Genomic DNA, 62,148 nt, shown 5'->3' with positions numbered 1-62,148 from the left:
ATAACATTACACTGACTGACACATGCGCTTGCTAACCAAGAAGCTTGCTAACCTAGCTAACTATCACTTGCTAGCTGATAAGGTGATGTATGGTTTGCAGGACCAGAATACCAAATGGCAAACTAAGCTCCCGCTGAAGTCCCAAAAGCGACAGCACTGGAAATGACACAGTGGAAATTAATAAAGATTTCACTGCTGATAAAAGACAGGATGTAGCGTTATACCGGATGGCAAATGCATCTGTTTGGTTTTTTGTACAGTGTGTTGTAAGAGGGTTACAGCTTCCATGTTCGTTCTCTTTACACTGTTGGAAATTAAAGCTCAGTTTTCACACTTAATGTGTGTCATAGTTAAAGTGCCAAAGTACAAAACATGTGTAGCTAAGGTCTGTATTCTAATAGCAGTAGATGTATAAAGTTATGCGAGGGTAATGACAATTAACATAACCTAATTCAGCTTTGACTTCACTGCTCTCATGCCCACTACCATCTTCTGAGAAACACACACACACACACCTATACACACACACACACACACACACACACACACACACACACACACACACACACACACACACACACACACACACATACCCACAACAGGGACTTTTCTGTACTGCGCAAATAAAGTTGTTTCCATAAATTATGCAACAGGTCTGGAAATCTTGTGCTCACATCAAATATGAGCCACAGACTAGAGGGTCACCCCACAGAGCTGCTGCAATTTATTGCTGCAGTATAGAAATGTTTACATGGTCGTTGTGACTGAAGAGGATCTGCAGAAACAGAAAATGCAAAAAATAGACACAAAGCCATCAACTGGTGGCCAGACTTGTACAAACATAACAAGCAATAACACTTACCAGCTAAAGATGGTGGTTTTTATTAAATAGCATGAAATGTTTTCATTCAGCTCAAATAACAGTGCTAATGACAGAAACTGACTGTAAGCACAGATTTATTAAAATAGTCTATGTTCACCTTTCTCTGCTGCCACTGCTTCAAATTGGAGTGATTCTTCTTTTAATCTATGTCGTGGATGTCGTGTACTGTTATTCCTCTCTGTACCTGAGGCACTATTTCAGCCTAATAACTACCAATCGATGTGTCTCTGCTGCTTTGCCAGAGCAGTCACTTTGACTGAGCTAATGCTGAAAAAGCACAGAGAGGAATGACTGTTCCAAACAAGCAGCAAGTCTCATTTTAGTAAAATGTGCCAATTTTAGACTGGATCATGTCTAAATTGTGTGTATCTATGTTTGTGTTTGAGCAGAATTTGATCTTCGAAATCTAATCACGATGCGTGTGTGTGCATGTGGAGTAAGCAGTGAATAAGCATTTTCTGCAGAGCCATCCTTAGCATCTCTGTATCATTATGGGTGCAGCTGTTTCTGCTGTATCCCATTAACTGTGTATGAATCACTACTGATGGTCAAGGACTCTTTAGTACCTATTATCATTCAGCTTTTAAGCAGGGACAGATACATTTCAGTGCAACAAAGATGGTGATGATACAGCAGTATGAAGACATGGACTTATCTTAACTTCAATAATTACTTCCTCCAAACCATCAACGTGTCTTTTAGACCCCATTCCTACAAAACTGCTCAAAGAAGTCCTGCCATTAATTAATTCTTCGATCTTAAATATGATCAACCTATCTCTAATGATCGGCTATGTACCACAGGCCTTCAAGCTGGCTGTAGTTAAACCTTTACTCAAAAAGCCTCTCTAGACCCAGCAGTCTTAGCTAATTATAGGCCAATCTCCAACCTTCCTTTCATATCAAAAATCCTTGAAAGAGTAGTTGTCAAACAGCTAACAGATCATCTGCAGAGGAATGGTTTATTTGAAGAGTTTCAGTCAGGTTTCAGAGCTCAGCACAGCACAGAAACAGCTTTAGTGAAGGTTACAAATGATCTTCTTATGGCCTCTGACAGTGGACTCATCTCTGTGCTTGTCCTGCTAGACCTCAGTGCAGCATTCGATATTGTCGACCATAATATTCAATTAGAGTGGTTAGAACATGCTGTAGGCATTACAGGTACTGCGCTGCTGTGGTTTGTATCATATCTATCTAATAGACTCCAATTTGTGCATGTAAATAGAGAGTCCTCTTCACACACTGAGGTTAATTATGGAGTTCCACAGGGTTCAGTGCTAGGACCAATTCTGTTTACATTATACATGCTTCCTTTAGACAGTATCACTAGAAGACATAGCATACATTTACACTGCTATGCAGATGACACCCAGCTCTATCTGTCCATGAAGCCAGATAACACACACCAATTAGTTAAACTGCAGGAATGTCTTAAAGACATAAAGACCTGGATGGCCGCTAACTTTCTGCTTCTTAATTCAGATAAAACTGAGGTTATTGTACTCAGCCCTGAAAAGCCTAGAAATATGGTATCTAACCAGATTCTTACTCTGGATGGCATTACCTTGGCCTCCAGTAACGCGGTGAGGAACCTTGGAGTCATTTTTGACAAGGACATGTCCTTCAACGCACATATTAAACAAATATGTAAGACTGCTTTCTTCCATTTGCGCAACATCTCTAAAATGAGAAATATCCTGTCTCAGAGTGACGCTGAAAAACTAGTTCATGCATTTATTACTTCCAGGCTGGACTACTGTAATTCATTATTATCAGGATGTCCAAAAAACTCGCTGAAAAGCCTTCAGCTAATCCAAAATGCTGCAGCAAGAGTCCTGACAGGGACTAGAAAGAGAGAGCAGATTTCTCCTGTTTTGGCTTCCCTTCATTGGCTTCCTGTTAAATCCAGAATTGAATTCAAAATCCTGCTCCTCACATACAAGGTCTTAAATAATCAGGCCCCATCTTGTCTTAATGACCTTGTAGTACCATATCACCCTATTAGAGCACTTCGCTCTCGCTCTGCAGGCCTACTTGTTGTTCCTAGAGTATTTAAAAGTAGAATGGGAGGCAGAGCCTTCAGTTTTCAGGCCCCTCTTCTGTGGAACCAGCTTCCAGTTTGGATTCAGGAGACAGACACTATCTCTACTTTTAAGATTAGGCTTAAAACTTTCCTTTTTGGTAAAGTATATAGTTAGGGCTGGACCAGGTGACCCTGAATCCTCCCTTAGTTATGCTGCAATAGACGTAGGCTGCCGGGGGATTCCCACACAGCAAATCCAGCATGTCCAAATTAACACTGTCGGATTTGATTTCAACACTATTAAAGAGAGTGTTAATTTAACTCTTTTTGGAGAGTTAGTACGTTAACTCTGATTTAGTGTTAAACACCAAATCTGTCTGGAGTTGATAATTTAACACTTGGTGTTAAGAGTTTATATATTAACTCTCAAAGAGTATTTTAGTTTAACTACGTAAGAGTTATCTTCTAATTCATTCTAAAAAGTGGGAATTTTACTGTTCTGAACTTCTAGAAATTTCTTTTGGAAATAAACATTTGCTAAAAAGATGCAATGGTTTTTGAAAAACATTTATTCTGAACTGTGCACCACAATTTCAAAACATTTTCTGAAAGATGTAACAGTATACATGTTCTCACTTTCATTAGAATTTTGTTTATCAAAAGGTCTGACATGGTAAATGCAAATAACGGCGTTCTCATCTCTTATTTCTTCAATACAATATGCATGTCCTTCATTCATCCCTTTGTGGAACTTCAACGCACTTCTGCTCTCCCCCATATTCCATCTTCACAAGCATATCCTGTGCGGAGATTGAATAAAAATTAGTTGACACTAATTAATGGCACAAATAATCCAGTAAACAATTGCAGCACAGAAAAATAAAAAAGGAATCCTCTTTGAGCCATTACTTGTGTAAAGTATTTTCCCAAAAGACAAAGACACAGGCAACAGGTATACTGAACTAAATGTAAAACCTCAACCTTTTTAATTTTTACCTAAACCATGTGCACAAAACTCTGGAGGGATCTATGCTAACGTAGAATCCAGTCAGGACATCTGCTACTGCTGTTTGCTTGGTTTTTTTTACTTTTTTTATGGGCGCTCATTTTCAGGCTTCAAGTAGCACCATTATACCAACATTTCACATTCTAGACATTGTTTTAGGTGTATTTGACCAAAAGTTTGACTGAAAATTCACATGCAAGCTTTTTTTCAAGGCTGTGGTATTTGCCTGCAAACAATACCTTTCAGCTAGCTAAAACAGAATATTATGCTATCACCGAGCAACATGGCTAATGCCTTTCACACAGCTTTGTCTCAACTCCAAAGAGCCACAGAAGTAAAAGCTAATAACAATTGAAACAATCTTTGAAAAAATGACTTACCAAGCATGGCAAACAACTTAAATATGTAGAGCAAAATGTTCTGAAACGGCTTCACTTCAGCTTCGATTGGAGCCGTGCTGGGGGCGGAGTCTGTGAATTTACTCTGTTGGTGTCATAGCCCCTCTAGGAGTTCAGAGTTAAGAGGTCAAGAGTTAATGTTTCCATTGTAACACCTCCAGATTTGACAGAGAAACACTCATTTTTAACACTCGATTTTAACTACTATCATTTTACACCTCAGAGTTACATTAAAAGAATGTGACTCTGCTTAGAGTAAAATTAACTCTACTTTTGCAAGAAGACTATTAACACCAAAACATTTAACACTTTTGAATTTGCTGTGCATGATGCATTGAGTTTTTCCTTTCCAGTCTCCTTTCTCACTCACTATGTGTTAATAGACCTCTCTGCATTGAATCATATCTGTTATTAACCTCTGTCTCTCTTCCACAGCATGTCTTTTATCCTGTCTTCCTTCTCTCACCCCAACCAATCACAGCAGATGGCCCCGCCCCTCCCTCAGCCTGGTTCTGCCTGAGGTTTCTTCCTGTTAAAAGGGAGTTTTTCCTTCCCACTGTTGCCAAAGTGCTTGCTCATAGGGGGTCATATGATTGTTGGGGTTTTCTCTGTATCTATGAAGCGCCTTGAGGCGACTTTTGTTGTGATTTGGCGCTATATAAATAAAACTGAATTGAATTGAATTATCTATCTATCTATCTATCTATCTATCTATCTATCTATCTATCTATCTATCTATCTATCTATCTATCTATCTATCTGTGTGTGTGTGTGTATATATATATATATATATATATATATATATATATATATATATATATATATATATATATATATATACACAGTGGGGCAAGGCAAAAAAGTATTTAGTCAGCCACCGATTGTGCAAGTTCCCCCACTTAAAATGATGACAGAGGTCAGTAATTTGCACCAGAGGTACACTTCAACTGTGAGAGACGGAATGTGAAAAAAAAATCCATGAATCCACATGGTAGGATTTGTAAAGAATTTATTCGTAAATTAGGGTGGAAAATAAGTATTTGGTCACCTCAAACAAGGAAAATCTCTGGCTCTCACAGACCTGTAACGTCTTCTGTAAGAAGCTTTTCTGTCCCCCACTCGTTACCTGTATGAATGGCACCTGTTTGAACTCATCATCTGTATAAAAGACACCTGTCCACAGCCTCAAACAGTCAGACTCCAAACTCCGCCATGGCCAAGACCAAAGAGCTTTCGAAGGACACCAGGAAAAGTATTGTAGACCTGCACCAGACTGGGAAGAGTGAATCTACAATAGGCAAGCAGCTTGGTGTGAAAAAATCAACTGTGGGAGCAATCATCAGAAAATGGAAGACATACAAGACCACCGATAATCTCCCTCGATCTGGGGCTCCACACAAGATCTCATCCCGTGGGGTCAAAATGATCATGAGAACGGTGAGCAAAGATCCCAGAACCACACGGGGGGACCTGGTGAATGACCTGCAGAGAGCTGGGACCAAAGTAACAAAGGTCACCATCAGTAACACACTACAACGGCAGGGAATCAAATCCCGCAGTGCCAGACGTGTTCCGCTGCTGAAGCCAGTGCATGTCCAGGCCCGTCTGAAGTTTGCCAGAGAGCACATGGATGATACAGCAGAGGATTGGGAGAATGTCATGTGGTCAGATGAAACCAAAGTAGAACTTTTTGGTATAAACTCAACTCGTCGTGTTTGGAGGAAGAAGAATACTGAGTTGCATCCCAAGAACACCATACCTACTGTGAAGCATGGGGGTGGAAACATCATGCTATGGGGCTGTTTTTCTGCCGAGGGGACAGGACGACTGATCCGTGTTAAGGACAGAATGAATGGGGCCATGTATCGTGAGATTTTGAGCCAAAACCTCCTTCCATCAGTGAGAACTTTGAAGATGAAACGAGGCTGGGTCTTCCAACATGACAATGATCCAAAACACACCGCCCGGGCAACAAAGGAGTGGCTCCGTAAGAAGCATTTGAAAGTCCTGGAGTGGCCTAGCCAGTCTCCAGACCTCAACCCCATAGAAAATCTGTGGCGGGAGTTGAAAGTCCGTGTTGCTCGGCGACAGCCCCAAAACATCACTGCTCTCGAGAAGATCTGCATGGAGGAATGGGCCAAAATACCAGCTACTGTGTGTGCAAACCTGGTAAAGACCTATAGTAAACGTTTGACCTCTGTTATTGCCAACAAAGGTTATGTTACAAAGTATTGAGTTGTATTTTTGTTATTGACCAAATACTTATTTTCCACCCTAATTTACGAATAAATTCTTTACAAATCCTACCATGTGGATTCATGGATTTTTTTTTCACATTCTGTCTCTCACAGTTGAAGTGTACCTCTGGTGCAAATTACTGACCTCTGTCATCATTTTAAGTGGGGGAACTTGCACAATCGGTGGCTGACTAAATACTTTTTTGCCCCACTGTACACACAGTAAAACTGTGCTAGGTTAATATAACAGAAACAAGAACTGGGACATTTGTTGTCTTATCTGTTTTCTGATGATTCTGAGGAGAAAAAAATGAGCATTTTTGTGAAACCGTGACCAGAAGCATACAAAATGTCCTGTATTTCAAAAGAGTTCTTTGACATTTTAATTTTCCTGTTTTCATCACCAGATTGTGGACAATGGCAATGGTGTATAATATTGGTAATCAAGGGAAATGATCGTGAAGGACCTTCCAGTTTTATGAAATCTACTGAGTAACTGCAATATTTTCATGGACTGGCCTTCCCTTAAAAAAAACCCAACCTCCTCAGGATGGCAGTGAACATCGCTCCGAAACCAGTCAGCATTAATGGTGCCTACACAGAAGTGCAGGTTACCCGTGGAATCTGCATTAATGTGCTTCTCTAAAATAAACTGTATTCTCCATGGAATTCATGTAAACTGAAACTAATGCCTTTAAGTTTAAGTTAATTTCAGATAAAAACATAAATGCTGGAAAAACTCAGTGACAGCAACAGAGGAGTGGGTCCACCTACAATGCAGATTGCAACACGCGCACCAGTCATAGCAGAGACATCAAAAAATGTCAGTGTGTATGTTGCATGTACACATTAAAGCACTAGCAATGAATAGATGAAAAATGCAGAAAATAGTAATGTGAATTGTGCTTAAATGCAATTTCTGCAGCTGCCTTATTTACACTGGCACAATATTGTGGTGCAAACTGTAAAAAGTGATCTGTTCCAGGAAGCCGCTCTGCCAAGTTATCTGAAAACCCCTCATATCTAGATCACAGAGCTGTTCCTAGTTGCACTGATTTGCTTCCTGGAAACCCCCACCCCGCCTTTAGACATCTTAAGATAATGCTCAGTAATTTCAGTCAGTTTTTTATCTTTCATATCCAGAACAAAAGCAAATAGTCATTCATGTAAACAAGGTTAAATTCAGCTTTGAGCCATGAAAGGTGACAACATCTGGCCTTTTACAGACAAAAGTAAAACAAAGCAACAACAAATGACTTAATAAAATCTTAATAACATCTTTAAGTTTAAGAAAGAATTCCTGCAAGAGCTGTAAGACTAATGTCGCTCATGTATTTGTGCACTAAGTCCAAAACTAATCACACATCCTGACGCTCATGGAAAACAATATGCAATCAGTATGCATGAATGAATAAAATTGTAATTGCCAAATTGCTACAGCATGAGTAATCTGACCGCAGAGTGAAAGTGCAGCTTCCTGTTCACCTGCAAACCTGCGTAAGTACACATCCACTGGATGTTTCTGCTGTGTGCAAACAGGCTCAGCTCAGAGGGGCAGGGTGTGGATGAATTGCAGCTTTTGCCTGCTGGGTGATCCTGGTGCTGCTGAGCTGAACTCCTGCTGTAAAGCAACAGGCAAACAGCACAACAAAGCTGCTGCTTCTCCGGGGACATTATTAGAGATGTTGTTCTACAGGAACATCAGGAAGAAGCAGATAACATAAACACACATCCACACATACTGTACAAGCACTTGTTTTGTTTTTTGTTTTTTTCTTAAAGTGTATTGGTATTTCTGTAGTACATAGCATTTCAAAAACTAACAAAAACTAATAACAGTAGCAAAACAGTGCAATTAATCCTTATAAGTAGAAAAAATGCCTCCAAAGTGAGTGTAGTTTAAACTGGCAAACTAGTGTAATCCTGTTAGTACAATAGCAGCTTTCAGTTTATTGTTTTGGTGTTGAGGAGCTACAGCTTTATGTTTCCTTTCTGTGTTGCAACACTTATAAACAGCAGCTGCTGCCTTCAACAACAAGCCTGCTGTACACTACCTTCTGAATGACAGGAGGAAAGCAGAACCATTAAACATTATTTCTTAACATTTTAACTTTGTTGAACTGGCAGGTCTGTGTACTGACAAGAGACCAAAAAGGTTATCTGATATAAATTTACATTTCAGGTCACAAACCTATTAGAGCAGTTTGGCTTCTTCTAATGGGGATTAGTGTTACATAAAAGAGGCCCAAAGATGGAGCCTTGCGGAACTCCACAGGTGAGCTTAGAAACTTTGTTCAACACATCTCTGTTTCAGGGCTGTGGACCAAAGGCACAAATCTTGAAAGGACACTTGTTTTTCTTGAGACCTAAGATCTTTTTTTCCTTTTTATTAGGCTATCAGTCATGTGTGTAGATAGTTCATTACATGTGAATCTTTTCAGAATGTACATTCGTCCTCCCCACCATCACCAAGTGCTTGCTGATAACAGTGAAATTGTTGGGGTTCTCTCTCTAATGTTACACTGTTGTTGTGAAGTGATACATTAATATAACTGAACCGAAGCCCACTTGAAATGAAATTGGCCCACAAATAAAATGAGTTGTCTACCTTTTTTTTGTTTTGTTTTACTCATTACAGGTTTTAAAATAAATATTGTAGTAGTATCATAGTAATGATGCAGTACTCTGTCTATTTTTAAATAATGTGGGGTTTTGTGTCACCTTTACACATTTTACAGCCATATCAGTTCTAACCGTTCCTGCTTTAGGTCACATTGGTGACATTTCAAAACTTTCACTTATGCAAGCTGTCCTTTCCATGGTGGTGGATCAGTGACTAAATTTGCCCCAGATTGGTCAGGCTCATACAGACCGTACTCATACCCCTGCCAGCCCATTCATTGAGAAATCAAGCTCTACTGTTAAACTAAAACTGCAGTCTCCGCGCGGTGGTAGTAAATTAGTGGCTTGTGGAAGAGACTGGCACGGCATGGGCACACACTGGGTAGAGGTTGTGGGGGGCTTGTGCGCAATGGAAACCAGAGGGGTGGAAGGTCGGTAATGGAGGGGAGGGAGGTAAAGGTGGGGCGGGGGTCTATATCGACTATCCAGATTGTGGAGGGAGGGCCCGCCTAGTGGCTTCCTGGCCCCCTGCACCGTGCGGGTGTATTATAGATGCGCATCCAGGCAGCCGGGCGGCACTGCATGTTTACAATGTAACAGGCAGACTGGAGCCGCACAGAGGGCAGGGCTTAACCATTAACTAACATTAACCATTAAATCAGCTGTGCAGAGCCGGTACCGCACATAAGGCGTGCGTACCGGCTTCCACGCCTCACAAGCCTGAGCGCGTTAACAAGAGGTGGAGGATAAATTCAGCCGGGCACACGGAGTCCCTGTACTCATACAGATCATCACTCCGGTCTGTCCTCACACCGAGGACCACTGGCACTCAGAGGTAAGCACCCGTGAGCTTTTTTATGTATGTATTTATTTTTACATTACTTATTTTAATGTGCACATTTCTACCGGGATGTGTCATTCGAGACTCAAACTGCAAAGCCGCAACTTGTACCTCAGCTATGGTGATGGTGAAGAATGATTACTTTTTTTCTCTTTTTTAGGGGGGTGGGGGGGACACAATTTTTCACGAGTTTAACACTCGTGGTTACAGTGGCAGTGACATGGGCTCCAGCCCGGCGATGGAACAGAGAGCCCTCTGCCCTCGTTTAAATGAGAAGCAGAACAGAATAGCAGGGCTCGTCTATTCAGCCCTGACCAGGGGAGCACTAATTTACGCCTTTGCCATGTTGGGTTCGGGTGGTGTTGGTCCTGACTACTAAGCAGAGGATTGTTTGAGCCGGGAAAGTCCGTGCGGATGTCGCAACTTGCAGTCAGAGGAAAGCTGCTTCAAGTCAGCAGCAGCAACACTGGAAGGTAAAAGAAAGGCCTTCAGAGTAAAAGCTGCTTTATTATGTGAAGTAAAAACGGGTGGACCGTGACCTGATCTCACCAAGGATCGCGTCATAGATTGGTGATGGTATTTTTTCAACAGGCTTCATCACCACACTGAGTTGAATAATACAGCAGTTTATGTCAGTAGCTGACATTACTGTTTTAATTAAAGCAGCACTGAATGCTTTGCTTTACCTGCTGCTTACTTCTGTTGATACAAGTAGTTCATGTCGGTGTGAATGACTAACCATGTGTGTCCACGCTCGGTACTTGACTGCAGTGAGGTTGTTTCTGATGTGTGAAGGGGACCTCTGTTGTGTTACTGTTTGCTACACTCCTGTCTGCTGCAGTGAGTTTAAGAGTTGGGGGGTTTAAGCTGACGGCACTCTGGGCTCACGGGTAAAGTGAGGGGTGTTTTTTACTTTGAAAATTGTGACAGTGGTCGTTGTTGCGCTGCTGTGGTTGGAAGCTGTGCTTGCAGAGGATGTGCGCAGCGCCTCTGTTAATGGTGGAATATTTTTAGCCACCGGGAGGAAATTTGGCGCTGGATGAAACTGTTTTTAAACTCACTGTTGGGATCTGCTCAGCACTGCTGTAATGGAGGGGAGAGCAAACAATTGTCTGGGGCTATACTAATCTATTAGTAGGGCTGACGGGGCATTTGTGGTACCCACGGTGAAGTTAGTGCCTAACAGTGATTTTCTGTCCTCTTTATTTATTTTAACATCTGAATATGACGAGCTGCAGCATCCAAGCCTAAACACCACCGCACAGTGTCTCTGTCCTCTCACCAGTTAGATCTGAATGTTGGTTTGTAACTTTTTGGAATTTTTGATTTATGAATATTTTGATCAGGGCAGTAAAAGCTGCCCTGCTACTTAGAGATTTTTGGAAATAGATGTGGGGTACTGCTGGAAAATGATTTTATTTAAGACTGAATAATTAATGATATTCATTCTTTCCCCAGGTGACGGTCCACTCTGGTTGGAGAGATACTTTTCCACTGTTGGTAATTCAATCCTCATACTGAGACCTTTAAATATCACATTTGAAAACTGTCCAGCGGCCACGTGGTGTAAAGTGAGACGTTTGGAGCCCTGTGCAGCGACCAGTCTCACATGGACAGCAGACTGACAGCATGACCGGTGCCACTGCAGGTCTCTGATTTACATATTTTTCCAGCTTGTACTGAACTGCAAAGGACTGTTTGCAGCTGACTGCAGGGGATTTCTGTGGTGAGTCCCCTCCCTGTTGTTTTCTATCCTTTTCTATGTTGAACCAGTATGTCTTCTGTTTTTTGCCGGCCTAACCTGAGCACCTTGCAGTGAATGGAGAACATACTGGTTCTGCTCCCGAAGCACCGACAGGAACACAGGCTTTGCAGACGCACGGCTGCATGTGCCTCGCTGCAGGTTTTTTCTGGCAGAGTGTTTTTCTCCCAGTCTTTATGACCGACCTCCACACCTTGTCGGCCTCTTTAATGGGATAAATCAGTTGGACTGATCAGGTTCAAAACCAGATCCGGTGGTCAGTTCTGACTTTCCCATAAAACCGTTAGGCTGAGGCACGCTGACCTTTTCTTATCAAGCCCACTGTCTTCAAAGGCTTCCGCATGGTACTTTGGTCGAAAGAACAAGAAAAGCTCCCCGACATCGACATGTCTTCTGGGGCCATTGAGATGAAGAAGGAGGGAGGCCCCCTCACTTCGGCCTTCCTCAACTCCAACTGCACCGTCCACCCGGTGATCCTGACAAAGGGCCCCGAAGAAGTGAGCCCGGTGACCGGGGATGAGTTTGAGCTCACCGAGGTCACATCTTTCCCCGAGCGAGTGAATGAGACTGGGGAGAACGACGAGAGGTCGGAGATTGTGGTGGCCATGGACTGTCGGGCCAATGCCAAAGGTCAGCGAGAGGAGGATGCGCTCCTGGAGAATGCAAGCCAGAGCAACGAGAGTGATGACACCAGCACCGATCAGAGCCCCGAACCAACAGCACCCCTCAAGGAGACCTCCTTTTCCATCGGACTGCAGGTGGTCTTCCCCTTCTTGCTGGCCGGGTTCGGGACGGTGGCAGCAGGGATGGTGCTAGACATCGTCCAGGTGAGTGAGATTTCTTACACAATGTAATTGGCAACTCAGAATAAAGAACTCAGGCTGGTTAATCCTGTGTTGTCTACTCTTTAAAAAGTTTTTGTTTTGTTTTTTGCATTGACAGGGGTTCGGCTGTTGGAACTTGCAAAAAGTCTGGTGTCAATGCACAACCCCAACTTTTCCTCGCAGGCATTTACATTTCATTTCACAGCTGTTTTTCTAAGCAGATCCACTGCACCAAGCAGGCCATGTGTAGTCACACTTACGGGATAGGCTCGTGAAACATTTGAATGATCTAGTGCACCGAGGCCGGTTTGCCTTGGCGTGTGTCAGTCATCGTGCTGGTGGCCTATCTGGTTGCCTGTCTTTGGGGATGTGTGTATGGGGCAGTTATCAGACACCATGGGGGTATTTACATAACATTTTCTCCTCAGCGGCTGGGCTGACTCTCCCTGTGGCTGGCGCATACTGGTACACACTGGTGTGTCTTCTAACGAGTCATCACACACACACACACACACCTCTTTTCAAAATCTCACATAAAGTACAAGAAACAATAGACGGTATTTGCATAGCAGTGCATAGCCAGGGAGCTATATGATCCACTTGGCCTTTAAAGGAGAATAGGACTTGATTTCCTGATGAGTCACTGCCTTTGCTCTGAGAGGATCCAAGTGTGCTCTGTAGAAATGTTATATATTTATTTGAAGTCCGCTTGGAATGCAGATAAAGCCGGCCATGTCAGTCCGCCAGGTCTGGGCAAACTGTGTGCACATATGCTGATGCCAACATGGTGGACCCCAGAAACTCAGAACAGACAGGAGGGGGGAGGCGGGGGAATAAGTTTACTTTCTTTGAGCACCTGAAATGGCAGCGTACTACAGCTGAGCTAGAGTCGGAGTAAAAACAAAATACAATTCAGCGCCAAGGCCTCTATTGCCATGTGGTTAGGTATCCTCGCTAAACCAGGAATGCAGAGGTTTGAGGTCAAAAAAGTTTTCATGCTGCCTCAACTTAGGCACCATGCTGCTGCGTTCTCTTTAATTTCCAAAACACTCAGTGCACCATTCTTTCAGAGGTGTGACTGGAAACAAGCTCACACAGAAGGTAGAGGGCCGTATCCCTCCCTGCTGGTCTAGCACTCTTGTACCTGAGAGTAAATAGCTGAAAGAAATGGCTGCAGTAAGATGCGAGGCTTCTTACTGCAGTTCCATTGAGGTCGGCTGAGCATCCAGCAGGTCGTCTGGCTGCCTAATTCCCCCCATGACACCATGAAACGCTAACTCAGCTAATCCCCCCTGTCCTTGCAGGAAGGTAGTTGTCTAACTCGATCTTACTCTCTCTCTCTCTCCCGTTGGGACTGCAGTTGATCCTCGGCTATAAGTGAGCATAACTTTCTGAGGTCACGTGCTTAGGGTTAGGTCGAGCCCCAATACCTAATGTATATGAAGCTGATGAAAAGGTAGATGTAGTTTCTCGTGTTGGAAAACTCTATTTTTTTTTTTTGTCTCCTGATTGCCAAAACGTGAATAGAACAAGTTTTAACTTGATGCTAAAACACGAGGCAGGTTTGTTTTCTTGCTGCACTGATCTTTATTTGTCTCGCTAAATAAGGAGCTAATTTATGCAGACAAGTAAAGCACAGATCTTTATTTGATTATCAGATGAGATAAAGTGATCCAGGAGAACTTAACTAGCTCTCCTGAGTTCAGAAGTTTCTCTCTATGGATAAAATTCAAAGTCATTTGGGTCTTGCTGTTCTTGTGTTTCTTGGATTGTTCTCAAATTAGACAGAATTATTTGTTTGTTCTTTTGGTTCATTTGTTTACCCCTTATTTCTCCTGGAGGTTAGAATAAAAAGGTCAGGACTCAGTAATCTCCAGTTCCAAAGATGATATGTTGGTTATGAGACAAAGAAAGCACTATAGCCAGTAGCAAGCTTTTCTTCTGGGATGCCTGAACCTTTAGTTAATGTGTCTGCCTGGCCTGAGTTTAAAAGCTGTGGTTTGGACACTTGTGTACTCGACTTTCTGTGTCACTTTCTATATTGGCTCTTTGACCTCTTAAATCCTGGTCACTTTGACCATCTACCACACACGCACAGAGTTTTCTGGCCTTTTTCCCTCACAAGGTTGGCCCAGAAAGGATTGTCCAACTGGTATAGAGGAGTGAGACGTCTGCATAGTTGTGCTTAGTGACTTGGCAGGCAAATGACCTAAAACTGTCAGTCTCTCATTGGCAGGGCCGGGAACCCAGGACTGACCTGCTCAGTTGGACTGAAGGTTACGTGTGGTTTGGAAAGGTCACGCAGTGCTAGTTTTCTTGGGGATGTCGGAGTCCAAGGCCAAATGGGTGATTTTTGTTATTTTGAAACACACGCACACTTACTCACAGTCACATAAGATTTCATCATTTGTGCAATCAATCTACAAACAAAAAGCTGAAAAAAGACAAAAGCAAATATGCGTGTCCAGTGTTGTATGTTATGATAATCATCCGCGTGTGTTTGTCTGCCTCAGAGTTAGCCGTCTGGCCTGGTGTGCGGTGTCTGTAGACTGAAACACCAAAAAAGAGGAAAAAGAATAGAACACAGCTTCAGCCTCAAAGACACACGGTCTAAAAATACAGCAACCGGTAAACAGGAAATCATAGTCCACACAAAGGTTTAACTGTGGCCAAGCCTTCACTACCCACCAGATACCATTTTGGTCCAACCACATCCACGTGCTTGGTTTTCACTCAGGAGTCACTTTCAAACCAGAACGTGGGCTTAATTCCCTCAAACTGCATTGTCTCTTCAGCTTCTAGCTTCATACCCAGACTTTGGTTTCCATAGCTTAATCAGACACTACTTAAATTCACACCACAGTATGCTATTTTTCCATGTTTTCCAGAATTTGTCTGAACAAAATCACCAAAATCTTAAAAATCACAATTTAATAACCCCATGTAAGGATAAGTTTCTAAACTTCTGCCCTCCCTATTGCAGTGACTGACTGCTTGTTATGAGTAGTTGTTTTATTTTGGTGACTTCTGCTTGTAACGTTGATGACGTGACGGTCATTAACAATGTTATCACCTCGCAGCTCTTAAAACGTGACCATATCTCAGATAGCTGCTTGGTTAGGATGTGAGTGATAGGGATGGACAGGATTAGTGGGTTAGAGTGCCTTTGTGTTGCCCCATGCTCTGATTAATCTTTCACAGTGTGAAAGATCCTGAGGAACCTTTGATCCTAGGCTGCCCCCTCATCACAGAGTTCAGGCTTTCCACCCCAGCCCTTCTTATCTGGTCCCAAACAATTCAGTTCAGTTCAGTTTTATTGATATGGCACCATATCCCAACATTACCAGCCTCAAGTCACTTTGTATCATAAGGCAAAGCCTCCACAATAGTAGATAGAAAACCCCAGCAATCATACAAGCCTGTATGAGCAGCAAACTCCCTTCATAACAGGAAGAAACCTCCAGCAGAACCAGGCTCAGGCCTGCGAACGCATTATCTAGGTTGCCGACTTGAACTGTGGGGACAGTGTTTGATTTTCCTTATAAATTCATAGAAATCTAAAAAGAGGTAAATTACCATGTGATGATAGCTGATGGTTTTGAGATGGAGTTTTGACTTTCTTTAGCTCCCCACTTGGACTCTTTCCATTCATGCAGCCAAAACCTGCTCGGTAAAACTACATATAGACTACAGATTCCTCTGGTAGCTTGCCCTACATATTCTTCTTATCTAAATGCAGATATTAGTTTATACAGATAAACTAGACCCTGACTGTACCATCCATGCTGCAGCAACAGAAAAATGAAACAGACACCACCTGCTGTAGTGTCTGTGACGCTGCTGGAGTTGCGTTGACATTGCATGCCATCGGGGTTCGGCGTCCCGCTCAACACAGCAAGTGCAATTATCACAAATAAAATAAAAGGTCACGTTTCTCAACTGGGCATCCTGACCCTTGCGGGGCTTGCATACCAGAGCTCCTATAGGTCTGTACACAGAGGTACTGCAGTTCTCCAGTCGAGTTCTTAGAAGCGAGGAGGGAGGGTTTGTTTGGCTCCGAGCCAGCGTTCCATGGAGACAACAACATATATCACCACAGGGGAGGCAAAGAGGAAGATAGGCCAGTGAGACAGAAGGAAAGCTTGAAAACATACAGCTATGAAAGAAGAGAGAAGTGCTCACAAGGCTGTCGGGTTGGCAGAGGGCAGTGAGCCAAGCTGAGAGGCTGGTTGTTGGAAACGAGCTCTGCTTGGCTTAACGACAGCTAAAGGGATAGGCAGAAAGAGTTCAACCACCACCTCTAAAGACAACACGAGTGTAGCCGACACTCCTTATCAGTGCTGTACATCTGGTGGGAGCAACCTAGCAAGCACACACATTAGACCTCTGTGTGAGAAATGCAGGCCAGCAGTGTTGTCTTGTAGCTTCAGCATCTGTTTTCCCCTCTTTCTTTTCTGCTCGGTGCCAGCCTCAGTGAATATTGATTCCGCTCGGGTTAGACTGGACTGTAAGTGCTGGGGGCCAGTGGGACCGGCACCTATGATAAGCACTTTGACTGGAGATAAATCGATGGCCTTAGCTTCAGCAATAGCTTTGTTTCTGGCCACAGTAGACCGCAAATCTGCTATCGCTGCATGAAGTCTAATGGAGGGAGAAGTTCACAGAGGGAGTTACAGGGAACCCACCTCTCGAGGACTGGCCAGCAGCCAGGGACCAGGTTATCGAAGGTCAGGCCTAATAATACTAGCTGTAAATGTAATTTCAGACCATCTACTGGATACACAGCTGAGCAGTCTTGTTCCCTTACTTGTTCCCTTATTTGTGGCTCTGTCCAGCTAGGCCACTACCTTCAAAGCTGATTTAGATAGATGAGCTGCTGGCTGACTTTCTCGGAGTAGTGTGTACAGCAAAATGTAGCTTTTTTTTATGCTGCGGTAAGAGCTGAGCAAGCAAGCGCACCCCTGGCAATGAATGATCAGATGCTGAAGCACTAAAGTAGGCAAGAGTAATATCAAACTATTTTTTCTATGGTACATGATGCATTGGGCTTTGGCTTTACTCTATTAATTCAGTCGGATGTTTTGTACACTCATGCTGTGTTATGTGTCACAGAGGGTCCCCATGAGGAGGGCAGAGCACTGAGAAATATTTTGCTTTTCCTTATTTTCTATCGTATGCATACTATATAATAGATTACAGTGGTGGATGCTCATATTAAACATGGGCAAAGTTTCAGATAATCAGAGTACCATATGTACAAGTAATCCTATAAGCCATAACAGTGTTCAGGTTTAGCATTTGCTTGATGATATCAATGAGATTGGGTATCTTTAACCAATGAGAAGAGAGTTGGCTTAGGTGTGAGGGAGCTAAAACGACTTGTTTCAGACATTGAACTGGAAATTAACATAATGCTTTGTCTTTAAGAGTTGCTAATCATCTAGTTCACTTGGCTTCTAAATATTCAGTCCCATCTATCTTACTGATGCTGTTTAGCTGTGCCGTGTTTCCATTTGTGTGGCACTGGATGGGGAAACGGCCGTGTGGAGAACAAGATCTGGTTCCGCCCATCAAAAACTATTCAGTTCAATTCGGTTTTATTTATATAGCGCCAAATCACAACAACAGTCGCCTCAAGGTGCTTTATATTGCACAGTAGATCGTACAATAATAGATGCAGAGAAAAACCCAACAATTATATGACCCCCTATGAGCAAGCACTTTGGTGACAGTGGGAAGGAAAAACTCCCTTTTAACAGGAAGAAACCTCCGGCAGAACCAGGCTGAGGGAGGGGCGGGGCCATCTGCTGCAACCGGTTGGGGTGAAAGAATACCGAGATTGCAGTCTGCTTTTATTCTGGAATATCTTGTACAGTACAGATTTCGATATAAATATAAATGTGTATAGTATTATGATTACACAGAGACATGAGACAGTCCCTGTGTTTACACTACAGGAGATGGTGGGTAAAGGTGATAGAGAAGGAAAACAGAATGCAAGCTAAAGTAGGAGAGTGATCAATCATTTCAGCTTTAGGTTTTACTGCCCTTGTTCTTGTTAAGAGGGAGCTGGCATGATACATAGTGTGAAAGGTCTATAGAGGCAGATTTTCTGCTCTTTAATGCAGGAGTGGTTTCACCTCTAAATCAATATTAAAGGTTGCACAGACCCAGAGACAGTCTGCTCCGAACTGCAGCTAACCTCTATCTATGCGGGTGACAGCATTCTGTGTGGCTGTGAACCAGTTTCAGTATGGCAGAGTGTGCGCTCTGTTAATGTTGTGGTGCTGATAATAATGTTTTGCTATGTCATTGCAGCACTGGACGGTGTTCACCGATGTGTCTGAGGTGTTCATCCTAGTTCCTGCACTGCTGGGGCTTAAAGGCAACTTGGAGATGACGCTGGCCTCCAGACTTTCTACAGCGGTAAGAAACTTGTCAGACTACTAGCCTGTTACAGGTTACACGTCTTCCATGACCTTTTATCTTATATTGAAAGGCTGTCCTAGCAGTGATGAGTAACTGAGGTATAAATTTTGGATTTGTTTACTTTAAGTTGCATTGAATTTTCTTTAATAGTTTTTCAATCTATTGCCAGACCTATGGTCACTGTCAGACCCCTCAAAGCTGCTTGTGCGTAGGTTCAGAGGTTATATTGCCTATGTGACATAGGTTTCAGACAAACTGATTCCTCACATTCCTCACTAATTATTTCCACTGACCCCATCTAGCTTGTTCACCTGGGTTAGCAGGTTGTTTAAAGGTGAATGGAAGGTTTTTTTTACCTCTGCCTGAAGACGTGAACTCCAAATATCAAGTAATTTGAACTAAAAGTGTTTTCCTTTGATCTAGTAGCTAAAATTGATTGAATTCTCAGAATATGCTGGTATAGCTCAACCCAGTGTCACATCACTGTTGGAGCTGGGAGATAATTTAAGAGCTTTCTTGCATAATGCGACATGAACTTTCTGTCATATTGGACTTCATAAAACCACCAGTTGTGAGGGAAAAATGAGTATTTCCAATTGTCTGAGGAGTTATTGCTGGAGGTTGCTGCCTTTCGCTAGGTGAAATTAAGCTGAAGGCAAATGGTCTTCATTTCCTGTTTGTGTCGCAATTTTCACAGAGTCAGTACTAGAGATGGCACGATACCACTTTTTTATGACCGATACCGATATCATAAATTTGGATATCTGCCGATACCGATATGAATCCGATATAGTGTTTTTTTTTAAATCAATAAAACAGTTTTTTTTAATATCTTGCTGCTTTTTGTATAAGTTCATACTCAAGTTAAAAAAAACAAAACACTAAAGCCATTCTGTTATACCTGTATGTAAAAAATACACTGCACCCAAAATATTTCATAGTTCAGCAATACTGATCAATCTAATAAACTTAAACCTACACCATCCTCCCTATTCTGGTATTTTAAAGAGTACTTAGCATATATATTAAGCAACCTAACTAATAGGGTTCTAAAACTCCCAGCAAAACAATAAATAAATAAAACAAAATAGGGAACCACCCACCCTCCACCTCATGATGCTTAATTGACATAATCAACTATAATTTGATGCAGTGTGAAAAACAAATACACAGAAATCAGTTATTTTTCAAGAATAATTAAATAGATTCAACATCTTTCTTCAACAGAATTGCAGACTGCACAGATCGTATCTTCCCAAAGGAAAAAGTACTATAGCTTACTAGGGTATATTGGACTTAATAGTTACTATATAGTTACTATATAGGGCAGCACGGTGGTTAGCACTGTTGCCTCACAGCAAGAAGGTCCTGAGTTCAATTCCACCATCAGGCCGGGGTCTTTCTGTGTGGAGTTTGCATGTTCTCCCCGTGTTTGCGTGGGTTCTCTCCGGGCCCTATCGGCCCCCCTGGCTAAACTTGCTTGATCCGCCCCTGCACAGTTACCAGCCGTCAGCTACATAGAAAAGGATCCTGGTGTAGAATGTAAATAAATTCTAACAACAGCTGATCAAGCTTAAACGTGCTGCTGTTGTTCAGCCGCTGGTTTCCTCTTTTTGCCGCGAAGTGAGCGATAAACAAACAAGAGAGACGGACTCGCGACAGAAAAGCCGATCAGCTGATCATTGATCAGTTTCGATTGAAGTAGCAGCAGGAGAGGGAGAGGAGAGAGAAGAGGCAGTTGCTCCATATATCGGTTGTTAAGCTTAACGCTGGAATGCTTTACAAACATTCAGAGATGAATTTACACACTTGCTTTACTTCTCTCTGGGATAAATTCCTCGGAGATGAAATGCCGGATTGCTAGCGAGGCTACAAATACACACAGCCGCTCTATCACGTGACCCGTACTGCTGGATGTGCTACGGTTATGAGCCGAGTTACGCCATGTCGCAAGTTTTGTGAGGTGCTTTTTTGATATTTAATGGATCGGATTACATTTTTTTTATTTTTCTCCGATATCCGATCCAGTAATTTACGTCAGTATCGGACCGATACCGATACGTAATATCGGATCGGTCCATCTCTAGTCAGTACCACGGAAATCGATAGCAACTGTAAGAAGTTTTCACCAACCGGTCAGGAATACACACTGATTGTTCTGCAACCACTTTCCAACTGGTTGCAGAACACTTATTTGCTCCTTGTAACCAGCAGTTGCTGGAGGGTGATGGGCTGCTCTCTAGGCCTGTGTGACTGCTACTTTATTTGCTCGACAGTTAACGTCACATTGTTAGGAGTCACATAACATGAAACCTTAATAACATATTGTCATATAACATTTGGTTAACTATTAGCTGCTTATAGTGTTTCACAGATACCAAAGTTCTTAGTAGCTCGAATTTCAGCTAGTTACCCATCTAGCCATTCATAGCCAAATGTATACAGTCACATGCTTTTGTTTGTGAAGGTGCAGTGATTCTATGACTGCAGTTTGATACTAGAGGCAATTCTTACGGCTTTGCTATCTGTGAGCTAACAATACCATTTCACATTGTACATAGCTAGCAGGGTCGATGACCTGACAGCACAGGTAACCAGGGGTTAGCAACAAAACTTACATTTTTTTTAATTAGTCCAGTAGTGCTCTTAATTGCACCAATCCTCACATTCTTTCCACTAGCCTGTGTGAAACCAGTGACTCCTCATCCGTGCTGCAAAAAAAAGTCATATGTTTGCAAATTTGTTCTGGAAAATTGCTCCAGTGTACCAACTCATTCTGCTCCAAGCTAAAGGTAAATCTTTAAATCTTGTTTATGTCATCACCTCCTAAATACACCAGTTGGTTTAACCTGTGAATTGGTGGCTACAGCAAAGGTTTCAGATGCAGAATTGAATGTTGAATATGATTTTCAGGTGCACTACTTAAAACTGCACTTTGCAGAGGTTTTATATATTTATAATTTCCATATATTCTCAGTAAGAGCCCAACGATAGAGGAAAACAAACGGGAAAAGTTGAATATTTGAGGAAACACCGTTGATGCTGATTTAAGGTTCAAACTTCAACAGATTTTTGTAATGATTTGCTTTACTTTCTATTTTATTTCTGTTTTAATTCAGAGCCCAGTGTATAATGGTTAATAACTGTCAGATTGGGAAGTGGAAGTAGTAATGATTTGTCAGAGCTTCAGCACTGATTGAACCAACGTTGTGTAGTTCGATTGGCTGTATTCAAAGGAATGAAAACACAAAATGCATTAGTCATAATAACGTTACATGCATCTACGTGGAAATATGGAAATAAATAAAACAGACTTTTGCATCAATTCTTTCTTTAGTCTGCAAAGTTTTCACTTTTCTCACAACCATCTTCACAAAGTAGGCCCGACCCTGGTGCTTGTCCTGAGACATTACTGTTAGCTCTCTGCTGGCTGGCCTCAGCAGGACCACGTTTCTTTCCACGCCGCCGCTAATTATGAGCAGATTAAGACCACTGTAAGTTTCCTAATGCGCTTATAACTGAAAAAAATCATGTAATCCCCAGTACTGGCTGGCTGTCGGAGTTTTCAGTTCACATGACTGTGGTTCCTTTTTGATTTTTTTCCCCTTGGACTTTTTTAACCTATTTACTGAGGCGTTTAAGGAATGAGGAAATAAGCAGCTGTTTTCTCAGTTCTGTTGAATATAATTGGGCCTAATTGATTATGTATGATTGTTGATGGATTGCCAGCACCACCTGCATTGCAAAGAAAGTTGGGAAAAATAGCAAAGTGTTATCAGAGATTACAATGGCAACAACAGTCGCTGTTTCCCTGTATACTCAACTCATGTATGTTCAGGATTCAGAGCTGGAAACTGCAGACTTGCTCTGTATTTATTAAATAAGAGTGAATGCCAGCAGCTGAAAAACATGGTGCTGCTTTTGAATTTTAGGATATCCATGTTATGTCATCTATGAATCACTTTAACAACATCTCTCTGATGATCCCAACGCCATTAATCCAGCCTCCTACACACACACACACACACACACACACACACACACACAGAGCTAAGGATTTGGCATCATTATCACACATCATCACATAACGCCAGGCTATGTTTCTGAGAATTTCTGTGTGTCGTCTGTGTACTCTGTCAGTTTACATGTTGTTCTAAAGGGAAATGTGGTTAGGAAATTCAAAAGCCTTTTTATTGCATCAAGATATATTCTTTGAAACTGAGGCTCTTATATTACGCTCCAAGGTTTTAAAGAAAGTCATATGTGGAGTTGCACAGCTGTTTGGCTCAGTATTATCCGTTTCCCTTAAACCTTCTTATCAGCATTCGTGGCAATCTTCCCACTCTGAGTGACAGCACGGCTGTCGTAGCAGCAGGCCTGCACGCACATACTTACTGATGGGCGTGGCGTGACTCTAATGCTTTGTATCTGGCAGATGCACGAGTTATATTGACGTACATTGCTGCACACTTGATTGTCATGTAAGACTACTTGTTTTAGTGCCAGATTAACTGGATGCTGCTAGACTACGTGAAATGTAAGAGGATGAGTAATGCTTCACACGTACGCACTGAGGCATAGAGACCATCCTGCTGTTTCTCAATGCTGTTTTGTTTTGTTTTTTCATTTAAATACTTTGGTATGTGGGTTTGCCTTTGATAGGCAGAGCGGGTGAATTCCAGTCTGTGTTTTGTTAGGTCAAATAATCTAGCAGCCACAAACACGAGAGTTGTTCCGGTGTTTGGAACTTTTAGTTGCCTGATCTCAACCAAAAGTTGTGAGGTGTTTTGTGGATCATTAGCCAAAGACAGACACCAATCGCGCAAATGCTTTTGATAAAACAGTGCTTTGTTGTCTGCAACACCAGAATAACACCACCAGCCACTGGACAATGCTATTTTCTGTTAAAAAACATTTTGAGTAGCTCTTCGAAAATGTTCTTTTTTTAGATTTATTACAGCTAGCGTCTATTTAAATCTCCGAGCTCTGATTTGTTCTCACAAGTTCGCACTCGGGACACAAAGAAAGTAGAACAGATTGCACTTATAAAGGAAATACCTGACAACTCTAACAACTAGAGGTGGGAGTCACCATACATCCCACGATACGATATTATTGCAATTTTTTAAAATATTTTGCTATATTCAAATTCTGTACATAAAGGTAAACTTTATCAATATTCATTTTATCTAATATCAAAGTCTCACACTCAGTCTTTCTCTCATTTCAGTTTGATTGTTGACAAACTGAACGGTTTGTATTACAGTCTAGTCCAACTTAACTGAATGCAACCATCTGGTACAATTATAGTTATTCTGAACTATGCAATTTATGAAAACTATGCAGCCCCTTCAGCAACTGAAGAATTTGAAAGTAAAATAAAACAAAATATAATTTTACATTAAATAAAAAAGTTTTAAACTTAATTAAAATAAAACATGTCTTAAATTAAAATAAGTAAACTGTCATGTTTATTGCTGCCAAAAAAAAAAGTTAAACACATTTGGACAGTGAAGGAATGTCAGGATTCTTGCTCAGAAAAAGGATCAACATGCTCTGAAGTCAGAGTTCCAGTCCACAAAAACTTTTGTAACAAAATATCGATTTCTGCTGTCCCTGTATCGATACATTATTAGCAAACAAAATATCACGATACTACACAGTATCGATTTTTTTCCCCCACCCCTACTAACAACCCTAAAAGTTAATCAGTCAGTTAGAAGAGCATACACAGGCGCTTTGTGAAGCTATGTTGTCTGAATCAAACCACCACAATACCAACCACACACACGCCTACTGGTGAAAGCATCTCTATGGGTTCGGCTGTGGATCTTCACCAATCATTTAACTATATTCATGTAGAAACGTTAGTACAAGTTCAGGGAAAATCACTTTAACGAGTGATTAACAAACACTCTAGCAGAGGATAAACGTTAGAGACAAAATTAAAGGTGAAAGCCGTATCTCACGTGGCATTACACTAAATTCACAGATTAGGTAACACAAAATATTTAAAGCTCTGGAAGCTGTCTTGAGTCATGCAGTGGGATCATGCAGTTCATACACTTTTCAATGAAGAACCAAGGATGAAGTGATATCCTCACGGGCGATTTTCATGTATCCAGCTCTCTCCCTTCCTTCTGCATATGCAAACGAGCGAGGACAAAGAGGAAGAGGAGATTGTCTGTTTGTGTCCTCTCACTGTGGATGGGCATTAGGATCATTGATCTGGGTTCACAGTAGCCCACTGTAGCCACTTGATACACAAGACCGTCAGTGTGTGCGTGTGTGTGTGTTTTTAAGGGTGTGTATGTGAAAGAGCAGAGATGAGATAAGTGGAGTCGGCCGCAGGGTGGGGGATCAGATCAGAGTGTCTTTGTCCAGAGAACTGACGCCCTATTGTTCTGATGGGACCAAGAGGCAACAGACTGTGAACACTCTGTATCCCCCCACGCACCCACAAACACACACAGCTACTTACACATGGTCATGATAACGTTTTCGTTCTTATGTGTTTTTCAGGCTAATATTGGGCACATGGACACAGCCAAGGACATGTGGAAGATGATCATGGGGAACTTGGCCCTCATCCAGGTACAGGAAACACAATGAAGACTGCTGTCACGGAGCATCTTCAACCATGTTTACATCCATTAAACAGACCAGTCTCATAACGAGACCACTGAAATGCATTATAGTACTAGTGGAATCATGTCGTAATACTCAAAGCAGCAGCAAAGTTTTAAAAAATCTCAAACTGAAATCAAAATATTTTGAAACAGAATATAAAAGATGGGTTTAAAATTAGGTCAGTGCACTGCCTTAACAGCTTAACATTCATCAGGTCCCTGCTGAACCACTTCGCGGTAGGACTAGGATTAGCTTGCATTTTAGCTACATGCTAAACAAGCACCAAAACTAGCTGTAACTTTTAAAATCAACCCTTTTGCATGCACCTAAACTAAGTTGTAGGATTACCACTGACTAATGCCATGCAGGAAAAAAAAATCTATATAAGCATCTAGATGAGAACAGGTCACAGGTGACTGGTAGATGTTAACAGGTTAAGCTTGCAGTGTTTCTGATGGCCACCAGGGGGTAGATTTCTCTGCTTGAAGGTCAAAAAAAATTTTATTTATTTTTTTATTATTATTATTTATTTATTTTTAAGAACTTTATTTACAAACAACAGTATAACATACAAGGCACCATCATTAATCTGAATATGTAATATCCTCGGTTGAGCATTATAGTAAGAAAAAAAACAAACAAACAAAAACCAATAAACACAAAGCCAAAAGAGTTAGCACAAAAAGAAAGAACAGTCATTGAAGAATTTGAACCAAAGGCAAAAAATAACATGAACAAAAAAGGGCAGTCATGATTATAAAATAGCGAGGTTTCTTTTTTAACATAGATTAAACTCGTTAAATAAAACAACAAGTTTATGAGCTTTCTTGTTATTCACAAGTTTCAGCGATTTAGCTCAGAGTTTAAAGTCATTCAGCCATCTGTTTATACATGGTTTAGCTTTAAAGTATCTGCATTTGTGAATAAAAAATTTTCCCATTAACAAAAACGTCCTAATCAACAAGTCAAAATCTGCATTCTCAGCAAGTATTCCAAATTTTATTACTGTCACCGTCAAGTTTGAAAGTCAAATTATTTGGGAGTTCAGAGGAAAAAGGCTCCTAGGTACTTTGCTCTGCTACCTCAGTAAACCCTTTTCTGATGTGTTTATGGTCCCTATCACTGATTTAAAGCCTTACTGTATAAAGCAAGATGATCGTTTTGTAAATTGTGGTCCCCATAATACAGTCTGTCCTTTAACCCTCTCAGGCTCAAATTAAGTTTTTGTTGCTAATGCACAAAAGAATACCTGCAGTGGTACGTCTGAGTAAAAAAAACCTCATAAAATATGTATGTGGGGTAATCAGGTTGTTAGCTTTTACTTGTTGCCAATCTGCATCGTCTGCCGTGAGAGGGTTAGCCCAAATGTACAGTGTTTCACATTTATGTCGCATTTCAGGAAGCCAGTTACCAGCCTGTCTGGAAAAGCTTGTTGCACGAGTTATTGCACACAGTAAACACACTGACCAGTCACTACAGAGCACAGTAACATTTGTAAAAGAGATAGGGGCTGACCTCACGTTCAAAAGGATCGAGACAGAACAGACATGTCAGTCGAGTATGGTCTATTTTGTGCTTGATTTACTTGCTCTCACTGCAGCCAAGCTGCATGTACTCGGCTCTTTATATTAGTTTGCAGTGTGTTTTATTTATTGTGCACAAACAAAGGCATGAAAATCTCTTTATTGCTTAAAGTCTTTGTTTGGTCTCTCTTGACACAGACCCCGACCCTAGTAGTTTGCAGTGATGTGAGCTTATAGTTATATAATACCTGGTGAGTCCTTGTTCCTGGAACACTAAGCCAGTGTTGGCCGATGCTGTCACAACTTTCTATCTAGGGTTATCTTGCACTCACACTGGGTCACAGTGGTGCTCTCTGAAGGCGGTTACACTGGAAACTGCTTCATATGATTCTGAGAACTCACACTGAAACAGATAGCGAGTGTGCACCATAGCCGCCGTGACATTACTCATTGATTTCTGAACTCCACACTCAAGCCTCCACTTTACCTTTATGGCAGTCACTATCTTTTTTTTTTTTTTTTTTGGAGCCAGAAGTGACCATATTTAGACAAGAGGGAGGCATGCTACGCTAACAATAATACTAGCATTGTGAAGATACCACCTTTAGCAGCAAAAACTTCAGGTAACTGTTTTCTGTGTAAATTTAACAGTCTGTCACGAACCATTCTTCCTTACAGTCTTTGTCACGTTTCTCTTAAGGTCCCACCACAGCATCCAGTCAGGTTGAGCTCTGACTGGGTTCTTTTCAGCCGTTCTCTTGAAGATATGTTGGCTTGCTTGGGATGATTTTCCTGTTGCAAGACCCGGTTTTTGACCAAGTTTTATCTGGTGGACGGACAGATAGATTTCCCAGATATAGCAATGTGTATTGTTGCTAAACATGTCCGCTTTTGTCTGCTCTGTCCAAAGCACATTGCGTTGTGTGGTTTGTTTGGATGCAGGTTTGCAACTCTAAGCCACGCTGCCATTTTCTTTTTAGAGAGAAGATGCTTTGTCCTGGCAACTTTCCCAGACAAGCCATACTTATTTAGTCTTTTTTCAATTGTACCGTCACGAGCTGTAACATTTAACATGCAAACTGAGGCCTTCTAGAGCTTCTTGCTGTTTCTTCGAGCCCTGCACGGTCTGACCTTGGGATGAATTTGCAGGAACGTCCACTCCTGGGAAGGTTATAACTTTGTGTTAACATACATGTGAATGCCCCAAACCAGCAAACAGCCAGAGATTCTGTTTATATGGAGGTACATTTCACATTTGCTGATGGTCAGTTAATCAAGTCCATTCTGTTGGCAGTATTTGGCTGCTAGTTATTCTCTTAATTCCTATGGAAGAGTGATCTTAGATTTTCACAGACTACACAGGACTATGTAGTCTGTGAAAACTTTCTTTTTTTGATAACTGTACTTATTGTTCTGTAAGAATAGTAATAATACACACCTTCCTTCCCACGCAGTCCTTGGTTGAATTAGAAAGATGGTAGATAATGGACCAGCCCTTCAACAGTATTTGATGATGGTGATGATGATAAGAATCCCTCCTTGACTTTGAGAAGCAGCCTGTAATGTTACTGTATGTATCAAGAAGATGAGGTCAAAAATTGTATATGGACTGACTGAAATATGCTTATATGGGCCATAATAATATCATTCATCAGGAGTTTACATGTTAGCTGTGAGTCATAGCAACAAGAACTATCTTATGGTAAATCTGTATATGTGTGTTTTCACCCAGGTCCAAGCCACAGTAGTGGGGTTCCTGGCCTCCATAGCTGCTGTGATCTTTGGCTGGATCCCAGAGGGACACTTCAAGCTGGGCCATGCAGTGCTGTTGTGTGCCTCTAGTGTGGCCACCGCCTTCATCGCTTCTCTGCTGCTAGGTATGGTCACCAGTTGGGAAGTGAGGGGTGTTCACAGTGCTACTCATCAGTCACGTCGGGATTTTATGTAACTCTCAGTGCTAATTTGCCATCATTAGCAAGTCTTTTTCACTCAAGTGCTGTTTAAGCTCTTGATAGTTACAACTAGAAGAAGAAGAAGCTACATTTAGCGGCCTCTTTGTTCATAAGTGGTCACCACAGCAGGTAGCTCCACGAGTTTGATTTGACAGATTTCTTTAGTACCTGATGCCCTTCGTGGCACCACCGTAAGGCACATGTGCCTCCTTCTTGAACCTCAGCTCTTTATTTGATAGGCAAACGTGTGAACCACTCTATAGGGTGGCTATACAGTAGCTCAGCTTGTCATCTACTGATCAGAAGGTTGGCGGTTCGATCTGTGGCTCCTCCAGTCTGCATGCCAAGTATCTTTGGGCAAGATGCTAACCCCAAATTGCTCTCCGATGTGTTCATCGGAGTATGAATGGTAGTTAGGAAGCACTAAGAAACTTAGAAGACAATGCTGGTGTGAATGTGGCATGTTGTATACAGCGCTTTGAGTACTCCGGGAGAGTAGAAAAGCACTATATGAGAATCAGTCCATATACCATAGTTATCTACACAAAAAGGAGTTGATAAATAAGTTAACCTCATTTTGCTATCAGTTAGATAAGATGTCTTTAGTGTTAGCCCCTTTAGTAGTAGTTTATGGTACTTTTTTATGTTATTTTCTTTAATATGATGTGCCAAAAGTTCACAAAAAATATTGCCTTTGGCTAAGGTGTATAATATGGTACATGCATTAGTAAAGTGCAATGAAAACATGCTTTGCAAATAAATTGTGTATAAATAAGCATCCACAGAAGAAATAAGAATCTCTTATCTCTAATCAATGAAATGCCTTAAACTAAAATAAAACTAAAGTATTAGTTATCTGGATAATTCTAATAGATTGAACTGGTCAATGTTTTGCTGGCCTTTGTAGTATGTAGGATTAAATGTGTAATATTTGGATGTAGCTGCTATAATAGTCCCAACATGCTATCATGGCTCAGTGTGTTAGCATGCTATATGCAGATTAGTACTAAACACAAAGTGTGAAATGGAAAACATTTGAAAATTTTGGTGAGATCAACATTTAAGTGACAAACATGACAGTTCATCCTGAGGTATCTATACCCAGGTACATGGAAGTCGTATCCATATTTGTTATATCTGAACAAAAACCTTTAATATGTCCAACCTCATAGGTCACCAGGGTTCATTCTGTGTGCACCGCAAATCTCCATCTAGCAAATATAAGAGCATTTCAGTAAAACCCACAAACTTTAAAGTAGCACCAGCTGAAAAGTTGGGTGGTAGGTTTCGGTAGGTTTCTTACTCTGGGGACAGCGGATGTCAGTTGTTGTTGAGAACTTTCAGTCTGAACCACAGTGGTGGACTGATCACACATTCCTGGAACCACGCTGACAACATCAGATTGCTTTATAGGTGCAGTCGTCATGTTTTTACTGGCTTTCATCAGCTCAACAACTACGTTTGAGTGAAGCTGTTTTCGAAACTGTTTTTCAGACAAAACCATTTTTTGTTGCTGTTTTGTTTTTGCTATAAACCAACATGAGCTGTCTGTGGTTGCTGTAGGAAAGAACCTTAAACATTTTAGATATGCGGAAACATTGTGCTGGCTCTTACTCCCACATGCTGTTTGTAACCAGGCTTTGTATTTGCCAAAGTCAGTTCCTTTAAGGGAAATAAAAGAATCCCAATTGAGCAATCAAGCATCAAAATAACTCTTTTTGTTTTTTTAAGTGAGTACTGTTGGACAGTTAAGAGCATTGTTGCCTTCTGTGTTGTGATGCCTCTGATCTAAAATCTCACAGGTCTCATCATGATCGGCGTGATTGTTGCATCCAGAAAAGTCGGCATCAACCCTGACAATGTGGCCACGCCAATCGCTGCTAGCCTAGGAGATCTGATCACCCTGTCCCTGCTGGCAGGCATCTCAACAGGACTCTACAAAGAGCTAGGTAACGGAAATGACGAGCATACCCACAGATCTTTTTGCTTTTTCCATTTGAAAACAGGTGTGCGATCCATTATTTTACCTGGATGTGCTCAATTAGGTGGTTTGAATAGTGGATACTTGCCGTCTCAAATTCTCGCATGTCTTAAACTGAGCCTCTGATTCGCAACTGAAGGTAACTCCCAAATTCCGACAGAATCATTTCAACATTATTTTGATAGTTGGTAGATCCATCAAACAGCTTCCAGAGTCTTCTTTACCTTTGAAGTTATTAAAGAAAAGGGAGCGGCATGAGTAGAATGTATGAAATGTTGCTCTGCTTTTGGTAAATAAGGATGAAAGCCGCCCACACCTACTCTCGCTGTGTTCCGGGGCAAGAAACTCCACAGCTGTGTGGCTGTATTGTTAGCGCTGTGATAGCATCTTCACCGGCAGCACACCCAGCTCCATCGAGCTCCCTGCTGTTCCATCATTTGCACACCACAGACAGTGACAAACACTGACACGCAGAGTGTGGAGTAATCCTGTAGCTCTTTAGTCTGTCAGAGAATCTACAGACTTTATAGTCTTACTCACTGCTGCTTGTTGAGCTTATTTGGGATATTTTGGCTTAGACACTCACAAACACGGCTGGTGTCTGGGTGTTGTAACCAGCCCGTGTACTTAATGTGCTGTTTGTGGTGCTTTGTAATCTCCTGCATTTGTTAGTCAAGCTGCAGTACTGCCTTCTGCAGGAAAGGCCATGATTTAACGGCAATCCAAATGAAAACAGTCAAAATTTGCCAGTGTGTGATTTATGTTGCGTTTCAGTCACGTCCAAGGTGGTTTTTTTATAGAATTCTCAGAAAATGAAAAAATGAAAAATTTGTTATGTCAAAATATGACAAAGATGTTCCTGCTAAAGCATCAATATCTTTTTTTCCCCCCATTCAGAGTACAATGATTATGCCAACCCTCTAGTGTGTGCAGTTTTTGTGGCGATGTGCCCACTATGGGTGCTGATAGCCAGGAAGATCCCATCCACCAGAGAGGTCCTTTACTGCGGCTGGGAGCCAGTCATCATCGCCATGGCCATCAGCAGGTAGGATGTGCTTGCTTATGTGGATTTTTAACTCACAGTGCTGCCTTTGTTTTTCTCAGTTACTATTGCTGTATTCACTGATGATGTCACAGAGCCTACCAACAACCTAGGCTCCACACCATCCTAGACCCCGATCCTCAGAACAGGAGAAAACCCAATGAGGCATCTTTTTGCACACGCAGGAGTCTCCCCCTGCTGGCCATGAGGAAGCCTCTAGTTAGGGTGCTTAGGTTTTCTTTTCAGGCTCAGGGCTGAATCCATCAGAATATATTAAATTAATAAATAAAACTTTAAATATGTTTTTGAGTACATTTACAGTCAGTTTTATTTATACAGTGCTAAATCACAACGAGGGTTTCCTCAAGATTCCTCCAATGTGTTCCACGGGATAACGGATTATAATGTATACGAGATTACAGATGGGTCCTTAAGTGTTTTAAATGTCTGATTGTAGTTCTCTCTCTTACCCATGTTTTTGTATGGTAAATAGCAGTATGTTCACTTTTTGTTCACTTTTTTGCTTGTGTGTGTCTTTCAGTGTCGGTGGTCTGATCCTCGACAAAACTGTCACCAACCCAAACTTTGCTGGCATGGCTGTCTTCACTCCAGTCATCAATGGTGAGCAGTCAGAGAACAAAAGTGTACAAAAGAGGTGGAAATAACAACCCTCAATATGCCAACTAGTAAAACAACAAATGCAGAGAAATCTGTTGGAACCAATTAAATTGTGTATTTAGAGCTGTTGCTGTGCTCACCCATCTGTGTCATGTAACAGTGACACACTGACTAATGCCTGCCAGAGGAAGCATATGTGCACTGCGGTAATACTAACCGATGGAGCTGGCATGGCGCCGTGCTCTTGCACGGCTAAAGGCCAGCTCCACAATACTCGACTGGAGAAATGTTTTTGTTAGTACTGAGGTTGATTTGTCATGTTTTCATGTGCCAGGTGTGGGAGGTAACCTGGTAGCAGTTCAGGCAAGTCGAATCTCCACCTATCTACACATGAATGGTATACCCATGGGGGATCCCAACCCAGCCCCCAGGAAGTGTCCCACACCCTGCACTTCCTTCTTTGGTTCCAGTAAGTTATCAGGCAGCAGTGGAATAAATGTTCCACTGTCCCCGCCCACTCTTTATCTCATACAAACAGTTTTTTCCATACGGAGGGTGTATTACAAGTGAGACTACTGGCTATATTGAGCTTAAAGTGTTTTCTGTGTGATAAGAGCCACTCTTTTTTACATTATGCTGACAATGTAACCTGGGCGGGAGCAGGCTATACGCAGAGTTTAGTTTAAAGTCAGGTGGAGGTGCTGCGATTTTACTGATTCTTTTATTTGCAGCGTATTTTAAAAGCAATACTGATTCTTTGTTGGGGAAGTGTAGAAGTTGTTAAGCCCTACCTTAGTAAAAATCACTGAATGAAGTGCAAACCGTGTGTTGCATTGTCACAGGAATGTGCATGTATTCATTTGGTTATAGAGAAAATATATAAAATGATTTTAGATTTTATTCTAATGTGCGGTTAAGTCTTATTTACACCGCTGGAATTGCAGCTACTAAAATAGAAAACACACACCAGGAATCAATCAATCAATAACGTTATTTCACTTTCATCTGCTCACACACTAAAGTAATCTTTAATCTTTAAATGAGTCCAGTTTAAAGTTTCACAGGTCTATCCGCTCAGAAATAACCAGCAGCACAGACAGTGCAGTCAGCCATAAAACAATTGTTAATCATCAGTTTAACATTTATCTGCAGCAATGACTTCATAGATTTTACTAGATCTTACTCATGTAGGTGGCACTCATGGGGATATTTGTGCAAAACAAGAGTAAAACCTGTAAAATGCATGTTTTCATATGGACACACACGGAGCTTGAAGCAGAAAACCCGGCTTAACAGAGACAGCTGATTACCACTGTTGTGATACCCGTCATCTACAACTTGGGCTCGAGGTTTTATCAAGCCAGCAAATACAAAGAAATCCTAACTGTGTTGGACTTCTTCATAGTTTATCCTTCAAGCCAGCTCGTGCAGGGCCCAGTTTGATGTTACTATTTGATATCAGGAAATCCATTAAATAATTATAATGAGGTGCATCATGACTGCAATTAAACAACAATGAGTTTAAAAATACTGCAGACATAAAATGACCACCAAAAAATTTTAAGTAACTTAAAGTCAAAATAATGACAACAAAGAGGCAAAACAGAGGAAAGGTCGAAAAAACCCACAAAGCAACAACAGACAAAGTGAAAAAGCACGAACAGCGAGACAAAATAACTACAAACATTTAACAAACAAAGAAAACGGCAAAGCCTCAACAAAGGGAAAACAACCACGAAGTCACAAATTGACAACAGAGACAGAAAACAACAACAGAGACAAAACAACCACAACAGTGTGTCAAAGAACCATTAAAAGACAAACCAACTATGAAAAACAAAACTATTTTAAAGAATTTCAAAGAAAACAAGTACAAAAATAACCTTAATGACACAGCCTTGTTGGCATGTCCTGTTCCTGCTTCACAGGAGAGTCTTTTCCAGTGTTGTCCAGCGTTTTCCATCATGCTGTCGCCTCGTATGTAACTCATGTTCGTCTCTCTCCATTCCAGCTGTGAACTCCCGTTCAGCCCGTGTACTTTTCCTGCTGGTTGCCCCAGGGCACCTCGTCTTCCTCTACACCATCAACTCCCTGAGGGGGGGACACACCACCCTCACACCCATCTTCATTACCTTCTACCTGTTTGCTGCACTACTGCAGGTACAGATATGTTTGTACATCATTTTACAACATTGTAAGGGTGTCGTTGAGGAATTCCGAAATATTGATACTTGCGTCTTGGTTATGACATACAAATATTATGTAAAAATCATTGTTCACTAAATCTGGCTATGCTTTCTTCAGGTCATGATCCTCCTCTACCTGGCAGACTGGATGGTCCACTGGATGTGGGGTCGGGGCATGGACCCTGACAACTTTTCCATCCCGTACCTGACCGCCCTGGGTGACCTGCTGGGGACTGGCTTCCTAGCCCTGTGCTTCCACTTGCGCTGGTTCATCGGGGACAGAGACACTAACGTGGGCAACTGAATGCATGCACAGATACACACACACACACACACACACACACACACACACACACACATAAAAACAACTTAAATCCTTACTGTATCCTTGCACGCTCGAGCAGTGACGAACATCACTTGCATTGTCTGAACACTGAAACTGGACATCTACAACGAAAGGGCTAAACTCCTGTCAGGCTCTGACTGACGGTGCATATAGTGCACGTAGCATTTCATCTTCAGGATATCAGGACACTGTTGCTCAGCAGCAGCCCACAAATCCACCTTAGAGAAAATGGAATGTCTTCACCTCAACCACGCAACAAAACCCCACCAGTGATGGCTTCATTACTCCACCGTTATTTTACTTAATGAGTCCTGCCACTTTTGTTATCATACCATTGACAATGATTGTTATTGTTCAAAAAGATGCATTTGATAGCTGATATATGAATGGATATTTGTTCTATGTGCACGGCCAGTCCTCATTATTTTCAATGGGAACATTCGCCGTCTTGTTTTTAAAAACATTTAACACTTGAAACCTTGACAGAAAAAAGACAGCAAAAAGAAAAAACATCCAAACAAGCCTAGAATGCATAATCACCAAGTGCTACTTCACGTATATAGAATGATAATTATATGAGATCTAATGGAAAATCTGATTTACTAGAACCTATAGGACTGTCCTCCTAGTAGGGAGCTCTTTTAGGGGGTTTTACTATAGGAGACTGGACCACCAACTAGCTAAATCCCTTTTTAACATTGTTTCCATGGGTGGATGGCTTCATTTGAGTCAGGGTATGAAAATGAAGATGTGAGGCTTTGTTTTCCGTAGCTGCTCACGCCCATTTCTGGCATTTAAAATAAGGACTACCAGACCTGAGGGGAGTCCAGCACTTCAGACAGTCACTATAACAATGGACTCGTCTCTTAGTTTTAACATGATGTGTTGGAAATCACATAATTAGTTTATTTAGCCGTGCTGTCCTCACAGGTTACACTGCTTCCATTGTTGGCCAACTGTGCTCATAAAACATCCTTATTCACAGAAAAAACAAGCAAATACACTTAAGAAAAAATAAATATGTGTGTAATGGCTGTGTGACTGTCAGTCAGGAGTGTATCAAAACTCGACTCCCTCTGAGCTTGAGCTCCACTTGTGGTGCCAAGAAGTCAGCAAAGGTCGAACTGTACCCTGAGCGGTTCCAGGTGAGAACAGCACCAGTGCCCCTGTATGTAAGCTTCTGCCAACTTTCTACTGAACAAACAAAACGGTTGTTGCTGTGTATCCCAAGCCAGGCTTTCAGTAAGTGACAAGAGGCTCAACACGCTGTAGTGCACTGGAACAAGCCTGCAGAGTTGGGACAGAGTCTGAAAGTGTGTTAAGTTGTCTTAGCCAGGCCGCCAGGTTATGCTGACTCGTGTTCAGTCTGGCACCAGATGAAAGGTAATGATGGCAGATATTTTGTGTGAATATTTGGCCGTACTAAATGTTTGGTTCCCACAGAGCAATTAGGCCACGTTAGGGTAGTGAATTAAGAGACAGCTCAAGGAACTGCGTCAGGTCATAGGAGGATATGGGGAAGAATTTTAGTCAATTCAGATTCATGCAAATGTCAACATAATTTTCCAAATTCTTTGTAATTCTAAATTCGTCTGCCTGAAAACCTGGTGAGACTACACAATGAAGTCCCACATGTAGCAGTTAAATCTCCTGCAGAATTGCAATAATCAGGTGCAGCAAATTTGAGTTCTAACCCTTGACCCAGATAGAGTCATAGCTCACTAACCAGCAATAACCCTCTGCTACTATAAATTGCTGAATAAAAATGTGGTTTGGAGATTTCTGTAGTATAGAATAGTAACAGTAGAACTGGTTTTGTACACTGATACGGCCATTGTGGAGTTTCCTGTGCTCCTTGTTCTTGGGCAAATTTCACCAGGAGACCTGGTTTTGTCCTTCCATTGAAATACATGCATACAGTTAGGTTAATACCCCCCGAGAAAAAAAAAAAGAGTAATTCAAGACAAAAAAAAAAGAGTTTAACACTACAATAAGTTAATTAATTAACTTATTGTCATGATGCTAAAAGTTCACTAAGCCATCTAAGCTGTCAGTTAGCAATTGTTAGCTTAGTTTAAAAGAAAGAAAGTTCAGATTCTTTCAGACTCTCAAAAGCTTCCTATGTCAGTAAAAGTGACAGGAAATGATGGAAAGAGACCGTGGATGACATGTGAGGTCATAAGGCTGCATGTATGTACACTAACCTTAACCCCATCTCTGGGAACTTTTACCCCTTTCCAAGAACCTGTTTACTTACTGTCAGGAATTATGTTTATTACTATTAGTTATTAGTATATAGGACAGAGTCACAAAGCAGATAGCTGTTTTATGAAAGTATAGCTTGTAGCTTTCCTACAAATATAGGATTTGGGTATGAAATCACATTGCCAATAGGAAACTGCTTTTTAACAAATCCCAGAACGTTGATTCTGTTGATCTGGACGTAGTGTTTTCAGATCAACGGCGACTTCTTCAGCCTCAGCTGACTGCAGGTTTCTCCGGTCTTGTAAACAGTATATTTGCACTGACTAACTCCTTTGTAACATAGTAGCTCTGTTTCTTTTGATTTGACTGCATTGGTTTGCAAAATGCCAAACTCTTCCACCTTTTTTTTCTCGAGTACAGACTAATGTTACCATTCTACTGCTTGGTGTGATTGAGCACCGAGGCAGAATTCATTATTAGTTGTTAATTTTCCCCAGTTATGCCAAAGTGTGTATTTTCCCTTTTGTTTTTGAAATGATGTCTGATAATAAGGGAGGAAAGTGTTTCATAGGAGTAACTGAATACTATTTAACCACATTTTAATCATCATTGACATAATGAGATAACTTTAGCGTGTGCCCCATATCCACACAACTGATCTGCCATCAGCTAACTCTGTATTCAAGGGCTCGCAGGTGAGGAGGAGAATGAAACGGGAAGTGGTGAGCCATGTTGACAGACTGTATCGAGTGCCGGTGTCAGTCCAGGAGAAACCTGCATGTGATGCTTGACTTAACTGTTTCCAAAGGGGGCCAGCAGAATGCATGTGCAGGGAACATGGTGTGAATGTGCAAAACTTGATTATTGTATCTGTTTAAAATCTTTGATCTCATGATGTTTTTTAAAGTGTCAATTATGTTAAAATTGTGATTTTTTTTTTCTTTGTTTTCCTTTAATTCTTTGCCTCCTTTCTTCTTAACGCTTCATCATTATAGTTTTTTGTCATGAATTTGATCAAACAACCACTGTAAACACTGTCTCCAAGCTGGTCAAATGCAACATTGTACTGTAATCTGCAAAACCGCCTCCAGAGGGCACTGCAGGGATTCTCCTAACTGTACATCTCCTGTGTGTGTCCTCTGGATTCACATCCTCAGCTGGAGTGACATCATTGGTTTTGTCTGCTTTTCTACAGTATTTAACTTGTAAGAGTTGCACCCCTCCACTCAGTCTGTACCCTCCACTCTCTTACTGACCAGGTGCCAGCATTCTGCCTCGACGTCAATGGAAAGTTGTGAATACTTCAAAAGTGGGGCATGTAATGCTTTATTTATTTTTAGAAACACACAAAGCAAATTGTACATACTATATTTATTCTATATATAAGGTTGTTTATTTTTAATTTTGGCTCAGTATCACGGTCACCATGTCTTCGTTCTATTCTTTGCTGAAGGCCAGTAGAGCTTTTTTGCACTCTCTGCGATAGAATTGCAGTGAGGCTAATGACTAGCACAGTGCCTAATATCTGTCCTTACACACCTCACACACACGCTCACGCGCCCTATCTCGCGCAGGGAAAGCATACTTATGAGACATAGAATGGCCTTAACCTATCAGAGCCAAGCTCTATTCAGAATAACTAATCAGGAACTAGGTTCACCACAGAGTAGTGTCTGTTTATTTAGCTCTGATTTTGAAAAACAAAAAAACAACTGTACAATATGTTGATTATGTGTAATGTAATAATGATTTTATATGACGCTGCAGTGGAGATCAGTTCTTGTTCAGTTCGGAAGCTGGTAGACCCCCCAGCAAGTTGCTTTACACGGCATCTGGGAAGTCTGGGATTAGAAATAAAGAGTCCAACACACCTAAAGAAAACACAGAGTTCTCTGGTTCTTTGTCTTCTTATGAATCCAGATGTATCCTTCCCTCTATCTTACATATCCAGCCTTTAAAACCCCCCACCCACCTGCTGCCTTGTTAACCTCAGTGCTTCGAATTGTTGAACCCCTGAACTCACAGGGAACCACGCTGACCCCCAGACTGCCATCGCTGACTTTAAATATCAGCTTTTGACTCTTAATGTCAAAATTATTTTAAACACATGGACAGTCTTACTGGGTCTGAGGTCTTTGTGTTCTCTGTGTGTTCCTTTTGTAAAAGCCTCCCTCTGTGAGGCAGGAGGAAGGCTTTCTTCCTGCAGGTCTTTGTAAATTGCTGGAAATAAATAAACTATATTATTTCATACCATCCCTGTGTGTGTGTGTGTGTGTGTGTGTGTGTGTGTGTGTGTGTGTGTGTGTGTGTGTGTGTGTGTGTGTGTGTGTGTGTGTGTGTGTGCGCGCGTTTTTGCCCAATTCATTGTCAATATAATGGTTGCTAAACTTGGCCAAAAATCTATTTAAATTGCATAATTTTATTTTACACACTGATGTGTATCTTTATATTTTTAGCAGTTATTAATATAGCAGCATATCATTTAGTACAGTTAATTAGCCATCAAGGAACATGCATTTATTTTATACTTGCTTCAGGAGGTATTCAGACCTCCTACATCTCTCCAATTTTTGCAGACATTTGTTTTGAAACGGCTAAAACTGACATTTTTCCACATTAATCCAAACTACACTGCCTACAATGATAATGTTACACAGTTCTCCTTAACAAAAACATTTAGACTCTTTGCTGCAGTAAATTGTGGTGCTATATTTACTCTTGATCTGTTATTAGAACTGGACTGATTGGACAGTGTAGAATGAAGCTCTTTTATATAGAAGAAGAAGAATTTACAAAACCTAAGCCATAAAGACCAATGATGTCTGCAGGTGCTATCCATAAAACTGTGACAAATCACACATCAGATCAGGCTCTCAAATGTTTCTAAAGCTTTCAGCGTACCAGGAAGCACAGTTCATCAATAATTGTGAACAGTAATTGTGTTTAAACCAACAGTACTCGCGCTTTGCCTGAAACGTAACTAAGCAAGTAGGGAAGCGACCACAGAGAGTTAAGATGACTCTAACAGACATTTAGAAGTTCTCTGCAGTGTCCGGAGAACATGCCATCTCAGCTGCACTACATTGCTTTGAGCTTTACCTTGAGGTAAGAGGCTGCCTGACAGCTCTCTGGTAGTTTGGCAAGCAGCATTTAAAACATCTGGAAGTCTGTTGGTGCATAAACTCTTTAGCCATAACTTCAAGCATTATTTCTGTCCAGCTGCTACCTAAAACATCTGAACAATGACACACGGCATCACGTGATGATGGTACTTCCTAGCAGCACATATGAGGAGGCTGATCAGACGTAAACGGTGAATGAAGGCTGCCAAATAGAGGGATGTTCTTTGAATAACACCTCGTGTGTGCTGACACAACCTGAGATATGACCTGATATTCTCCGACTATCCTCAAATCATCCAAATAAAGCTTAGACTCAAAGCGGATACATTAGAAGAGACACAAGGATAGCAGTGCAGTTTAATGGGGGTTTTCAGTGTTATCTGGTTAGAATGAAACCTGGAAAACATTAGCTTTTCAAAAAATAAAGGTATTTGGATATATTTTAACACAACTTAATGAGACAATAATTACACAAGAATCACTGAAGTACAATATATTCCACCAAACGTGTCTAGTAGACGTTTGCTATACTAGTAAATGAAAGCTGGATGAACTGGTCTCTTTGAAGAGTCTCTTGGATGTGCTTTTCTTTTCAGCTTGAGTGTGTTTCAGATCAGATGGCCTTGGAATTTCTGTCTTCACAGAAATGGAAGAAAAGTCCAGTAAAAACAAATAATCATTCAACCTAAACAGATGCGGAATAAAACACTAGCAGACTAAATTACATAAATTATTTCATTATTAAATACTTTAAAAATTACATGGTGCAAACAAGCTAATCATGCAATACAGCACATGTGTTACAGCTCACTCAGCAGGAGATGAGAAGTGGGTTGACACTGCTAGTTTGATATCCTGAGGGTAGAAGCAGGAGTTTCTCTCTGTCTCTCCTCCTCCTCCGTCATCCTTTCTCCTCCATCTTTGAGCAGTTGTGGATCAGTGGACGGAGAGAGAATCAGCGACCTGCAGGATCTGGGACGGTCCCGGAGAAAGGGGAATAAAAGCTATTGAAAAAGTAACAAAAATGAAGAAATAAGAGCATTTGGATAAAACTGGATAGCTCAGAGCAGACGCACCAGCTCCACCCCTGCTGCACACATCCAAAGTATCCATCACCATCTTCCCCAGCCCCCTGCTGGACATGTTCTAGAAGAAAAAACAAACGTTTTCACTCATTGTAAGACTACTGCTAAGCCAAAACAGCATGATGTCATACCAGTGCTTAGCACAGTATACTGGCACATTGATTACACCCTGGTCTGAATCACTTAAATGTTAAGTAATCACAGATTCCTGATTTTTTTGTGTGTAATTTTAAACAGAATAAACACGAGTTAATGACAGGCTCGTTTTGTTGGGGTGGAAGCGTAGTAATGTTATATATGAGGTCCAAAATCCTACTTCAAATGAACTTAATTACACAGTGAATATAATATTTATATATAAACTATTATATACATTTTTATGAGCAGCACCTCTGTCAGCAGAGGCTTTTTAACGCATCACAAATACACATATAAAATGTAAGCAACAGAAAATGAAATGGAGGAACCACTAGATGGCGCTGATGAGGTGTAACAATGCACGAATACCTTGTTACGTAGCTGCAGCAGCAACGCGAGCGAATCAGTGAGTTTGCCCTCCAACAAAGACAGACGTGTTTTCGCATTTTCCTCTTGTGTCCTCTCCTCCTCTTCCTCAGGACTCTAGTGAACACGAAATGCATGCGCCCATTACAATCCTGTTCAAACTGGGTGGGTTTAAAAACAAAAAAAGCTCAGTGCTTCCAGGTGCATTTTTTTATAAGCTAAAGACCTCAAAGTCAGAGGATCCTCTATGAGCAGCACTTGGCGACAGTGAGAATTAAAAAGTCCCTTTTAAGAGGAAGAGACATCCAGGCTCAAGGAGCTAGATGAGTATGAGCCAGCTGAAAAGGATGTGTCAGGACATTCAAGACTTATATTGATAAGAAGATATTCTCCAACATTAAAGTGTATTTATAGCAACAACAACAAAAAATCTAGAAACGCAAATGTCAAAAATTATGATTTATAAGAAAAAACGGTGGAAAAGACAATCTTTTGTTAATACATTTCTGACACTTTATATGTCAAACTGACAAAAAGCAAGAGCATCTTTTCCTCACCGCTTGTTTAAAGCCTCCCTGCGGCCGCTCTTGGTTTGGTCCTTTCTGACAGAAGTGCCCCCTGTTGTCTTTAGAAGTGCTGCTGAAACTGAAAATTTCAAATTTTCAATTTTGATTCATCATTTAATAAAAGTTGTTTACAATAATTTTCAGTCCAGTTCTTGTGTAACCTGGCATACTTTAGCCTTTTCTCCCTCTTTCTCTTCCTTAAGAAAGGCTTCTTGAAACCCACCCTACCACTTAGACCACTGGAGATGCTTCAGCAAAAAGCAGATGGATGAGCTGAAGGACCAGATGCATACATGGATGGATTTTTTCCTATTCCTCAAGAATATGTTCAGAGACTGTTCATCTGCTCTAGGTTTGTAGGCTTCCCACCTCTTCGTTTGCCCTCTACTTCTCCAGTTTTCTCAGTTTTTTAAGGACCCAATGCACACCACACTGAGATATCCAAAGTTTAATCCAGCCAAAGAAACAGGCTGTGGAGGAGCAGCTCACCTACTTATGGGAATGTTTGTGGTTCAATCCCTATCTGCTCCAGTCTGCATGTTAACTATCTTTTGGCAAGTTACTACCCCCAAGCTGCTCTCCGATGCATCCATCAGAGCATGAATGTGTGTGAATGTTTGATAAAAAGCACTTGCATAGGAAAAAGTGCTTGTGTGAACCAGTCCATTTACCATTAGTGTTGTCTGTGTAGAGAGTGAATGTTAAGATATGTGTTTGAGCTTATTGGTGCAAAGTAAAAAGTACACATCTTTGGTGACTTCGGTTGCCTAACCCTAAACATAAACCAATCATTTTTGTGTCGTGAAAACTGTTTTTTGAATTCTTCAACAGTAGAACAGATGTGAGAAAGCCAGCTGTATTTTGTTTTTGCTATCAATTTGTCAGATTAACATTAGAGAAAATGCCAAGTATGAACACAAGATGTTAGCTAACCCTTTGCTAAAGCCGTGCATTCGTCCAATGTGCCTCTTCACCTCCATCAGGCAGCGCTGTTCTTCCTCTCTCATCCTACTGTCCTCCTCCTCTTCATCAGATGCAGCTCTTCCCTCCACTGCCCTCTGTAGACACTCAGCATCTGCAGACAGAGCAACTGCATAGTTCAGTCATCAAAGACAGCTTAGGGCCCAAGACTGCAGAATACTGACGATTTCTCTTCTGTGGCAACTGTTAAAGGAATAAGGTTTTGGTTTCTTTGTGACCGGTTTCACATAGCGACAGCAAACAACCTCCCACAATTACAGAATACATACTTTTCCATAGCGACCAGTGATGTCCATAGAGTTACTGAGCAGTCTCTAGGCCTGTTTAAGTGGAGCCTCAATAAGACCACACTAACACTCTCATACTGATCTGTGTTTTTTCAGTTACTCACCTGTTTTGCTGCAAGTGTCTTCGGGGTGGTTCTGTTGACTTCCAGGGCTGAGGACACACGTGCAGCTGGTTCTGAGGGTGGTAAAAGGCAGAGGCCATACCTTAAATGCCTTTTTAAGGTAAATGTTTTTTTGTTTTGTTTTTACCAATTACATTTCAAATTTAATAGCATAGCAATAACTAAGTGATGCATGTACCATAATAATCAGAACTGTCCATTTTATTGCTATGCTCAGGTTTTGCATAACTAAGTTAAGTTGCTTATTAAATGTTATTTTCTAGGGGTTGCGTAAGGTCTCCTAGACACAAACTTGTGTGCAGCTTAACCTGGGCACCCTGTGGCATCAAGTTTCAAATCAGCAGAGTACACAAGCAAATGATGTGTAAATAGATGCACAAACACACCCATGTACTGAATTCCTTCACCTGCTCATGACCACACATGGTACCTGTATCTGTGCAGCTCAGTCTCAAGCTGGGTGATCCTGGACTGGAGTTGGGGCACAGACCGGGCCTGCTCCTGGATCAGCCGAACCTGCTGCAGCCCCGAGCTCAGAGCCTCCCTGGCCTCCTCTGCCCGCTTCCTGATGGAGATCACCAAAGATCATCTCACTAGTCTCCTACATCCACTCAAATATCATCCAGCAAGCTTTTAAAAACCTTCCACTGATGAATAGTAACTCCAACCTGATCTGAGTGTTCTCCTTCCTCAGTGCAGCCTCCACCCCCTGCAACTTGCGCACCTCCTGGTACGCCCACTGCAGCTCCTCCTCCAGATGCTTATTGAATCTGATGGCCTCCTCCAGCTGCCCATCACGTGAGGAGCGGATCAGCTTCAGCTCCCTTAGAAGTGGGTCTCTGATATCTCGTTTCCTTGCCACTCTCCTTGCTGAGTCTCCTGCAGCACTGCTTAACTGTCCTTTAATTCTTTGAGTTGGAACTAGTTTTCCCTGGATAAATGTGATGGAAGTCTTAGGCTTTGAAACCGTAGGGTTGTAGCAGGATGCAGAAGGGAGGGTGCTGCTCCTCTCCTGTCGGAGCGCCACCTCCAGGGCCAGGCAGCGGGCATCGCTCCCCTGCAGCGCTGAGCGGAGGTCCTCCACCAGCTCCCTTAGAGCTGCCACCTCATCTGGAGAAGAAGAAAGAGGAACAAGTGAAGTGAAACCAGATCATGTGCATAATAATATATCCATAGTTTTACATTAATAACCTTTATAGGTGAACTTTAAAAGTGAAATGCGTGTATTTTCATTTTATTTCATTTTATTTCATTTTATTTCATTTTATTTTCATTTTATTTCATTTTATTTTATTTTATTATTTTATTTATTTTATTTCATTTTGGGCGATCGTGGCTCAAGAGTTGGGAGTTCGCCTTGCAATCGGAAGGTTGCCGGTTTGAGCCCGGCTTGGACAGTCTCGGTTGTTGTGTCCTTGGGCAAGACACTTCACCTGTTGCCTACTGGTGGTGGTCAGAGGGCCCGGTGGCGCCAGTGTCCGGCAGCCTCGCCTCTGTCAGTGCGCCCCAGGGTGGCTGTGGCTACAATGTAGCTGCCATCACCAGTGTGTGAATGTGTGGATGGCTGGATATGTAAAGTGCTTTGGGGTCCTTAGGGACTAGAAAAGCGTTATATAAATACAGGCCATTTACCATTTATTCTGCTGCATATTTCTTTTCATTAGATTTCAGTGATTTTACTTTTTACTCCACTATACCTGTCTGGCAAAAACGCTAAATATGTAGAAGATTTTAAATGAAGATATAAACATGATAACTATTAAGACAGATTCTCTTCATCCTTTTAGATACTCAGCATCTAGTTTGAGCTGCTTGTCATGTTTTATATGCCGATAAGTGGATGACAGTTCTACTAAACTACTACTGAATTTCCCGGAGAAACCCACCCGAGGGATTAATAAAGTTTCATCTAATCTAATCTAAACTTCTCTCATAATTTCATTTTTATAACAGTTTGAGACACAAAGAAGCTGAATGTTCCAAAACTTTATCAAAAACATAAAGAGAAGAATGAAAAAAACATCCCAATGGATAAATGCTTTCTTCTTATCTACAACAGTGATGACATCTTCTGTCTTGTGGAGCCAGTACCTCAGATTAAGAACAGATTACAGAACATAAACCATGTCTCCTACGCTAACTAAAGCCTGATTTATAATATGAACATTGTAATAATGTTACAGAGTTTTTGTGTGCAAGGTGACAATTAAGATCAGTGGAGGAAACCCTGAATGAAGCTGCAAATTAAACTTTCTTTAGTAAAACATATAAAAAGATAACAATTTTAAAACGCTTGTGCCCAAAAGCCCAGTTTGCCCGCCGCCATGACAGCTGTTACCGGGCTCTTCTAGATGTCAAGTCTAAATAAGAGTCTTTGATAGTGTAATAATACATTTTGTATTAGCCTGGGATTATGCTGCACTAACAATTGGTATATGAAGTAGTGATATTATAGTGTTTGGTTGTATATAATTATAAGGTCATCCTGCACAATTTAATAAAGGTGAGACAGCAGAGCACATTCTAAACAGGGATTTGAAATGTTCTGGCTTCCATCATCGAGCTATTAAAATGCACATATAAGACAGACCTCCTTCTCCAGTACCTGGTTCACGGTGCTCTGAGGTCCGATCTTTCACAGATGTGTTGACTGATCCATTCTGGTCCTTTGTCAGATCAAAACTGACACACTTTCTCCGCCTAACTCGTGGCCACCGAAGCCGGATCTGTTTCTCTACCAGCTCTGTATCCTCGCTAACGGGCAGACGCAAGGCACACTCCCCGGTACCTCTACGCGCACTGCGCACACGGAAATACCCACAGAGCCGTGAGTGAAATTCTTTGAAAGAGAGCTGGCTGGAAAGCCCAGAGCATATATCTCTAAACTCTTCATCTTCCTCTTCTCGTTCTCCAGCTCCCGCTGTTTCCTTTACGGTCGCAGTTTTCTTTCCTACCTCAGCTCTGTTCAGTCCCAGAACGGCACAGAGCGCAGTGAAATCTTTCGCCGACACAGTATCGTCCCGGCTGGGGAAGGCCAGGTGGTGGAAGACTTCTTGCAGATATTGGTCTATTCCAGTGGCCAAAACAACGATTTCGTTCTCCACTCCAGGATCGGAGCAGTGGTGATGTGCCAGGGCGCTCCGGAGCCACTCGCTTTTACGCGCTGCGCGCGGTGAGGGCTGTACGCGCTGCATGGCCGGTGAAGTGCACATAAATTAAAAGATATTATCAAACGGAAGCAGACTGGAGAAATTAGCACTGGATGAGATCTAAAAACGTGTGAGGCTAAGACGATTTACGGGTTGGTGTGCCCCTGCGCATTTCCCTGAAAACCCTCACTTTACATTCCTCACAGCGACGCATCAAGTCAAGATCTGATCCCCGCCGGTAAGGGGAAAAAAGTACTAAGGGAGGGCTCCACCCTTCTGTGTGCATACAGTGACCGCATGAGCGTGCGTGTGAGTGCGTTAATACGTGTTTTTAACCGCTTACTGCGAAGCATTCCGGGTGTTTGATGCCTGTCATGAAAGTGGATCAAATGTCAGGTAGAAGAAATCTCAACAAAGAGCAAAAGATTTCCATATATGAATCTGTTGCACGTTTTTCAGTTAAATTGTGATCTGCAGGGTATTTTGTGACAACAACGCGTCCAGAATGAGTCATGGCGGGTTTCTCTTCTGCATCGGTCTCACTGGGCTGCCTGTTAAAGACGAGTAACCTGACTCCTTTTGGATCTTCTGTCCACTGATCTCACAAACATACCTTCCTTTAGAAGTCAAATGTGAATTTGTTTCTGGGAAGCTGAGCAAGGCTTTTCCCAATAAATGTTGCCCTTTGTTTACACAAACGCAGCAATTAAAGCAAAGACAAAAGCAGTGCGTTTCCATGCAAGCACAGTCAGACAGACATTATTTCAACATACGTTGTACTCAGTACTCTTTGCTGCTCGACACAGACACAGATAAAGCTGTGTTAAAAGACTTCTGATGGAGCCGACTTTGTGTTTGTGAACATTTTATTGACTCAACAGAAGCCCTTCCCCTTTTACCTCTTCAAACTACAATATGATCCATTCAGGATGGAAGCTGTTGTCATGTTCTCAGTACATTTAATCCTTACATAGATATTCAGGAGTCACTGGTGTAGAGACACATTTGCCATTATGCAATCTAACATAACAGGCCTGCCATAGCATCTGTCATTAGGAAACTCATAATGCCAAGTTGTGGTACTTTTATAACAGATATTTTTGCTTATGGTTTACCACTAAAGGTTGGGCTGTACTAGAGTGCATTTCATGTTTCACACACAATCTGGCAATGTGACCAAACGAGAACATTATGAGCCGCTTTTAACTGAAACCTTTTTCAGCCGCTTAGCAAAGCAATGCAAATGCATCCTGCATTTTGGCTATCACCTCATCTCTACCTTTGGCTTTCAGACATAACAGTGATTTTAATCTATTCTCTAACTCTCAACAAGACAGTAAATAAGTATACTGTTAAAGTGAAAGTCAACAGAAATGAGTTTTGTTGACATTGCAGGAGAGGATTGAGACTCGTGAACGCAAATACCTTTTATGCATAACAGGAACGAAGAATACTCGGATACTTAAAGAAGGACATTTCTAAATGAATCATCACGCCTAGACCATTTAAGATAAAGACCAGTACTTTTTCTCATTTGCAAATCACACACTAACGTACGGGCTAGTTGGTGTGTTAATAGAACTTATAAAAGCTCACACAAGAAAATCCCAGATATTGTTTAGTCTGTTTTGGTTTCCAGCTGTAATCTGAAAATGCTTGACTGACAGTGCTCGGCAGTGACTCATCGGAGGCTTTTACCCTGGAAAGGTGTTCTGTTTCAGTCAGTGCTATTTAAAGGCAAAAATAAAAAGTGTCCAGAAAATATAAAAGACAATTATCCCCTGAGGCCACAGGCACAAACATGTGGAGGCATGCAGGATAATAGAAGCCAATTTAAGTCCTTTGATTGTGTCTCAGAAACATTGTTTTTCCTTCCAAGGCAGTCAAGGTTGGGGCATGCACTACTGATATGGAAACAGGCACATATTACTTTTATTTGGGAGACAATGTTGGAGAAACAAGGCTGAGATGGTTTGGGCACGTACAGATGACGGATAGTGATATTAGACAAAGGATGCTGAACATGGAACTGCCAGGCAGAAACTGAAGGGTAAGACGACTGAAGGACAACATGAAGAGGGTTAATCTGCTGTGGTGACCCCTAACGCAGCTGAAAGAAGAATGTCAAGTTTAATGCACATTACTTTTACACACCACACATGTACTTTTACAGTGGAAAAAGCAAAGTCAGTAAAGGTACTATATACCATATCTCGTTAGGTAAACCCCAAATTTGAACTCCAAGCCTGAACTATAGATGCAAAGCTTTGCTGTAGATACTAACTAACAGCACAGCTTCAGATAAAGAAAAACTAGTCACTAAAGTTAGCACTGGAGCAAGATACCTATTGAGTCAAAGAATAATAATAATTTAAAAAAAACCAACAAAAAAACCCCAACTTCATCTTCTTATTTTTCACTAGTTTTATATCTATAAACCTAAAATGTGAAGTTTATGAAATCTTCACAACAAGCTAAAGGCCCTTAGCTGGTTTAGCAGACCGGCAGCTATAATCTCTTTGTTGGCTGGCAGACCTCCATCACAGAGTTAAATGTATTAAACTGTAAATAATGTATTTTATTGCTGTTGCTAAATAGTAACAGTTTGTCATACATTTAATCAAAAGCTATAAACAATAAATAATAATACAACTAAAGTTGTTGTTTTCTGATTACCTAACTGTCTACGGTTATAATAACTCTAAATAAGCAGATTTTCAGAAACTAGACAATGTTGCATTCAAATCAGGTGTCACAGATTTAGAGGATACTTTATTAGGAACATGTCTTCAAGTGCTCATTAAGACAAATGTCAGCTAATCACATGGCAGCTCACTGCATTTAGTGATGTAGATATAGTCAAGATAACTTGCTGGAATTAAGTTAAGGATGGGTAAGAAAGGGACTTTAAACATGAAGTGGTTGTTGATGCCAGGCTGGCATTTTATCCACACGTGCTTTTCTAGGGCTTGCTGCAAATTGTATAAAAAAGAAAAGAATATCCGCCAAGTGCCAGATCTGTGGGCCAAAAAACCTCGTTGATGGAAGTTTTTAAAGTTTTCAGTGACTTAAACAAACTTTGTGGATCTTGAAACTTGAAACACATTATAATTCATTTTGCACAGTGATGCACGTGTGATGCATGATGGTAACAAACTGAGGCAAACGTTAAACAGCACCGATTTTATTTATGGAATAGAAATAAATGAATTGGTTATTAGTAACCTGGTTGCTAATAACCCATTCTGGTTATTAGCTACACTAGTTACACTAGTTACACTACTTAGTTCAACTGAAAGGAAAAAAGAACACTATATGCAGAAATGACTTTTTATGTGTGTTTAATAATCAGCTTAAAGGGGACCATAAAAGGGGGGTTTTAAGGGTGGGCCTTAACCCTGAGTAAACACTATTTAAATGTAAATGCATGAATGCTCTTCTCTCATGAAAAGTATATGTTAAAGTGAGCTCATATTGCACTATGCTACAAACAAAAAGCCCACACACAGAGTGTGAAAGTGTCCTTTGGTGCTAGTATTACATTTAATTGTTAGCTGTCAGCTCAAACCTGTGGCCACGCATCCAACGAGAAAAAAACAGACAACTTGTCATGAGGATTTTCACAGAGACAACTCAAGTTGTGTTGTGTGAGAAACTCACGCATTGTTTTTGTTTAATTAAATCTCGTGTTTCTCCATCAAAGATGCTTCAAAAAAAAATATGAGAAGGAGCTTAAATAAATTGCATAATAGGTGTTTTGATAGAGCTAAATGCCGCATGTGTGTGTTTGTGTGGGGTAATTAGTAGTTAATATGAGACAGCAGGACCCCCCCTTGAGTCCTGCTGTCATCCTGCCCCCCTCTGACAGACAGTCCTCCAGCTGCTGCCTGCTCGGGGTGAAAGGACCTGATCTGAAAATGAAAGGATGGGAAGAAACAACAAGAGGCTATAAATAAAGGGGAGGTGGAGATCTAAAATCGTGTGTGTGTGTGTGTGTGTGTGTGTGTGCATGCGTGTGTGTGTGTGTGTGTGCGTGCGTGTGTGTGTTCGTGCGCTCATGCATGCAAACCCAAGTGTCCTGTTGTTCACCTTGGAGAGGAGGAGTGAGGCACTATCAGTATTGATTGCAGTTGGGTTAAGGCTTAGCGTTGCACTCCCATATGTTCTTCCAAGGGTCAACTAAAAGCCAAATAGAACCACAGACTCCTAACACTCACACACACACACACACACACACACACACACACACACACACACACACACACACACACACACACACACACACACACACTCACCACCTTTTTTTAAAGTAGTGACACTGACAGATATTTTATGCCAGATTCACTGAGGGACTCGAACTGGTTTACCCTGCAGTTGTGCTGAGGTCTCTGAATGCGGGGGGAGCTATTGTTTGTCCACTCACTTTTTCACTGATGATGCACAGCTTCTGTGTTTCAGGACTGTGACACATGTCAGGGACTAAAATGTGGGTCGCACAATGTTACCACAGTGTCACCTGTGGCTGTAAAAAGTGCAGGTTCAGATGCTGGATAAAGGAAATAGATAATGTGGCAAAGCAAGTAAAGACTTCAGCTGTAAAACTGACTAAACCCTAACCTCCTGTAGCAAAACCTCTACACTAAAGGGAAAATCCCTTTCGCAGTTTGTAAGTGAAAAATACAACAACAAAAAAAACCTTTGAAAAGAATCTGTGATTTAGCTTTCCTTTTGTTTGAACTTCCTGATTCCATTGTCAGGCATTTTTATAATAAAAGAATAGCAACCTGACAGATGCATGTGTTGGCATTTCCCTCTGTTCTGACATCATGAAGCTGAGTTTCGATCCTGAATCAGGGTTGTCATGTGGATGCTCAAATGGATTATGTAACCATTTTGAGTTCTTCATTAGAATTTAACCATTCTGCAACATTTTTCCTGGAAGGTGGGTGTTTGGTCTCCGGCAATGTTAAGGTGTAAAACCAAGGACCTGAAGTTACCCAACAAAACACCGCACTCTTATTCACTTCATGTCCACGACTTAGCTTCGCAGGCGTATAACATCTGCCTCTTTTCCACTAGTACCTTCTCAGCTCAGCTTTTTGCAGTTTTCACTAGGTGGTATTACCTGGAGTACTTTTTAGTACATACTCATCCAGGGTTCCAAAGGAGCTGAGTCAATCCAAAAATGTGATGTCAGCTGACTACATGACACAAGTTGACCAAATAGAGATGTCAGTCGATGAGTCGTGAGAATGACTCCAGAAAATTCAAAACTGCCACCCAAATCTGCCAAACCAAGACCGAGCAGCAGGTGTACCGTCGCCTCGTCGTCCTCCATTGTTGTGTTGTGTTGTGTTTGTGTCACATGCATACGATGTCACAGACTTTGCTATAACAAGCCCCTGCACACTGAGGTGATACTCAACTGTAATCAGTGTTGGGGAGTAACGGAATACATGTACCGCCGTTACATATTTAAAATACAAAACATGAGTAACTGTATTCCGTTACAGTTACCGTTTAAAAGGGTGGTATTCAGAATACAGTTACTTTGTTGAAATAAATGGATTACACGGCGGTACTTCCCTGTTTCATATTGTCGCGGGTCAGGACTGTTTGGGTTTTGTTTGACAGCTACGTTCTGTTGTTCCAGGCGGCAGCGTTACGGTTGCCATGGTTACAGGGCGACGCTCTCTCTCTCTCTGCGACTGTGTGTTTCCTGGGTGAGAGAGAGCGCCATTTCGTTGTTGTTGTTGTTGTGCTAAGCTAACAGGCAGAATGCTACAAGCATAGCTCTAAAGCAGGGGTGCCCAATCCCGGTCCTCGAGAGCTACCGTCCTGCAGCTTTTAGATGCATCCCTACTCCAACACAGCTGAATCAAATGGTTTGATTACCTCTTCAGCATGCCATCGTGTTTGGCAAAGGCCTGATAACAAGCCATTCATTTGATTCAGCTGTGTTGGAGTAGGGATGCATCTAAAAGCTGCAGGATAGTAGCTCTCGAGGACTGGGATTGGGCAGCCCTGCTCTAAAGAATGTAGCATCATGGGCAGTGTAGTCCGTGCTGCAGGGAGAATGGACTGCCATACACGTTATGGGTCTGTGAGCGCGAGGAGGGAGAAAAAAGGGGAGTGGAAAGGTACGAGTTGTCATCGAGGAAAAACCGGAGCTGGAAGCATGTAAATATAATAATAACCACTGCAGCCAAGAAGAGAGCCTGACGAGCCCAGTTGTAAGTAAGCTATTAAGACTCGACTGTACACCGTGTTCGTGTTTTCCTCCGAAACAATAAGTTCCGTTGGAGCAGTCTTTCAACGCCTCTCTCTGTCTCTGTCTCTCGCAATAAAAGTTGACCCACACAACAAAGTAAAGCTATTTTTCGGCTACGAGCTGACAGGGACCCCGCCGTATTAGTCAGAGGTCCCTTTACTACAGTTCGGAGTCGTGGACTTTCAGTAATAGTAATAAATCACACAACAATAGTACATTCACGTAGTCGTAAAAAGCATGATAATATATTAAGTAATCCAAAGTATTCAGAATACGTTACTGTCATTGAGTAACGTAACGGAATACGTTACAGAATACATTTTGGGGCATGTATTCTGTATTCTGTAATGGAATACATTTTAAAAGTAACCTTCCCAACACTGACCGTAATGGAAAACGACCAAATGTTGAGTCGAGCTGAAGGATCAGAACTCACTCAGCTCACTTTGACAAATGAGCTGCTTGATTTGTCAGCACAGTTTTTACGTTTCTATGCAGTATGCAAAGTCACACGATGTCTCTGTGGGTGTTAATTTGATAGCCAAATGCTATTAAAAAAATACGGCCTATGCAGTCTGACTGCTTGTATATGATCAAGGATCTTCTATCACTGATGACTACACTGGATTTGAATCTTTGTACATGTGCACTTGAACAGCCATATTGTGTGAGACATAACAGGTAACTTTAATTTATGACAGAACAAATGAGCTTTTGTCAGCTCAGAACGCTTTGATGATCTCGACTGTGTGTGCTCAGGTGTGGCCATCTAAAGGATGCAGAGTGGGACAATTGTTGACCTAAATCTGACAAAATAATCAACTCTAGAGAGTCAAGGAGACTTTATATGAGGCAGCTGACATGACTTTTAGAGAGCAGAGAGATAAAAAGGGAGGAATGAGCAAAATGGGTAAAAGTATAGACAGAAAAGGACAAAATGGCTAAAGAAAGAACGGGCGAAAAGTTTACAGTGTATCAATACAAGAGACGCACAAAGAACTGATTCAAACAGCTGTACAGCTCTGACAACAAAAGTTGTTTTTTTTAACTAAGTTTTAAAATAGTTTCAGATTTTTACTAAAATAAATAGGTGGGAATAATGCAAGAAGTGTCTTTCACAGAGACAAACATGTGAGCTTCCTATCTTATTTAAGCTAGCTGGTTTTGTATTAAAGCACATGGAACATACTCTATACTATCTATACAGCAACAAATACAAGAAAGAGAAAATTACTAAGAAAAGTAATTTGTTACACTATTCATTACTTTTGCATTACTCCATAAAAGGCCTGAAACACATTTTCACATAATTACCAGTTAACAATAAAAACCTGAGGCTGCCACACACACTAACACAAATCCCCATCCTAATGAGGACACACGTGATCTTTCTTAGTGTTTGCACGTGAAAACAAACTTAAAAAGCAGCCCAAAGAGACCAAAGAGATCACTACAGTGACTCTGCTGTGGAAACATCAACAGGTACAAGTGGAGGATGCAATCCTGACTACTCATCACTGACTCTGCTGAAGATCAGGCTAGGGTTGGTGTCCATTTGATTTTAATGTCACTCTGGGTTCTTGGCTAGCTTTGTGTTAGCATACTGTCTGTGCAGATGCTTGCAAAGAGCTAAAGTTGTGTTAGCGGGATAGTGCAGTTCTTTCTGTCCTGGCAGCAGTCTGCAGTTTATCATCGTGCACTTGTGCTTTTGTGTAATTACAATAAATTTTGTGTCCTCAAAAGCTGCAGACCACACCACCTTTTCTCCAACATCACACAAAGTGAAATCAGCTGGTTGCAGCACAAGTGGAACAGGAAGGAAAAAAGCATGTGTTTGATGTTTTTGTCCCTCTTTCTTCTCCACCCAGCATACAAATAACTGAAGACCATTTGTAATGCAAGTAATGACATTATTGTAACTGTAATGTAATTACTGAATTTAGTCAAGTATGCTGTTACATTACTGCATCACTAAAAACGGAATGTGATTACAGTAACATGTTATGCTGGAATGTGTTACACCTAACACGTAGCAACTTTAAATGTTGTAACGTGTCCTGGAATTGTTGTCATTTTTCTGCCTTTGAGCTAGCAAGCATCATTTGTAGAATATAGTCAACAGTTATTAATAGTTATTAATAAAATTCATGTTTAAATGCAGTCGGTTGTGTTTATATGTGTACAGTGTTTTTAAACCTTAAGCAAACCAGCTATTTTAACAGGGCGCAAATGGGCACAAATGGGCACAATACTCACCAAAGTGTCACTGTTCATATAAACATTTATAGTGAACATCGAGAGATACAAAAAAAAATCCTTTTTTTTTCAGTCCAGTAACTGTCAAACTGTCCAGATGGTCGGACATCCTTGAACGACTTTGCACATAATTTGTTACAGATCATAAAGTGCTGGCATTTTTCCTCCATTCAAAGACGGTCAGTTTTGAAGCCAATCCACTTCCTTTGTGGGTGTGAACAAAGGTTATGAAGTTGATTGTAGAAGGATGTGGATTAGCTTTAAAACACCCCTCATGTGGACTAGCCCCTCTTCCCAAACAGCCCCCTTTCATTGCGACCATGCAGTCCGTGATAGATGAGGACAATGTCAACAAGAGCCTCAACATGAGAAATTGGGTTCGACAAGAAGCAGGCCTGGAGATTGCTTTCTCAGCGGTGATGGGATTTATCTTGTGTCTCTGTGTTACTTTGTAAACAGCAGTGTGCAAACATTTCCCCATTCTTGAGATATCAAAGGAGTGGCGGTCTATACCTTTAAGCTGTCCCACCTGTGTGCAAGGTCATGGCAGATATAGAACACACACATACACACTCAGGCACACAATTTACCAACCACATTCCTAAGTGCCCGTGATGAGAAGTTTAGAGGGAGCAGATAAGGCATGTGGCTACAGGTAGAGCTGCTGCTCTGAGCTTCTACATTCCCACTGAAAGGACAGTGTCTGGGTGTGACTGCAAATCATCCCACTGTCTTGTACAACTCCAAGGCTTAGTCATTTGTAAACATAAAGTTTGCTCATAATTGTGGGTGTTAACACATTTTTACATGCGTTCCTTTTCGATTGCACATTCTTGCTTGATCTGACGTTCCCAATTAAGTCAGGTTTACTCACCATTATTTAGGTATATGAAATTTAAGAAAGTGCTTTTGACAGAGATGTCAGCTAGGTCAGTCCTTAACTTGAGAATTTAATCTTGTCAAAATCAAAATTACCACTGTGAGCAAACCAAATAATAGAAGTGTTGTTTCCTGTGTGGCTGTTAGCTGTCACTTCAGTGTAATCCTCGTCCACCCCATTCACTTCACAGTTTTCATCAGAACCAGCCATCAAACTGATCACCATAATCCTTCTTCAAACTAGTGTTTGACTGTGCAAAAAAGGCTGTACTCCACAAAATAAAAGATTTATAGTATACTACAGTCAGATGTGTTCCTATTTAATCACCAGTCACCCCAATATCTCACCCCAGCTGAGAAACAGCTTCATCCCAGAAGCTGTGAGACTTCTCAATGCATAATGGGCATGAACTGTTGTTGTAGCACCTTAATCACTACTGACACTTACTGACACGTCACTTTATCAGTGCTGGTCATCATGCCCTTTTGCTGCTAAAGTATTTATACTTGCATTTCTATATCTACACTCCATACTGGTACTCAGGTTTATTTGTATTATTTTATTACTTGTTATTCTGTGTTTCTGGTTATTTTTGTTTGGTGTTTTAGTTTTTTATTCTGGTTCCACCTCATGTAAACGTGATGCGAATGACAATAAAGCTTCCTTGAATGCTTGAATAGAATCATCCAGTTTACAGTTTCTTACTGTAAAATGTTTAAAGTACTGAAAGCTTTATGAGACTGGTTGAAATGATAAAAGTTTCCACAATGATTTATAAAATTCAGTTTTGTTATGACCAGCACATAGACCACAGCAAAAACAACAACAACTGAGTCAGTTACTGGGGAGTTTGAATGGTGTTTCTATCAGGCAGAAACACAAAGTAGGCGCAAAAAGGATTAAAAGTTTCATACACGTTGGATTCGGTCCATTTGATGGGATTGTGGCAAAGAGGAAGTGCACTGCATTGGCACTTCAGTATTAGCTTCATTCAGAGGTTGCTGCTGGATTACAAATAGAGGGAGACTCTCTGTTAAGGTCCCCATCGCTGCACTATATCTGTTAATACCTAATACTTCTATGATGTAACGTTAACTTTAAACATCTCAAACAACCCATAACAGCATCTTTATTAAGGAACCTTTGACACTAAAGAGCTGGATAAAAACAATAGCAGACACTAGTAGATCGTGGCTCAAGAGTTGGCAGTTCATCTTGTAATCGGAAGGTTGCTGGTTCGAGCCCCAGCTCGGACAATCTCAGTCATTGTGTCCTTGGGCAAGACACTTCACCTACTGGTGTTGGTCAGAGGGGCTGATGACGCGATATGGCAGCCTCACTTCTGTCAGTCTGACCCAGGGCAGCTGTGGCTACAACAGTGAGTGAATAGTGGAATTGTAAAGCACTTTGAGGGTCTCAAAAAGTGCTATATAAATGCAATCCATTATTATAAGGGGAAAACGCACATTAAATAGTTCTGTAGGCAGGACAGTTTTACATAGTAAATATCAACATAAAATAAACAGAACATACATTTGCATCTTTGTCTCAGACACACAAAAAAACTTGATGAATCCCTTTAAGGTTAGTGAAGTAAATAAAAGCTTTAAAAAATGTTTTGTGTTGGTCCATATTCTGCCTCGAAACAGCAAATAATACAAATGAGAATCCCCAAACTTCCTGTGGACTTGTTTCTACTTTCTGGTTAAAAAAAAAAAACTTCAGCTATACATGTAACAAGTCTGGGCAAATTTAATCTTGGCTGTTTAGCTCACTGTGCTGTGGCTTTTGTGTGCTGTGGCACTTTATGAAACTGGATGCATATGGATGTTAATGAGACCTGCATACAGTAAGTCTGGGGTATACTGAATACTAAAGACTTGACATACTAACTACATACTAGAAAAAGAATGATGAAATTCTGTAATTCCAAAATTACAAGTGGTGGTCTTCACTGGGGAAGCTTTTTTTAGTTCTTTTTATTTTGCTCTAAGCACACAGGAATGGCTAAGCCAGTTGTTTAGATTAGAAGTCTCACCGTAAGATCAATGTTACCTGACAGCGAGGCTTGTAACAGAAGGAGACTGAGACCTATAATGCATCAAGTAAGAGGATCTTTGGTCTGAAGTGGATCTGCACTCCTTATGAAGGGCTTTGGAAACTCTTCAGAAGCAGCAGTGTACCCAGGAGATCAAAGTTTTCGTTCTTTGGTTACGGTTTCCCCTGCTTATATTTATCACTATACTGCCACCATGTGGCTGAGAAATGGCAGTGTCAGAGTGGAGGCTTTGTGCTCTCTTCATTTTGGTGGGACGTTTGTGCATTTATTCAGTCAAACTGTACAGTACAACTCAGACAAGTAAATTCACAGTGTTTTACAGAGAGATAGAAGGAGCGATTTAAAACCGATAATAGAAATATAAACAGACATAAGAAGTGACGAGCTGTTTCAAAGTGACAAAGTGGGTGAGAACACTACTTATCCATATTCTTAGTTAACATTCTTGATTTGATTTAACCATATTTCACATGTAATCTGCAATAGGCAAACATCTACTATCCCGGGTTTGTTTATGTTTTGCACTTTTACAGATTATATAATATAACATCTTGGTTTAAATCAATTCCTACAAGTTTGTTAAGTTAACATGTTCTTTATTTCAACTGTTAATTTGTTTAAACTTACCTTACCTACCTGTCTTCCAGAAACAAAAGGAGGAAATGTAGTTTTACTTCCTGCTTTATAGTTTCTTGGTTAATCCGAGGTCACAGGAAGAGACCAAGTGCAGAAGGGGAAGAATTCTTGTAATTTAATAAAGTTGATTTTAGAGTGTTTATGGAGAAATTGATTTATTGTTGTAATATGTATTGATTACACCAGTAACCAGTTATGTTGCCAGTAAAGAGTAGCAGTAGAGGTTTGAGTATGATAATGTTCATCTTACCTACTGAATGGAATAGGCCAGAGGAGAAATTGTTTGGTTAAGTGGACTATTTAAGCAGAAGAATTCAGGTGTTTGGGGAGAAAGGACCAGGTCAGTGTAGCTGTGTTGTGTTGTGTTGTGTTGTGTTGTGTTGTGTTGTGTTGTGTTGTGTTGTGTTGTGTTGTGTTGTGTTGTGTTGTGTTGTGTTGTGTTGTGTTGTGTTGTGTTGTGTTGTGTTGTGTTTTTATTTTTTGGTCACAAACACTGGACAGCATCAGTCTCCTGCACTTCGTTGGCCTCTTAAGTCAGGTCTTACCACACTCACAGATGTCCATGTTTATATGGTAAAATAAAAGTACCTTCACTTTGCTTTGTTCTAATTCTGGGCACACAGAGAACACCTGTCACTGCTGATCTGAGAGTGCTGCATGTTTTGTAAGGCACAAGTAGATTTGAAAACGCAACTGAGTGATAATGATTTGTCACTTAAAAATTATTATGCATACCGGTACATTTTAAACAACTTTGTTGGACTTATCTGGACATTTAACAAGAATATCATATTTTTACACCAACAAAATTAAATTTTTGTGTGATTTTCATACATGGCTGCTTTTATATTTCACATTTATGTAGATACACTTTATAGAACTTATTTAATGTATTTTTTACTGTGTTGTTCACCCTGTTCTGTTTTTGATATGTCAGTCTAACATGCATTCTTTAGTCTTACATTTAGTACAAATTATTACTCCTAATATAATGATAATAAAAATAATGCTCTCGGTGTGGTTGTGGTATTTTGAATTTAGCTGCAGAATAATCACATCAAAACCAAAGTATCATAAACCTGTATTTTATTCACAGTATGATACAGAAAATATATTAAATGTTTAAAGAGAGTCATTTTATTATTTCATTAAAAACTTTGAGTTCATTTTGAATGTGAATGCAGAAAGATATCTTTAAAAACATATGGATGCTGCAATGGTATGAATTTCAAAATTCATACCTACATCACCTTGTTCTTCAACTTATTGCATTCACAAGATTTTTAAAAACACTTCACCTCTGACCTTGATCTTAAGGCCGAGGTCACTGAGATGTGATGTCATCCAAGATTTTAGTAGATAGAGTTTGAAACTCAGGTGTCGCTGGCCTACCCGTCCGGCAGGGTCCTGACAATACCCCATCTGTCTTTTATGGCTGACAGTAAAAAGGGTTAGTTTTGAGAGCAACTTTTAATTTAGTTTTAGCCATATCTTTTGACTGAAGCGTCATTTAGTTATTGTCAGAATTTAGACATCTGAATTCATGTGATTACTAAATATCATAAGATTATTTTTGACTAAATCTAAAATGATACAGTTTCCTGGGCATGTCTTACTGCCATGGTTCTTGGTGTTGGACCCAGTGTTTTGAATTATTGATTTGGTTTCTGGTTTATAGGGTTCACATTTTGGCATATTTGGTTCTATTCCTTGTTCCTCTCTGCTTTAGAGTTAATTCCTCACTCAGTGTTTATCATCATGTTTAGTCACCTGCATTAGCTTCATTTGTGTGTCTGTGTATCACGTTAAACTCTCAGTTTGCGTGTGTTCCTTGTCCGATCCTCGTTTATGCACTGTAAAATCGAATTAGCTGATAAAACTTTAAAAAATTATACAGACTCATTGGCTCAAAAAACAAAGTAAAGCTTGCTTACAATAATTAAGTTAGGACATCTTACTCATTCTGATGCTGTGTGTCTCCGGGAGTCAAGGTTTCAGGCTGTTTACTCCTCCCGTACGCCATGACTGCAGATAAAGCTTTTTTTTCATTTATTTCTGCCTCCTGACTTCTGCATTTGGGTCGACTCTCTGCCTACCGCACAGTGGTCCATCACACATGCTAACTGGAGCTCATCTCTCCAGAAAATTTTCAAGCCATTTTTATATTTTGATGAAAGTGTCGGTCCATTTCATTTGTCTTCATGCTGTGACCCAGTATTTGTGTTTCAACATCTGGAATTATATTCTTTGATTACTGATCTTCGTGTTTTTGAGTTTTTTATTTAGTTCTCTCTCCCTTAACGTTTATCTCAGCCTGCAGTTAGTCTCTGTTCCCGTGTTTTCCCTGTTCTTTATATCCCTGTGTGCCACATCTAGTGCTTTTGTATTTCTTCTGTTCCAGAGTCTGTCGTGTTTCCATTTCAAGTCGTGATGTCATTCTTCCTGTTTTATTTTGATAGTCCTTGCCTTATGTCAGTGTATTCTGATTTTCTTTCTTTTCCCCCTGTGTGCCCCTCTGTGTATCTGTGAACCCTTGTTTCCCCTCCTTGTGTTTTATTCCACGTTTTCCCCAGCCCGTTATGTCCGTGCTCTCTCTCCTCCTGTCTGAACCTCTGTGTACTTCCTGTTTTACTTTGACAGTCTCTCGTCAGTATGTGTCATGTTGTGTTCACTCCTGCCCTGCCTTGTTACAATTATCTGTGTCAGCTGTGTTCCCCATGTGC

The 62,148-nt window shown here is 41.0% G+C and overlaps 2 protein-coding genes and 1 long non-coding RNA gene across 6 annotated transcripts; 2 read left to right on the top strand and 1 right to left on the bottom strand.

Annotated features, from left to right (window-relative positions):
• Nucleotides 1–9,737: 9,737 nt before the first annotated feature.
• Nucleotides 9,738–39,760, top strand: slc41a1 (solute carrier family 41 member 1). Of its 3 annotated transcripts, none has more exons than XM_026169011.1 (11): nt 9,738–10,003; nt 11,468–12,598; nt 18,914–19,021; nt 25,547–25,618; nt 28,910–29,054; nt 30,932–31,078; nt 32,008–32,155; nt 32,694–32,773; nt 33,105–33,239; nt 34,782–34,930; nt 35,075–39,760. In XM_026169011.1, exons 2-11 carry the CDS (start codon nt 12,113–12,115, stop codon nt 35,258–35,260), a joined length of 1,656 nt encoding a protein of 551 aa, XP_026024796.1. In that variant the 5' UTR covers nt 9,738–10,003; nt 11,468–12,112; the 3' UTR covers nt 35,261–39,760. The 3 variants fall into 3 exon arrangements, with proteins under 3 accessions (XP_026024796.1, XP_026024798.1, XP_026024797.1); XM_026169013.1 differs by lacking the exon at nt 9,738–10,003 and adding an exon at nt 10,141–10,482; XM_026169012.1 differs by lacking the exon at nt 9,738–10,003 and adding an exon at nt 10,884–11,310.
• A 1,192-nt stretch (nt 39,761–40,952) lies between these two features.
• Nucleotides 40,953–47,560, bottom strand: LOC113022993 (EF-hand and coiled-coil domain-containing protein 1). Of its 2 annotated transcripts, XM_026169010.1 has the most exons (9): nt 46,780–47,560; nt 44,843–45,284; nt 44,605–44,739; nt 44,157–44,227; nt 43,718–43,859; nt 42,776–42,863; nt 42,222–42,335; nt 41,706–41,775; nt 40,953–41,601 (listed from the first exon to the last, which is right to left on the bottom strand). In XM_026169010.1, exons 1-9 carry the CDS (start codon nt 47,384–47,386, stop codon nt 41,585–41,587), a joined length of 1,686 nt encoding a protein of 561 aa, XP_026024795.1. In that variant the 5' UTR covers nt 47,387–47,560; the 3' UTR covers nt 40,953–41,584. The 2 variants fall into 2 exon arrangements, with proteins under 2 accessions (XP_026024795.1, XP_026024793.1); XM_026169008.1 differs by having other exon boundaries at nt 40,953–41,775.
• Nucleotides 42,959–44,681, top strand: LOC113022994 (uncharacterized). The gene is made up of 3 exons (XR_003272480.1): nt 42,959–43,136; nt 44,149–44,274; nt 44,619–44,681. It is a non-coding gene; the product is annotated as an uncharacterized LOC113022994 (long non-coding RNA).
• Nucleotides 47,561–62,148: the final 14,588 nt, after the last annotated feature.

This window comes from Astatotilapia calliptera, chromosome 5 (assembly GCF_900246225.1).
Source record: "Astatotilapia calliptera chromosome 5, fAstCal1.2, whole genome shotgun sequence".
Lineage (NCBI taxonomy): Eukaryota > Metazoa > Chordata > Actinopteri > Cichliformes > Cichlidae > Astatotilapia > Astatotilapia calliptera.
This window is presented reverse-complemented; position numbering and strand designations above follow the sequence as displayed.

Excerpts from the sequence above, each read along its gene's own strand:
- slc41a1 (XM_026169011.1), top strand. The coding sequence starts at position 12,113 with ATGGTACTTTGGTCGAAAGAACAAGAAAAGCTCCCCGACATCGACATG. Across the intron at positions 12,599-18,913 it reads TGGTGCTAGACATCGTCCAG|CACTGGACGGTGTTCACCGA; the intron begins GTGAGTGAGATT and ends ATGTCATTGCAG. Across the intron at positions 29,055-30,931 it reads CATCGCTTCTCTGCTGCTAG|GTCTCATCATGATCGGCGTG; the intron begins GTATGGTCACCA and ends AAAATCTCACAG.
- LOC113022993 (XM_026169008.1), bottom strand. The coding sequence starts at position 47,386 with ATGTGCACTTCACCGGCCATGCAGCGCGTACAGCCCTCACCGCGCGCA. Across the intron at positions 45,285-46,779 it reads CTCAGAGCACCGTGAACCAG|ATGAGGTGGCAGCTCTAAGG; the intron begins GTACTGGAGAAG and ends CTTCTTCTCCAG. Across the intron at positions 44,740-44,842 it reads AAGGAGAACACTCAGATCAG|GAAGCGGGCAGAGGAGGCCA; the intron begins GTTGGAGTTACT and ends GATCTCCATCAG.